Source organism: Pongo pygmaeus, chromosome 12 (assembly GCF_028885625.2).
Source record: "Pongo pygmaeus isolate AG05252 chromosome 12, NHGRI_mPonPyg2-v2.0_pri, whole genome shotgun sequence".
Taxonomy (NCBI): Eukaryota; Metazoa; Chordata; class Mammalia; order Primates; family Hominidae; genus Pongo; species Pongo pygmaeus.
Window position 1 is genome coordinate 126,184,015 of NC_072385.2, and position 72,089 is coordinate 126,256,103.

Here is a 72,089-nt window from a genome sequence, read left to right on the forward strand (position 1 = left end):
CTCACTAAATTTATTTATAATATTCTATCTGTAGATTCTTTTGAATTTCCTATGTAGGCAGGCAATCAAATTATCTCTGAAAAATGGTGTTTTAATTTTTTTCCAAATAATATAACTTTAATTTGTTCCCTCTCCTTTTGACTTAGATTAGAACCTACAGTAAAAAGTTCCCTCAAGTCAGAAAAGAAGGCTTACAATCAATAACTAATAAAGGCAATATTCACTATTAGTGTTTTCCCATAACCTTTTATCGGAATTTCTCCTGGGTTGCTCAGATATTTTTTTCCCCTTCCTTCCTTCTCTTTCTTCTTTCTTTCTTTCTCTTTCTCCTTCCTTCTTTTCTCTTTCTTTCTTTCTTTCCTTCTTTTGAGTGTTGAATTTTATCCACTTTTTTACATCTCTTGAGATGATCATGATTTTCCTCCTAGATTATCTTAATGCCATCAATTATAATTGATTTAATATATTAAATCTTGCATGTTGAATACAAGTAACTTAGTAGTAATATAGTATCATTTTAAACATTCCTGGATTTGTTTCATGTTATTTATTTAGGATTTTTACATCTATATTCAACAGTGCAATTGACCTACAATTTTTTCTTTCTTGCTGTGTCCTTGTTTCAGAACTAAGGCTATGGTGGTTCCTAAGACAAGTTGAGGTGACCTCTCACTTTGTCTTTTCTCCAGAAGAGTTTCTTTTAATTTTTTTATCACTTTTTTTTTGTGTAGACACATTTATCTATATATTTGTAATGTTTGTGCTTCTTTATGCCTATCTGAATAATTACCTCTCCACTTAGGATTTTCTTTTCCCTAAGACACCTTTAGCACTTAACTTTGTTTCAGGTTTGCTAGTGACAAATTCTCTCAGATGCAGTTTATATGAAAATATCTTCATTTTCTCTTCATTCTAGAAGGATAATTCTTACATGATATAAAGTTTCATGTTTGTAGTTATTTCTTTTTTTTTTTTTTTTTTTCGAGATGGAGTCTCGCTCTGTCGCCTGGGCTGGAGTGCAGTGGCGCGATCTCGGCTCACTGCAAGTTCCACCTCCAGAGTTCACGCCATTCTCCTGCTTCAGCCTCCTGAGTAGCTGGGACTACAGGCGCCCGCCACCACACCTGGCTAATGTTCTGTATTTTTAGTAGAGACGGGGTTTCACCGTGTTAGCCAGGATGGTCTCGATCTCCTGACCTCGTGATCTGCTTGCCTCAGCCTCCCAAAGTGCTGGGATTACAGGCATGAGCCACTGCGCCCGGCCTTGTAGTTCTTTCTTGCAGTACCTTGAAGATATCACTCTAGTCACTTCTGGTTTCCTTTTTTTAACTGAAAAGTCAACTGTCAGTCCATTTTTTAAGTAATTGGAAACTAATCTCTCTTTTTAAATCTGTTTTTAAGAATTCCTCTTTGGCTTTGATTTTTAGCAGTTTTGCTGTGAAAGCCTTCAAGGTGCATTCTTTTTATTTATTCTTCTTGAGGTTCTTATGGATTCTCGAATCTCCTGCTTCACGTCTTTTTTCACTTTTGAAATTTTTTCATCCATTATCTCCTCAGATATTGAGTTTGTCACTTGCTCTCTCTTGTCTTCTGGGATTCCTACTTCATGAATTTATTTTAATTTCATTTTGTCTAATTTGTTGCTTATTATCTTTTCTGTGTTGACTAATTCTCTGTTCAGTATGTCTAATCAGCTGTTAATCACATACATTGAGTTTGTAATTTTGGTTATAATATTTTTGATTTTTAAACTTTCTATTTGTTTCTTTTTAATAAATCTGCTATGTCATCTTTATAGTATTTTAGTTTCTCTACCAAAACTCTCAGTCCTTTTTTGTGTGTATGTATTTGTTTGTTTGTTTTAGCATTTTGTAACATAGTAATCATAATTATTTTAAAATATGTGTCTGATTAATACTTGGAAGCTCTGTAGCTTTATAATTGGCCTGTATTCTCTTTAGTTCTTGTACATGTTGTCTTGTCTCTTCACTTGCTTTTTTTAAATTGAAATATTGTTTGTCTAAATTTTTTGAGACTAGGATGATATTCTCTTCCCATAAAGAGGATCTCTGTGCAATGTATCCTTACTCTTGTGAAAAGCTCATTGGGTTCTAACGCAAGTAATCTGCATGTTAGTTATGGACCCAATGGTCTTATACTAATTGGTCAAACATACTGTTCAATTTCTTGCCCTCAGAGCCAACTTTTTCTATATTGACCAAACTCCTAAAGGAGAAGTGGCTCAAGAAGTTGAGCTTTTAGCCCTTTGCATATCTATTTTCTCCACAATCTGGACCTGGTACTTTTTTTACTTTCTTACAAATTTCTAATGCCACCAAGACACTTAAAAAACACATGTATTTCCAGCTTTTCCACTTTCTTTACAGTAAATGGGTCACTTTGAATTACCAAATCTGCCATTACTCCAAAAAAAGGTCAAAAATTGTTTTTATCAGTGAAATTTGTTGTATTCAAGATACAAGAATTATCTAAGATGTTTTGGAGACATTCCTCCTCCTTATATGAACACAGTTAAGTAGCTGGGGAGCCCTCTGGTCTTCATCATTAGGAATAGCAACTCAGCTTACTTGCTAAGTGTCTATGTTCAGGTATTAGTTAAAAAAGCTCTTGGTCATTTGGTTCATCTTTATAGTCAGGTCATTCCTGTGACTAGAATGTTACTGCTTTTGCCTCATATAAGCTTTTAATGCAGCGTATTAGTGGGGCACATAATAGACAGAGCTGGAATTCCATTGATCCCTGAACGCAGGTAGCAATGCTGCTCTGTGTTTGCATATAATAAAAGCCAATCTATATGCCAATGTACTTCCATGAAACTTGATAGAAAGGTTATGGCTGCAGAGAAAACTCATCTGTCTGGCCATATCTACTGAAAATTACCTCATATTTGTGTACAACTAAATTGGCAAGCTTGAAACAGGATTTAGAAATATCTTTATGTAGTACATAATCAATAGCCAAAGATTAGCTGGGACTAGTAAGATGAAGTCTAAAACATGGAGAAGCCTTCTCCATGAGGCATATCTGGGTAAGAGCAATGCAGGAACTATGGTGGGAATCGGGAGAATTATGTGAGAGAGGAATCCTACCAGAGTCAGAACAGGCGTTCTTTGCTCTCTTAGTGTGGGCTAAGGATTTTCATCAACATTTAAGGAAATGTATGGGACCTATAAAACTGGTATAAAATGCCAAAGGAAGAGGCAAAGCTGACATGAAAGGAGAGACATATTACAATGGAAATGGGCAAAATAAGGAATGAAGTAGGCAGAATTCTAGAACGGCCTCTAGGTTCCTGTTCCCTTCTGTAATCCCGTGATCTCCCACCCCAGATGTGGAGGGGGTAAGTTGTGACTATGGTGAGATGTCATGCACAGGATTCTATTGTGTTAGATAGCAAAGTGGAAGGAATTTTGTGCATATAATTAAAGTTCCAAATCAGTTGTTTTTGAGTTAATAGAGAGTATTGTGGATGGGCCTGACTTAATTAGGTGAAGATCCTTAAAAGGAGGTCTTGCCCCTTTCTAGAGTTTCTCCTGCTGGCTTTATAAAAAGCATACCACCAAGACTTCTACAGCTGTAAGGAAACAAATCCTGACAACAGCCATGGGAAATGGCGAGGCGCTCCAGCCTCAGATGAGCCCCAGCCCTGTGCAGACGCCTTGACTGCAGCCTTGGGAGAACCTGGGTAGAGCACCTGGCTGAGCCACGCTTCTGGGACCCCTGACCCACAGAAACTGACATGATGAATGTTTCTTCTTTTATGCTGCTAAATTAGTGGTAATTGGTAATTTCTATTTCTATTGGCAATAACAAAAAACTAATAGAAGGAATTAGAAATGCAATAACAGAAATTAAAAATATTAAGAAATAAAATCATTCAGAAATTATTTTTGAAAGCTAAACAATATCGTAGTCAACTAAAAGATGAATAGAAATGAACAATTCAAAAATGGGTAAATGAAAATATTAATAACAAAAGGGCAAACAAAAGTCTTAATCATTAGACATTTTAAAAATATAAAAATTGCCTCTGGAATCACTCCTGGATCAAAGAAGGATTTAAAAAAATTAATACAGACTATTTAAAAAATAATAGCCTTGAGGCTATTATGTATAAACATTGGAGAAGCATAAATATTCTACTCCAAGTTACAGTTATAATCCTAAGTATTTTTATTATTAAGCCTTAATGATGAATAAAACATTTAACTCAGATGTTTGGTAAGAGAACAATATTAAATTAATGAAAAAAAGCTGAAGAATATATTTAAGACAAAAGCAGGCATTAACAAATTAGAAAAAAAGAAATGTGAAATATGTAAATATCAACAGTTGTATCTTTAAGGAAAATAATAAAGCATATAAACCCTGACAGATCTAACTAAGCAAAACAAATAGAAAGAAAACACAATACATTCAAATAGGCACACAACCAGAGGATCTATAAACTGAAAACGGAAAAAAATTCAAAAACTAAATGACCTGAATATCCTTTTAAATCTATCTTAGTAAGCTATGCCCATTTAATATCTATATCTTTATATGTCTCTTAATAATCTCAGTAATCTATCTCTTAACAAGTTTTTTTTTCCATTCTTTTGTGCTTTCCAAATTTCATGTTTAGTCTGTATTATGTCTAAAATAAGAAGAAAATTGTAGCATCATTTTGGGCCCATCTTCCTTTCCCAAATCCTAAAGAACCAGGAGGACTGGAATTCATTTTTTCTCTTCCTATGAAAACTCAGGTGAGCCTCTCACCTTCCTGGGCCTCCATGTAAAAAGTGAATAATCTCAAGACCCACGGAATGGAAGGCAGTCCTTTTGTCCACTGCCCCCTAATCTCAAGTACCCACGGGATGGAAGGCAGTCCTTTTGCTCACTGCCTCCTAATCTCAAGGGCCCACGGGATGGAAGGCAGTCCTTTTGTCCACTGCCTCCTAATCTCAAGTACCCACGGGATAGAAGGCAGTCCTTTTGCTCACTGCCCCCTAATCTCAAGGACCCACGGGAAGGAAGGCAGTCCTTTTGCTCACCGCCTCCCAATCTCAAGGACCCACGGGATGGAAGGCAGTCCTTTTGCTCACCGCGTCCTAATCTCAAGGATCCACAGGATGGAAGGCAGTCCTTTTGCTCACTGCCTCCTGGTGCAGTCAGGATAATCAGGGCTTGCTGTCAGGTGTCTTGGGGACCACGTTCCTGATGGGTTTCTTGGTTAGCTGGGAACTAAGCAGAAGCCCTTTGGCACCAGCCCTGCTAATAAAAAATCTCCCAGAAACTAGAAATGGAAAAATATTTCCAATTATGAATTTGAGAGATGAAATCACACATCTAGAGAAAATGAGGCCACACCTGGAAAGAAGACTGTCTGGAACTAATGGAGGGGAGGCTGCAGAGGAGGACAGCATCCGTTAGGACAGCCCTGGGGCTCTTTATCCTTTTGCCTTTTACCTGTTGGGAGACATAGCAGCAAGTGTAGGAAGCCATGTATTCTCATCTGTGCTTGATGGCATATTTCACAAAGCCCCTGTCTCTGAGGATGTGCAACTCTCCAGAAGGATGCTTTGAAGATGAAACAGGATGGAGCAGGTAGTCCCACCATACCTCTTGCCTGGGGCAGTGGTAGAAAATGCACAGGCTCTCAAGCCCCTCAGAATAGGGTTAGGTTCAAGAGTGATGTTCAAAATATCTATCAGCCACTGAGGCCCAGGAACCAAATAATCAGAATAGACCACAGCCTTTGTCCTGATGTGGGGTTCCAGAGGCCTGTGCAGTACCAGGAATGTACCCATTAGTTGGTGGATTTAGGTGCCGTTTGGAATTTCCAAGGCAGGTAGAGGAGAAAGACGAGGGGCTGTGGGGCTAGGGAGAAGGGGTTCAGGGAGCTTGGAGAAGTGGTGATTTGCCAAGCTGTGTAAAGCACGCATTTCAAGATCTTAGCAGCCAGTGTGTCCGAAGGGAATTCCATTATGGTTAGTGACCTCTTTCGTCTCCCCAGACCCACATTTATAATCATCATAATGTGGATCACAGTCTACTGTAATGGTCTGATCATGTGCCTAGTGCCCCAACCATGTAAAAACACTTTAAAGACAGGAGTTATGTCCTTTTAATAAGTGCACCCAATGTCAAGAGTGATGCCTGCCTGGTTTCTGTTTCATGCCTGGAGAATTTGCATTAGTGAGTTGAGGAGAGCCGCCAAGGTGTCAGGGCAAGGATGGTGGGTACAGTGGGCAGCCTGTGGCTGGTGTCTTGCCATGGTGAGGAGGTGTGAGTCTCCACCAGGAAGCAGGGCCATAGGAGGCCAGCTAAGGCATGGATCCCACCCTCAACACCCAGAGTGGCTCCCATGCTCCACCCAGGGTGGCAAGAGAGAACGGCCAATGTCAGCAGTCAGTTCGGTACTCTGCCTCCATTGCTGTGTTTTCCCAGCTTTCTGTGCAGATCCTGGAGCATCCAGAGGCAGCATAAAGCTGGGGAGAGAGGAGGAGGAGGAAAGATGGAAGAGCCCACACTCCTCCTTCCTCCGAGGCTCCAGGAGAGTAACATCTCCCTGGACTGGAAGGTTCCAATTAGACAGTACTAGTCTTTTAAAATAGCTGACGATGACTCTTAATTATCTAAAATAATTATATATAATTGAGATCTGGCACAGGCTGGAGAAAGAAATCAAGCTTTTTATATTTGTCCCCTCATTGAGTTTAGCTCACTTAATCCACTGGATACACATCTACCCTTACAACAAATACTTACTGAGAAACTATTACAGATAAGACACGGTCCTGAGGAGCAAGCGCCTGCGGATACAAATTGTTCAGTGATCTCTAAGCTCTGGCATCTCAGTCCAACAGTGGGAATGGTGGCTCAGCAACTCAATACAGCATAACACCAAGAGGACTGTCATAAAAGGACAAACACATTAAAAATTACAAAAAAGAAAATTACTATGGAGAAGGATGAAGCTAATTGTCTAGGTGGCTGGCAGCCGTGGCCTCTGCCCTTGTGTGCCCATGCTGGGGTCTCCACTAGCACCCCATGATGAGAAATGCCCCAGGAGACTGATCCTGCCTGTGGGTAGGGGGTGCTTTTGAAGAAAGTGAGATGGAAACAGACTAGCTAGGAAGCCACTGGATGTGGGGCAGGATGGTGTGTAGGGACAAAAAGAAAAGACAAGAACCCATTTTGATAGAATTGCTCACCGGGAACATCTTTTTTTATGAATATCAAACTAATTCTCCAAGTCAGCCTGGAGTGGAGAGTGGCTAGTGGGAATGCATGCCGTTGAAATTGCTTAATTAAAGGCATGATATCCTGTGTTCATTTAATGCTTTAGTTCATGGTCACTGTTTCTTATCTCACAGCAAGGTCCAGGCCTCAGCATCACGCAGAGAACACTGCATCATCCAGAGGCCAGCATCAGAGCCTCCTGGGTAACTGCAGGATGGGGTCCTCATCTTGGTGGCCCCAAGTGGAACACCTTTCAAATGAATTCCCCCACCTATAGGGTGGGTGTATGGAGGGTGAAGGAGAAGCTATCACACTTGTGGTTTCAAGACCCAGGGAAGATAAAAAAAGCAGAGGTGACTGAGCGTCTGGGGAAGAAGGTGATAAACAGCTTCTCAGAGCTTGCAGCACAGACAGCTCCATTCATAACTTGTTAAATGGAAGTTCAGGAATGCTTTCAACAAGCAGGGACATCTTATCTGCAGCTCGGATGAGAAATTTCACTCACAACAAAGCTCAGCATAGAAAGGGCTCTTATCTCAGAGTCCAGAATGAGGATATTAGTAACACTGCCTGCTTCTTTCTCAAACCCTATTAGCGTCAGGTAATAGGTTTCACCAATGGCTTTTAGCATTTTCTCAGCTGCAGAGAGCTACTGAAAAAGAAAGTTTCTTTGGAAACAAGAAGACTTATACTGAGAAACATTACCCAATCATTGAGGTTGCTATTGATTCAGGTATTTCTGAATAGTTGCCTGGAAAGCATTTCTGTAGAGTGAGTCAGGCTTTTCCCCTTCACTTTTGTTATGAAGATGAGAGTAGTTGCTTCTGGGCAAGGTTTCAGGAAGCCACACACACACACACACACACACACAACTGTGTATGTGTGTGTTTCTGTGAATGTACATGTCTTTATGATTTTATGCTTTACTGAAATCGTTTGAAACTAAGGGAATACATGAGGAAGCTTCTAGGGATCCCTGAAGTTCATGAATTTGTATAGAAGACATCTGTGGCTTTTTAAAATTTGTACTGGAGAGCAGGGTCATGCTCTAATTAATGACACAAGTAAATATACAAAGCACTTCTGCCTACATTACTGGAGAAAAGGCCTGAAAGAGGTAGGTGAGAGCTATGCTTTCTATAAGGTTGGAGCAAACAACAAATGCAAAAGCCCTGAGTCAGGAACGTTCCTGAGTTGCTCCAGAAGTATCCAGGAGGGCAGTGTAGATGGAGCAGCGTGAGTGAGGAAGGGAGTTGTAAGTGATGGGGCCAGAGAGAGAACTGGTGTGTAATGGTATGGGTACAGCTTACACACCATCACACATCAGTTCTGGTGGCCAGTGCAGTGGCTCCCGCCTGTGGTCCCAGCTACTGGGGAGGCCAAGGCAGGAAGTATAGCTTGAGACCAAGAATTTCAGACCTGCCTGGGCAACATAGTGAGACCCTGACTCTACAAAACAATTTAAAAAAAAATGCCTGATGAACGATTCTAAGGATTTCAGCTTCTGTGTCTGTGTGAGATGAAAAACTAAGGGAAGCTTTTGAGTCCAGAAGTGTCGTGATTGGATTTTCATTCTGAATGAATTCCACAGGTTGTCCTGTTGAGAATAGAATTAAGGAGGTTGGGGGATAGAGAGGCTCAGGGTTGATCAACGGGTGATTGCAATCTTTGAGGTAAGAAATTACGGGGATTTCACTTAAACTAGAAGCCATGGAGGAGATTAGACAAAGCCATTTTCTGGATGTGTTCTGTGGAGCCACTAGGATTGTTGATCGATAGGTTATAAGTGTCATAGAATGAACGGAACTATGGATGACACTGATTTCCAAAGCAATCTCTCCATCTCTTTTTATTTAAAAATCCTGGCATCCCAGTGGCTTTGATCATGGAAGCTGGTGGGCAGCAGTGGCCTCAGACTCGTGGTCCAAGCCCATGAGGAGCCGTTCCCTGCAGAGGAGGCTCCTGGCTCTGGTGGTCACCTTCTGCAGGGATCATGGGGCCGAGGGCCCACTTAGGGAAATCCCACACCCACTGATCTGTCCTGATCACCAAATCCTGAATGGACTCTATCAGAGAAATGAGTGCCCCTCACACCTTTTCACTAAAGGCAGAACTAGAAAGAGGTGGGTAGGGGGTTGGGGGAGAGCTGATGCCCCCAGAGCATTGGAAATCAAATAGTGGCTGATGCTCAGTGAGGCCATGCTGGCCACCATCTGTTTGCCTTTCAGACCCTTTTGCCTCCTTCCGAGTCCAGCCCGTGCCCCAGGACACACCCTTAGGGACTGCCTCCAGGGTCTCTGGCTTCAGGTTGAACTTGGGTATTGAGGAACACCCGCATAAGGAGAGTTAGAGAAGGGTCAGGTGTGTATCTATTTGTTTATTCATCTTATTTGTTTCTCTGTTTCTCGTTTGACATCTTCTTTTGTGTAAAACAAATTATTTTCAGTATACTGTTAGTAATGTATTAAATTTTATGTCTATATATACTGGCTCCTTAAAGGAATGCAATACATGTCTTTAACTCATTGCAATCTAATAATTAGTGACTTAATTTTTGTAACACGTAATAACTTTGCACATATATTTCTATGCCCTTGTCCTCTCTCTGATGGTCTCAGGGTCTGGCTGGATCTCTTTACTCTCCTGAGGCCCCCACCCCTGCTTAGTGGCCTTCCCACACTGCTGACGTCTCCAGGGGTGCAATTTCTCCCACCCCTCCCGTCTCAGGCTGGAAGGGTTGGCAGCTCTAGGATGTTACTAGCCCAGGAAATTAGACTGTTCTTGTGCTCACCCTACACCTTGCCTGCTTCTTTATAAACAATCCCTTTACTGAACTATACTAAAATTATCTCATTTGGGTGTGCCATCTACTTTCTGCAGAAATTTTGACTGTTACAGAGGCATATTTTTTGTATTTTCAAAGGCTGTTAAGAATTATAGCCTAGGGATTATAACTTTGAAGACTGTTTTCAATAAACTTTCTTGAAGCATAACTTACATGCAATAAAATTCATTAATTTTTAAGTGTACAATTTGATTAGTTTTGATACATGTAAATAGCCCTGTAACAAATAACACAATAAAAATGTAGAGTATTTGTATCAAGATGTTCTGAAATTTTCCAATTCCCCTTTGCAGTCCAATCCCTCACTCCACACCCTGGTCCCTAGAGACCCTTGTTCTGGTTTCTGAGGTTTTATCAGTGTTCTGACTTCAGCTGGCATGTCCTCTGCAAGACGTCCCAGCCTCATGGAAGTGATTAAGCGTACAATCTTTTAAACAGAAAGACCTTGCCTGCCTCAGAAGTGCTTGGGATATTTGAACTCATTTCAAAGTGAGGCTCTGTGAGTAATAGGATGCTGTCCGCTGCCTGAAAGGCAAGGAGGCAGGAAGACAATCAAAATGAAAGATCGGCATTGCCTGGACACAGATCTCACTCTGAGATGGAGTTCCGAGGGGAGTCATGGAAAGGTTGGTCCTTGACAGTTCAGAAGAAAGGAATGGGCTCTGGCTTCCAACAAATGCCGAGTTCAAATCCTGGCTCTCCCACTAACCAGCCTGATGTTTCAATTCTGTAGACTTCTACTAGTATCTTTTTCTCTCTAAAATAGAAATAATCATACATAGCTTATGTATTATTGTGAAAATTAAAGTGTATTATTGTAGAGAATGAGCCCAGAACAGTATAACAATATATTTGTACAGTACATATGATATGTAAAGTACATAGGCTTATCAGTTAATATTATTATAATCATTACTATCTATGTTCTCAAAAAGTTTACCAGGATATACAATTTGTAAGACCTTTATGGTTCTTGACATTAGTCTTAGCTTTTCTCAGTCTAAGAGTTTGCTTTGTTTGATGTAAAAATCCCAGTACTAATTTCTAGAAATTTGAACAAGGCTGACAAAATTTTGAAGTTTACTATTGTTTTGAGGCCTGGTGTGAAATGCTGGCTCGGCTGCTCCCTAGCTGTGATGGGAGGGGTGGGATTATCCCTGCCCTCTGCTTTGTTCCTTCCTCCTTAAAATGATCTGGTTGGGCTGAGTGATTTCTACTGTCTGTGCCAGGTCTAGAATATGAGGACTCGGTTTCAAAACAGGAATGTGATCTCTAAGGAAAAATGCTTTGGGTGTCTCCAAACCTGATTTGGACAGAGCATGCAGAGCAGCTTGATGCAACTGTATTCCTGGTGTTCAGTGGGCTCTTCCTGCTGAACCTAAGCAGAAAGAGTCAGGACAAGTTGGGTTGGATAACACTATATTATCCTGTCATTAAAATGTCAAGATGTGAGAAGGCATTCTCTGTCTTCCCAAATAAATACAGCAAACCTTCTGGATTTCTCATAGGCACATTTCTCCTTTAATAATGCGAGTGAACAAAGTGATTATTGATGCTCACAGGTGTCAGTGCTCAGACACAAAGAGGTATTAGCCAGGGCCTCAACAGGGAGCTCTTTCCTACAACTTTATACATGGAAAGTTAATGCCACATAGGAATAAAGCTGGGAAACTTAAATACTACAGTGGGATTTAGCATTCAGGTTTCAGAGGCTATCCTAATTTCATTCTTCAGAAAATTATTCTCCTGAGTTTCTCAAAAGAAGATACTCTAGTATATATTTTGGCAATAGTAAGAAGCTTATTTTAATGTAGCCAGCTTCTCTACTAGCTTATGTTTAAATGATCTATCCCAGTTGCCACAACTCTTGAGTTAGGTACTATTATCCTCATCTTACACGGGAGGAAACTGAAGATCCATCGCTTGGCCAATGCCATGGTGTAGACAGTGAGTGAGCTGGGATTTGGTCTGAGCTGTGTGATGTCCACACCCAGGCAGGATCTTTCTCCTGGACCTTAAAGAGCCTTTCATCATCTTATTCGGCCAGTGAGCCAGAAACATCAGTGTTGGTATTAGAGCAATGCTTTTGTGCTCAGCAATTATTAAAATGCAAAGAGGTAGAGAGAGCCAAGAAAACGAAAGCAGAGACAGCTTTACCTGTGGGAAGAACGGGCTTTGAGATGAGCACTGTGAAGGTGTGCATGGACATCCCTGATAGCTCAGTTACATTTCCATGATATGGTGAAGAAGACGTGTAGACCACAGCAACAAATATGGCTGTTGCTACTGTGCCCCGTCCACACTCTGCAGAAAGAGAACTCCCCAGCACCCCAAACTGGAGGGCCTTCGGTTTTTATTTCCCTTCCTTTTTTTCAAGAAAGTGTGCTTTACCAAGCTCAAAAACATATCCTAGCCAGACAACAGCCTCCTTTGCAGGTGAAGTAAGGAGAATTTAGGGTGTCTAAGCCAGAAAACCAGCACCCGTTTGAACCCCGGACATGCATATTAAAGAGTTATGCAGCAATGATGGTTTTGTGTAATCAACAGTGTGTTAGTAAATGTTTAACAACTGTCTCTTGTGGGAGGTAGTAGGGGAACCCTGACTTTGTAGCATTTGCTGATTTCCATGCTATAAACCTCCTGCTTTGGCTGATGTCAGCCTATCAAGGTGATGTCACTGAACAGGTAGTTAGGAAGAGATGCTCAGAAAAATACTGTTATGTGGTATTTACACCATACAGATGTAATGGAAGTAAATAACCTTCATGAAAACATAGCTGGTGGTATACAAGCAAGATACCTAAAGCAAAGAACATGCACATTTCTATGCGACATGGTTTTCAGTGTGTTATCCCAGGTCAGTGACACCAGCATCACCTGAGAGCTTGTTGAAGATGCAAATTCTCGTGTGCATCCGCAACTACTGAATCTACAACTTTGGTGGAATGAGACTCAAAATCTGTGTTAATAAGCCCCCCTATGATTCTGCAGCATACTGAAGTTTGGAAACAACAGATACAGAAGCTCAGATGAGTTCTAGAAACAATATTTTGAGAAACATTGTGGTGTAATAGAAAGCAAAACTTGTCTTTCAGACACTTGTTTTAACAGTCTTGTGTATGGGAGAAAAAAGAGGAAAAGGCAGTTAAAAAAAAGGGAAAATGTTCCATCCATGTCCCTACAAAGGACACGATCTCATTCCTTTTTATGGCTGCATAATATTCCATGGTGTATTTGTACCACATTTTCTTTATCCAGTCTATCATTGTGGGCATTTGAGTTGATTCTATGACATTGCTATTGTGAATAGTGCTGCAGTGAACATACACATGCCTGTATCTTTGTAACAGAATGATTTATATTCCTTTGGGTATATACCCAGTAATGGGATTGCTGGGTCAAATGCTATTTCTGGTTCTAGATCTTTGAGGAATCTCCACACTGTCTTCCACAATGGTTGAACTAGTTTACATTCCTACCAACAGTGTAAAAGTATTCTTATTTCTCCTCAACCTCACCAACATCTGTTGTTTCTTAGGAGCATTAGGAAATATAGCTAATGCATTGTAGGCTTAATACCTAGATGATGGGTTGATAGGTGCAGCAAACCACCATGGCACATGTTTATTTATGTAACAAATCTGCACATCCTGTACATGTACCCCGGAACTTAAAATAAAAATAAAATTTTAATTAAAAAGAAAAGAAAAAGAAAAAATCTACATATCACTTCCCAATGGCCTCAAAATTCCCCCAGAATCAGAGCTGTAGAACACCATGATTATCAACCTTATTTTTTATTATATTAGTAATGAACAAACACACTCATTTTATTGAAAACTATTCAAATATCACTTCTAAGTGCACATTCTTCTTTTCCCTTTGACCACAGTCTGAATCCCAACAAAGTCTCTGAGATAACCTTTGCTACCCATTAGGGCAGGGGTCCCCAAGCCCCAGGCCACAGAGCAGTACCCGTCTGTGGCCTGTTAGGATCTGGGCCGCCCAGCAGGAGGAACTGGGCCACCCAGCAGGAAGTGAGCAGCTAGTAAGCATTACTGCCTGAGCTCTGCCTCCTGTCAGTTCAGTGGCAGCATTAGATTCTCATAGGAGTGCAAACCGCATTGTGAACTGTGCACACAAGGGATCTAGGTTGCACACTCCTTATGAGAATCTAATGACTGATGATCTGTCACTGTCTCCCATCACCCCCAGATGGGACCATCTAGTTGCAGGAAAACAAGCTCAGGACTTCCACTGATTCTACATTATGGTGAGTTGTATAATAATTTCATTACATATTACAGTATGATAATAATAGGAATAAAGTGCACAATAAATGCAATGTGCTTGAATCATCCCAAAACCATCCCCCAACCCCAGTCTGAAACCATCCCCCCAACCCAATCCACGAAAAAATTGTTTTCCACAAAATCAGTTCCTGGTGCCAAAAAGGTTGGGGACCACCGCATTCGAGTACATCCTTACTATGTCCTATGCATGCGTGTGTCTCTAAATAAATATGATAATGATGTTGTTATTTTACAATAAACGGCATCATTTTCTTTATTTCTGCAGTTTCATTTTTATTTCTGACTTGAAAGGATACATGTATATTCACCACAATCTCTATGTATGGAATGTTGTCCTACAGTTAGATGTTTCTCCCCTGTTAGACACTGAGGCACAGACAGCTTAGAGTTCACCAAAGGTTACTTCCCTTGGCCATGGACACATTTCCCAGCATGCTTTGCAGCTGGATGGAGGTGACTGAATTCTAGCCAGTGGAGACCTTGTAGATGCTGCTTCTGGGCCTGGCCCCTTTACACCCCCTTGGGCTTTTGTTGCATGGTCTTTCCTCTCCCCCAGCCGGATATAGACTCGGAAAACTCCACAGGTTGGCTGAGCCCTAAAATAAAAGGAACCAAACAAAAAAAGCAGGAGTGCAGCCCATTGACCAAACATCTATCAGGACAGTCACTGAGCAAGAAGTGAACTGTCTGTTGAGTCATTACCATGTGGTTTCATTTATTATAGCAGTTAGCCTATTCTACGTAAGGCCAATACTTAGGTTGTTTACAAGTCTTCGCTAAACAAATAACTGCAGGCTGGGCGCGGTGGCTCATGCCTGTAATCCCAGCACTTTGGGAGGCCGAGGCTGGCGGATCACGAGGTCAGGAGATTGAGACCATCCTGGCTAACACAGTGAAACCCTGTCTGTACTAAAAGTACAGAACATTAGCCAGGCGTGGTGGCGGGTGCCTGTAGTCCTAGCTACACCTAGGCTGAGGCAGGAGAACGGTGTGAACCCAGGAGGCGGAGTTTGCAGTGAGCTGAGATGGCACCACTGCACTCCACCCTGGGCAACGGGGCAAGACTCCATCTCAAAAAACAAAACAAAACAAAACAAAATAATGCAAAGATAGCCTTGTGCTGGCTATCTTTGCATTAACATTTTAATGCAATCTACCTGAAAGTTCTCCAAAGACCACTTATTTACATTCCCACCAGTACTGTGTGAGAGTAACAGCAGTTTTTTCATTCTAGTCAACCTTAAATATGCCAATCCTTTGACACTGTCAATTTTATGGATCTAAAAATGCTTTTTAGATTGGATTTATATGTAAATTTTCTGTTTACTTCTTACATGGGTTCTTTTTCCATATATTTTGTAACCTTTTGTGTGCCTTTTTTCTTTTCTTCTTTTTTTTGGACAATTGCCTATTCATTCATTTTGCCCATTTTTTTCTGTTGAGTCTTTCATATATTTTGTATTAATAATCAAGATTTCTTTTTATTTTATCTTCCTCCTCTCTCCTTTGTACTTAAATATTTCATGACATCTTTAGTCATATAAAAATTCTACCTTTTAATGTAGAGAAAGGAATTATTTATTACCCTATAGACATTGTCTTATTGTTTCAATTATGACTTTCTTTTCTAAACTAACATAATAAACATGTTTTTAATATTTGTCTGTTTTTATATCTGTCGAATGTTTCTATAGTTCTAATTTACTTATTTGATTTCTTACAAACAACTTTTTTGTGAATGGTACAATGTAGAAATATAACTCAAGACTGTTTTCTGAATTAATAATTACTTTTTTTAAACATCATTTCTAGAATAGCTTCTACTTTCCCTATAGCTTATCACCTATGTAAAACCTGTGGAGTACTCTGGAATCTGTCATGACCATTGACCTATTTTTTATTAATGTGCTATTACTATACTCTTTTAAATGCTATGGAAAAACATTTCAACTTGACTTTTGTGGAAACATGTTTGGAATTGAGAATTGAATTATATTCATTTTATTTTCTTTGTACAATGTAAAAACAAACAAAAAAAACCAACAGCAACAACTTTCACTCTTACTGCCAAAACTGGTTCTAATAAGTCAATCCTCTTTTTGAAATTTAAACCTTTTGAATAAATTATTGATGTTTGATTTTAGCCCTGTTTATTCTCACATTAAATGGCAGGATAAAAAATGGGTAAGGAAATTTTTTTCACCCTCTCTCAGACACAGGACACCAGAAGCCTTGACTAGGTGTCTAGGGAGCATGAGGAACACTTACAACTCTATGAGAAGTTTTAGGTTCACCTAATTATACATGCTTTCCTGAATGGGCAAGTCCTGAAATTTCTTTCCTGACCATTTATCTTTAATTGATGATTTTCTAATAATCCAAAGCAACTTCCTTAGATACAGCACTTTCCTTGAACTTAAAGGGGATAGAAAGAAACAAGTGTGTGTGTAAGTCACACACATGAATTTTGACTGGATTGTTAAAAATGAATCTTAGGTCCTTAGAGAAACACCACCTGAAATTTGGTACATTATTTTTTAGGTAGAAAAGGAGAAAATGTGAGCGTCGATTATCAGAACACGCTGATCCTCTATTTCAGGGATGTTAAAGCCATGGCATTTGCTAAAATGATGCTCAATAGGCATTAGGTGTATAAACAGGATGACCATATTTCCCAGTCTACCCAGGAGAGTCACCATTTATATCTGCTGTCCTAGTGTTGGGATTTATAGCACCTCTCCACTCTCTTCTCCAAATGGTCTTATTTTGGATTATGAATCATGTGGTAACTGTGTGCATGAGGTTAGTAAGCATGTTTGTGCCCAGTCAGGGCTTGGAATTCCTCTGGGGTGAGGAAGTGCGGCCCCTCTCTTATGTTTAGAGGTGGTGTTTGAGGATTTATGAGTAAGAGCTGGACATATGCTCAGGGAAAATGCAAATACTGAGAAGACAAATCAATCATTCTTAATGAGTAGGGGTGTGTGTTTCTAAAGGAGATGCCTGGGGAGAGTGGAGTTGTTGGACTGCAGACATTTACCTTCAGGGAACCCTGCATTTGTACCAGGTTTGCAGGTACAAAGTGTCACATGGTCTGGACACTTTACAGTAGAAGGGCTGGGGCTTTGATATCACAGCAGCTGTGGTGAAATGGGAAAAGCACTGAATTTGAATACTAGATGTAGCTTGCTAGTTACATGACTTTAGGGTGCCATAAAGCCTTTTTGAGCCCTTTAGGGTGGGAAGAATAATACCACTGTATTAGTCAGTGTTCTCCAGAGAAACACACACACACACACGTATATGTATGTGTGTGTATATATATATGGAATTGGCTTGTGCAATTGGCAAACTGGAGGCTCAGGAGAGTTCAGTGGTATAGTTTTCATTAGAATCCAAAGGCCTGAGAACCAGGAGAGCCTTCTGATGTGAGTTCTAGTCCAAAAGCTGGCAGATTTGAGATCCATGGAGAGCCATTTTTTCAATTAGAATCTGAAAGCAGGAAAAAACCAACATCCTAATCAGCCACTTAGGCAGGGGAATTCCTTCTCACTCGGTTATTTGTTCAGGTCTTCAGTTGACTGATGAAGCCCACGTAATGTAGGGAGGACAGTCTTCTCTATCTAGTCTGCCAATTCATGTGTCAATCCCACCCCAAAACACCCTCACAGACACACCCAGAATAATGCTTAACCAAATGTCTGGGCATTCTGTGGCCCAGTGAAGTGGACACATAAAATTAATCATTACAACCAGCTCACAGGATTTTTGTGTGAATTAAAATGTATAAATATGCGTGTGTAGATATATACTAATTTTACTTACTGAAATTGTATGTAAAGAAAAGGGAATCAAATATCATGGACTGAGGACAGTGCAATGACTTGAAGCTTCAAAGCCTGCTTTTATAGAAATTTGTGTAAGACTCTCTAGCAATTTTAATGTTGCTTCTCACTAAGTGTGGTCTCTGTGTGTGTCTAGGAGAAAAAGAGAGATCTTTGTTACCATGTCTAGTTGCTTTGAAGAAAATGAATTAGAATACCCAAGTTTGATCTTCATTTTTTTGTTTCTAAAAACACTTGCTGTCATAGAATTCAATTCCTTACTGTCTTGGTTTGAAAAATTCAACAAGCCTTAGACAGAACCCCATTGTTTGGTGCCTGGGGAGAGTGGGAAGCTGGATGCACAGACGGCTCTCCAAACAGGGAAGTCTGTGCAGAGCAAGTGCCTGTCCTCGAGGGTGATTCAGAGGGTCCTCCTTCAGGAGAGTAACAGAAGTGCCACTTATGTCACAGAAGACTACTGAAATTAAAAAGGGAAAAAGAATGTGCGTATAATCGAGTCCAAGGATTACTATATGCTGTTTCTTGTATGCCCACAAATGTGTCTGCTCAATGGGCACAATGAACAGCAATTGTCTTCTCCAAGCAATGAAAACCCAAGTAGCCATTGTCAGTGATGGTGGCATCCTACGGGCTCTCGGTTTGAAGAAGCTTATTGGTAATCGCATGACGTCTCCTCCCTGGGTCAAGCCTCGGAGACGTAGGCATCAGCACTCCTTCTGCATGCCCCCCGAACCCAAGCAGCAATGAGTGCTTGTAAAAGCCACTGTTTGGTGAGAAGGTGAGGACATGGAGCTCTAGCTTCAGTTTTCCCAAACTATCAAGCTGTGCATTTGATCTTGCACCAAACAATGGCAACTTAGATGACAAGCTGAGGCCTTAATCCCCCAAACCAAATGAAATTTCAATGGCCATAAAGGGGTTTCTTTTTTTATTCAGCAGATGTAAGATCAAGGCAAAGTTTTCCCCTGTTCCCTAAGCCCACTACAGCAATGGAATTTCCTTCTCACCTCTCCAGTGACAGAGAAAGGCCAACTTACAAAAGAAAAAAGTAACCCAATCAACCAGAAGCAGAGCCTTTCTTCCATCTATGTCATTTTTAAAGCAATCAAGCTACCATTTTCCACCTAAAAATGGGGCTCCATGAATGTTCTTGAAGTTGAGATTCTATCTCCTCTCCTGTTCTCTGATGATGGAATGCGGATGCAGATCCACAGAGAAGCTCTTTTGTTCTAGATCAGAGCTTTCCAACCTGAGTTCTTGAATGCGCATAGGTTTGTTGAGCTATTGATTCTCCTGTCCTCAGGGCAGAAATTCCTGAACCTGACCAGTATATTTTATAAATACCACTACTTTCTATGTGTACCATAACATGAAAACTTGGGGAAGCACTGTTCCTGCAAACACCTTCCAGCAGTTTTGTTCTTTGCCATCCTGTTCATCTCAGCTGCCACATCCAGGATTCATCAAAGTGCTGCTATCCTCACGTAGGTCAGAATTTCTCTGGAATATAAGAAAATCCTATAGCCGCCTGCATAGACACATTCTCCAAGCACACTCTGTTTTTTCTTTGTAACTACTATTCAAAGTTCAGACATGCGGAGTACAGGTCACGCCTTTGTGAATTAATGGCTCTTTGATGTTATGACCTAGAGTTATGAAATAAGTGAGGACCAAATATTACTTAAGTTTACCTACCAAGCCCACTCTGAAGTTAGCTGATTAGTTATGTTGGTTTATTTCCCTTCTCAATAATATGCTTAGCTACTACTGTGGTTTGGATATAGTTTGTTTGTCCCCACTAAATCTCATGTTGAAATTTGATCCCCAGTGTGGTGGGAGGTGTTGGCTCAGGGTAGTGAGTGAGTCCTGGCTCTCCTAAGACTGGATTGGTTCTTGAGAAACAAATTAATTCCCTGGATAGTGGGTTGTTATAAAGGCAGGAAGCCCATCAGGTGCGGTCTCTCTTTGCACTTGCATGTTCCCACTTCCCCTTTGAACTTCTCTGTCATACTTCAGTGCAGCACAAATGGCCACACCAGAAGCCGAGCACATGCTGCTGCCATTCTTCTTGCACAGCCTGCAGAACCATGAGCTAAATAAACCTCTTTATGAACTAAATTACACAGCCTCAGGTATTTTTTTATAGCAACAAAAAATAAACTAAGATAGCTCTTGTCCATCCAAGTTCACAGGCAGTGTACAGGTTTGGGTGATGATGTTGCTTAAAAAATATAGCAACCCTGAAATTTGCAGCCACACTAGTGATGTGACAAAGCAAATCATTGACCAGTAGCACATCTCAAAAATGAAATATTCTCCAGCCTTTCCCACAGAGAAATCAGAGACCAAACATTTCAATTTCCTTTATCCTATTACCACAGACATTAGACCTGAGAGATGCAATGAAGCATATCCTGTCTTCTATTTATTTCTGCTTAACCCCAGTTGGAAGAGCATCTCTGAGTGCCAGGTTCAGGTCTGATTTCCTTCCTGAAATTGCAGACTGGGTCTTCCTCCACTGACACTGATACAGAGCCAACAGAACATTCCATAGAGTTAATAAGACACAGGCAACTCCAACTCCCAATTTGAAGAACTTAAGGCATCTGCAACTACACAGCTCACTGTCCACATTAGCAAGACTTTAGCCTTCGACTGTCTGTATTAATGTAATTTTTCTCTTCTAGGAAACCTTTGCCGAGATGATAAACTTACAAATAACTTTATGATATCTGGGTCTTCTCAAAAATGTATTTATCTGGAGAATAGACTTGTCAACTGAGTTCTTATCCCCATCTCAGGCAATAGATTACTTAACTAGTCTCAGTAAATAACTGTTTTCTCACCAAACAACGGCCTATTCTTGGAGACTTTCTTCAAAGTCTCCTTTTGCTGCACCCACTGGTCCCAAACTATAATGCATGCGCTTTACATAATCCCAATTAGCCCATTCCTAATAGCATGAAAAGACTTACCTTAAAACAGAAACTCAATCCTCGCCAAAACCATAGAACTCCCCTCAGATGCTATTTAGATGCTGTCATAATGGTTTAGTGGATTCCTTGCTGCAGCAAGCAGTAAACTCAGCTTTACTATATCAATGAGTTGTTTTGGTGCCCTTTTGGGGGAAGTTAGAAGTTAACAGCTCCTATCCACAAAATGTAGAAAATATAAACAGATGTCATATTCATATATTACCGTTATAGCAGTTTGCAAGCTAAATACTAATTTTCAGGTATATGTAATAATATTTCTCAGATAGACATGAAATTCCCAAAGCCTAATACATGAAATCAACAGGGGATTCTGATTAACATTGGAGAGCTCTGAGCCAACTAGGTGGATTCTGCTTCACTATGTCTGGGAAGGGAGTCAAACGTCTCCCATTCCAGCTATGCAGGTAGCTGATGCAGATGGTATTCAGGCAATATTGGAGAAACAGTAACCTAGACCTACATGGCTGTTTTCAGCTACAGACCATAGTGGAGAGTTAATATTATCTATTGTCAGAGTTCAGGCTGCTATAACAACATACCATAGACTGGGTATCTTATAAACACTGGAAATTTATTCTTCAGAGCTCTAGAGGCTGAGATGTCCAAAATCAGAGTGCCAGCATAGTGGGGTTCTGATGAAGACTCTCTTTTGAGTGGCAGACTGCCAACTACTCATTGTGCCCTCACATGGCCAAAAGAGGGCAGGGGAACTCTCTGGGATCCCTTTATAAGGGCACTAATCCCTTTCATAAGGGCTATACCCTCAAGACCTAATTACCTCCCAATTACCTCCCAAAGGCCCCACCTTCTAATACCATCGCACTGAGGTTAAGACTTCAACACATGAATTTTGAGGGACACAAACATTCAGTCAGTTGCACTGGGGGGAAGATATAAAGAAAATATATATCTTCTTGTTTCAGCAAAATAAAGTGCCAGTAAGCCCAGGCTGGGCATACATAGATGAAGACCTACGAGCTTAAGTCAACTGAGAAAATGAATCCTTCATCAAATGGTTAACTAGGAAATCATGCTTCTATTTCCTATGTGTGGGAAGTAAGGGTGATGGGCTGGAAAACCACACCTGTAAAAACAATTTCCCCCTTGAGTGGCATCAAAAGTTCCCTTTTTAACTTAATTTAAGAAAAGTGCTACGGTGGGACAAATGTTTATTGAGGAATTTTTTTCGCCAATTCTTTAAAGCCTCTCACTTCTTATTCAGTTCACTCACTGATTCTGACATCTCCGATATTCCCATGCTGCATCAGCTCCAGTCTCTGACAGGGGACATCAGCTTCACTTTCTACCAGCATTCACAGCGGACAACATCCGTGTCTTGCATCCTGCGTAGCACTGGCTCCTGATCGTTGGTCATTTCTTCATTCTCCAACAGGAGATCAAGGCTCTGTTTGTCTGTCCCTTCTATCCCAGGGGCTTGCTTCCTGCACAGAAATGACTTGGACCATAGAGTTTTACTTAACATGGGCCATTTTCCTTTCGCTCCCACGTTTGTTACGGTGGATCTTTCACCTCAGCCCTTTTAGGCCATTATTTTCATTCTCATTCTCAGGTCTATGTGAGATGGGCAGGCAGGTTTATTCTTCAACCTCTGGGATTTCAGCCACACACATAGTGTACCCCTTACTGGAGAAGCATTCATTTGTTCTTCTAACAGCCTCCTTCATTTCTGTCATATAAGCCCATCAGGAGTCACTGTGATGATGCTGATGGGACCTGAGTCTGTCCGAAGCACCCTTTGCTGAAATGCAGCATGCCCACATTGCCTCTTTGGCAAGGTGACTCTGCACGGGAGGTTTTACCAACATAGTACCAGCAGCACACTGAAGCTCAGCTTATGCTGAGTGATACTTTGTTAACATTTGACATTTTGACTATGGGACTAGCTATTATTTATTCTTTTGTTATTTTCGGAGTCCATGTTTCCATACTATGCCTTCCCCATGGGATAAACCTTTTACCTGTATGTGGTAATCGCCATGTCAGATGGTTTTCTGGACCTTTGGAAACCCCTTCTTTTACCTTTGTGAATAGACCAGATTCCACAATTAGAGATACATTTCTTTGACTTAAAACAAATACTAATTGATATGATGGGTAAGACTTTCAGGTCACTTTTGTAAGGCAGTTTCCTTAGAAGCTGACCTTGATAGAGAACTTGCGCACAATAAATTTAATAAGAATGCACTCTCCAGGGAGATCACTAAGAAGAGGGGGCACCTGGGGAACCTGGAACTAAAATTTGGATCCGTCATCAAGGAGAAACTCATTTCTCCTGACTAGGACAATTTAATTGCCCTGACCCAGGGGACATCCTATGTGTTGTACTTGAACCATGCCCTTTAATAATAAAAGCCAATTTCACATTGTGCTGAGGAGAGGCACTGGGCATACATTGCCTGGGGTTGCAAAGGATCCTTTAGGAATAACATGGCAGAGAATATTCTTTTTCATTATTCCATGCTTCTTCTGGTAACACAGCCAGTATGTGTCCTTGAAAAGGTGCATATATGTGTGCTGGAAATGAACATAGTCTCCTCTGAAATCTCTGAAATTACAGAACTTTATGAAGCCTATCACTTCTGATTGGTTGTAAAGCACCAGTTTGACCAATTATAATCCAGTAGAGTCTTTCAGTTGCAATTTTGCAAAGTCTTCTTACTGCAAAAGAGTTGAAGTCTTCTAAAGAATGTCTTCTTTACAATCTGTATTTATGATTGAGGAAATTATTGAATACGGCAACCCACTTAAGTTTTGTTATTTTTTTCACACCATTCCCTTTGCTAGGCACAATATTTATATTTATGATTTGCAAACCCATTTAACAGTTAAATATTTTGTCTTAACTATTCATCCTAATTAGGTTAGCATAATTGCAATACCTTGTATTGTTTTTGTCCTGTTTATGTGGATCTTATTACGATTTCCCTTTGATACATCTTGAAATTCTACAGGCATTTCTTCTGACTCAGAGTGGATCTCAATTATTGACTCTCTGCCATCCCAAATTTCATCATCTTATTTTATTTCTAATTTGCTTAGAAGTCACAGGACAGTAATGTTGTTAGATGTCTTATGTAAGACTCTGAATTTGAAAAGGATATCTCTTCTTACTTTTTCTTTCCAAACTATCTCCATAATTGTAAAAGAGAATGAAAACAACATGAATGAAACAGAATAATGTATAAGGGAACTTTGAGAATAAGTTGGTTATATAAAAATAGAAACAAAATCAAAACAAAAACGAAGAAGCAGCCCCCGGATTGACCTATTTTACCTTGAACAGTTCGATGCTCCACGTGGTGGATGCCCTTCCAAGTTCCTGAGTCAGTGACTTGATGAGTAGCCTAGTTGCCTCTAAGTTTCATTTTACCATGTGTTTTCCCAGGACCTATTTTAGAAATCACACCAAAATGCCTACCAACTCCCTCCCACCTCCCCCTGAGCCCTGTGATCTTATTTCGAACATTTTACAACATATATGTGCAGAGTTGGGCTTTATTACAGATCAGTGATACCAAGTAACAACAAAAAATAAAACCTGATATATCTTTTAAAAACCAGATGATATGAGAGTATAATTTATTAATTTAATAAATATTACTTAAGTTCTTATAATGAGCCAGGCACTGCATTAGGTTTAGGTTTAATGGGAACCAAAACAAACACCTTCCCCACCCCCATGGAACTCCTGGGGTGGGTAGATATTCATATTTCCAGATGCATAAGACATCCAAACAAAATGACTGTAATTCCTGGTGAGCTTATAAAACAGATAGGCTTATCAGGGAATGACATTCAGAGGAAGTTGTGCTTGGGCTAAGATTCTTAGGTGATAACCAAGTAGAGCACAATGGAACCATGTAGGTAACATTCCAAGAATGGAGAGTAGCCTGTCCAATAATAAGGGCAGAAAAAAAACACAGATTTTCAAGGAATGGAAACCAGTGTGGTGCAGCTGAGCACAAGGAGCAAGAGAAATCACAGGAGGAGACGTAGGGAGAGGCCAGGAAATGGACAATGTTCTCGGTCACATGTTAGCAATGCTAGACTTTATTCTAAGAGATGGGAAGCTGTTGATGTTTCCCATATCATCAACTGTGCACTTAAAATGGATACTTCACTTGCTCTAGTGTGGAGAACTAAATGGACACACACAGCATACGTTCAGGGAGCCTAGTAGAAAACTGTAGCCATAGCTGGAAGGTGACATAGCTTAGACTAAGGTTTTGTAGAGGGCATGGAAAGAAACATGGACTTGAGAAGTGGTTTGGAGGTAAACTTGATAGACCTTTCTGAGAAATTATGTATGGGAGAGAGAGGAAAGTCAAAATGCCCTCTAGGTTTCTGCCTTGTGCAACACTTAGAGATTGAGAACACTAAAAATAACAGATTTGGAGGAAAATAATAATTTTGGTTTTGAAGTTAAAATTGTGACGCCTTTGAAACATCCAAGTGAGCATACTGAGAAATAGTTGGATTTAAGATGTGAAGCTAGAAATTAGATCTTGTCTAGAAATATAAAATCAGAAGTAATTTGCATACATATGGTATGACTAGATGGCAACTGAGAGTAGATGGGATTATATGAGAAGAAAGAAGCTTAAGAAGAAAAGAGAGCCCAAGACTGAGCTTTAAGAACATTAATACTTAAATGGCAGAAGAGAACTGAATAAACATGCAAAGGCAATACAGGAGAAAAGGACCACCCATAGATAAATGAGCAAAAGACATGAATGGCATTTCATAGAACAGAAAAAGCAAATAGGCAATAAAAGCATGAAAATATGCCCACTCTTATGAGTAATCAAGAAAATACAAAGTAAAATAACAATGAGATATCACCATTTTACAAGACAAATTAAAAAGTAATAAAACCAAGTATTGGGGAGTATGTGCAGCAATGAGGATACTTTTTGTTTCTTTGTTTGTTTCAAGACAGAGTCTCACTCTGCCGCCCAAGCTGGTGTGTGGTGGCGTGATCTCCTTGGGTCACTGCAACCTCTGTCTCCTGAGTTCAAGCGATTCTCCTGCCTCAGCCTCCTGAGTAGCTGGAACTGCAGGTGCCCGCCATCACACCCTGCTAATTTTTATATTTTTAGTGGAAACGGGGTTTCTCCATGTTGGACAGGCAAGTCATGGATTCCTGACCTTAAGTAATCCACCCACCTCAGCCTCCCAAAACGCTGGGATTACAGGCATGAGCCGCTGTGCCCGACTACAATGAGGATTCTTAAACAATGCTGGGAAAGGTACAAAATATCTATGAGAGTGTGGAGAAGCAGTTTGGCACTGTCTTGCAAATTTGAAGATGCACATATGCTATAGCCCAGCAACTTTGCTTCCTAGCATATCCCCAGTGCATACCAGTGCGCGTGAGCAAGAATGTCATGGCAGCATTATTTCTAATAGCCAAAAATTGTAAACCATGCAAAGGTCCAATGACAGGACAATAGAGAAATATATCATTATATACTTACACAATGTGCCCATAGAATGAAAAACTCAGCTGCAAAAATGAATTACTTGTATTGATAACATTATCATGGCCAAATCACAAACACGGCATTGTATGTAAATACAAGACACAGAAGAAGACATCCATACAGTATGATAACCATTCATATAAAATTCTAACACACAACACTAAATTATTTAGGGAAATAATAAGACTAGAATGAATGCAGGAGAATAATTGTAAAATATTCAAAGTGATACTTATCTTTGGTACTGAGGTTGAGGTTTTGCATTGGGAATGATCACATGTGGCCTCCAAAGCTTGGGTAAAAGTGCTTTTACTATGCTGGGTGACATGCTTATATTTTTTATATCCATGTACACTTTCTTTATATTCTTTTATATGCATAGTATCCACAAAATAAAATAAAAACTTAATTAGGAATCAAATCAGAAGTAAAAAGTAAACGAGGCACAACTCACATTTAGAAGGCAGTGTACTTTGGGATGGTGCAAAGTTCTGTGGGGTGACCAGGCGAAAGATGGCAAATATGCAGATGAGGTGAAGACCACTGACATTATGGAGGTCAAGAATTCAGCAGGTCCATATATTTGGGTAGTCAACAAGGTGAGTATAGACAGCAACCAGGACGGTCTGAGGCATCGACAGCATGGGGAACTGAGAAGGCATTGGGGTCTCTTTGCATGTAGGGGTCTACACATTGGATGCTGTTGGGAACAGCACTGGGGAAAGCCTTCACTCATTTTCAGTCACTCCTTTTTCTTCCAGATGAGAGTCCCAAAGCTGTAAGAGAGAAAACTACTTGAGCAGAGGCCCCGGCTGGGCTGGTGGCCCCAAGGCTGACTGCGGTGTGTGCTCCTCCCTCAGGACGCCATTGCCTTGCTTGACATCTCCTGGGCAAGTCTCCACAGAACCTCTTATCAAACTCCAAAGTCATCTTCTTCCACACGTATGTTCTAGTTTGAGTGGAAATGACAATAACCACGTTTGCATAACCTACTGATTATGCCCAATGGATGGCAACAGCTTTTTGTTGAGTGGCTCGTGTGTGCTAATTCTAATTATTCCCCATGATTTTTCTATACAGTAGTTAGTTTCCAGACTGATGATGGGAAGACTGCTCAGTGCAGATGGGAAATGCTTATTATGCTAATTGAGTTCTGCGTTGTTAGTGGAAATTATTAACTGGAGATGTTAGCAATACCTCTGGTAGAATTAAGGGGGTGACAAAGGAAAAGGCCAAGATAAATTGCACCATGTCTGTAGGATGGGCTGGGCCAGGGTTCCAAGTTCAAAGGAAGAAAATAGAGATTTTGTTTGTTAAAAATTTTAATTTAAAGGGTATCATATTTTTACAGTAAAATTTACTGGAAAAAATGAGATAAAATGATAGGGAAATGGTTTCTGTTTATTTACTAATTCTAAATATGATAATTGCATTAAAATATAGTATTTTAACAAGAAGACACTTAGGAAATGTCAAGAAGAATAAAAGAGCAATGAATCCAACGGAAACTCCAATATAACATCCACATAGTTAGACAGGAACACTGAACAAAAAAAGAAGAAAAGAAGTCAGATAGGAGAAAAGTCTCTAACAACATGTACAGAGGACAGTTGTTGAAACTAGTTGAAAAAATAACTTTAACTCTTACCAATACTCATTAAAGCTAGAAATTGATTATTTTTCTAGAAAAATATAGATTAAAAATTGATTCAAGCAGGTAAATAATTTGAATGTACCAATAAACATGGAAGGCCTTAAAAAATTCAAAGAATTCACTTTAATGAGTGTCCTGAAATGAGACAGTTCTAAAATTATGTTTTTTCATGCATTTATGTTTTAGGTAAATCTGGTGTTTCATAGCATATTCCATAGAATATGGTGGTGAGTAGGGAAACAAAAAGAAATTTTATTTTATTTAATTATGAAGATAGCATAACCCTTATACTAAAATCTGAAAAATAAATTATAGAAAAATTATAGATCATCTTAATTTGATATGCTAATATCTATAATGAAATTAAACAACAAGGTATAAATATCTGTAATGAAATTGAACAGTAGAATATATAAAATATTAAAACCAGAAAGGGCTTATAACTCAGGAATTAAGTAATCCTTCTCTATTAAGTAACGTATAGCTATTTCACAATATACATTTCAAGAAAGATAACATATATTTAAAAATATGGTAGGTGCTAAAAATACTTGCTAAATCTTCATTTCTGTTTAAAATGTAGTGTTACATAGTAGAATGGTAGCCTCTCAAAACATATGTCCACATCCTATTCCCTGGAACCTGCAACCTTACTTGGAAACAGACCGTTTGCAGATGTAAACAAGTTAAAGACCTCGAGATGAGATCATCTGTATTATTTCAGCCTTATTTTACCCAGCCCCTATTCAAGATGGAGTTGCTCTGGTTCAAACACTTCTGACAATTTCCATAATTTCTCTAGGTGCAGAGGCCTGCTCATCTTTTCTACTACAGAGGAGGTTCAGGTACCTGTCTACAAGCAAAACTGTTGTCTCACTCAGAGAGAGTAACTAAATATTTGCCTCCAAAAATTTTTATCTCTCTGCCCCAGAACTGATCTCTTGCAACAGTAATTTATAAGAGATATTCCATCTCCAACCCACTGGAAGTTAGTCTTGCCCTAAGAGTTGTAAATCCAATGACAAGCATATTATAAGAGACACACAGAGGAAAGGTAGGCACAATAGTAGGAAGCAACTGACCAGAGAGGCAGAGATTGGAGTGATGCAGCCATAAGCCAAAGGCCAGCTGGAGCTGCCAGAAGCTGGAAGAGGCAAAGGAAGAAAGTATCTGCTGCTTTGGAGGCACTAAAAGGACACCTTGATTTTGGACTTCCCGCCTCTAGAATATGAAAGAACACATTTCTGTTATTTTAAACCACCAGTTGGTGGTAAGTTTTTACATCAGTCTCAGAAAACTAATTTAAAAACTTTAAAGTATCAATAGATGGATACTTATGTATTATGACGAAAAGTATCTATCTGCCAACGCTGGACTCTGTAAGTGCTCAAAATATAACTGCAACTTATCCTGGATAGAGCAAAGGATTTGATTGCTAAATCTTTTGGACCAATCATGAGTTTATGACAGTGGACAAGTTTGCTTGTAGGTAAACCTCAATTTCTTCATCTCTAAAACATGGTTAACAAAACACCATTCACAGAGAGTAATTATTACAACTTGACATAATGCATTAAAAAGTTTACACAGTTCCCAGCATATAATAAGCACGTGATAAATATATTCCAGACACACAAGGACATGGTACCTGGGGCCACGCTGATTGATATCTGGCAGCTTCTAACTTCGTTATGTGGTTCAGTAAGACAAGCGCTATTGTACAAAAGTAAGCTAACAAAAAAGCTTAAACCAAAGTTTATTTTTTTCTTTATATGACTCAAAAAGAAATAACATCAAAGAAAAATCAGTTACAATTACAAAATGACTAAACTACAAGAAAAGTGTAAGGACCTTTTGTATCGGCTATGAATGAGAACATACTTTCCCAAATGCTGTCTTTAAAAGCTGTGAATACAAGAGAAAAGCACTGCCGTACACCCAGGTGCTCTCTGTGGGCGTGCTCTGCAGATGACTTGGGGTTAGGAAAGTGAGTTTCTAGAATTCTTGGCTTGTGCATCTGAGAGGTACTTTCCTCGGCTTGTTTGTTTTGCGTGAAGAGTTGCTAGGAATGATTCAGAATGTACATGTTTGTGTAGTGAAAGTCCTGAGGTTCTGGCATCCAGTGGGGGTCCTGGCCCCTGTAGAAAGTCTTCTTTCTCACGTGGGAGCTGGCTGCTCCCCGGAAGTGGGTATAAAAGACAGCATTCCTCTCATTCCCAACCAAACAGGTCTCTCACAGAGAGGGAAATAAATGTCCCACTGGCCTATGTGGAAAAGGGCCTATTTCCATTCCCCAGGCACTTCTACAACTGCCCTGATGTCTGGAAGAGCCTTAGGGATTGGTGAAAATACAACTGATTTTCTAGTAGAAATATAGCTTCTCTCCAGAAGGTCTATTCCACCTGAGCAAGAAGCTGGTTCTTTAGGCTGAGGAGATGGTATGGAGACTGTCTTAGTCTGTTTTGTGCTGCTATAACAAAATACCAGAGACTGAATAATTTGTAAATAACAGAAATGTATTCCTCACAGTTCTGGAGGCTGGGAGGTCGAAGACCAAGTTGCCAGTAGATTTGATGTCTGGTGAGGGCTACTCTCCGTTTCTAAGGTGGCACCTCGTTACTTCATCTTCCAGAAGATACAAAGGATGTGTCCTCACATGACAGAAGGCTAAGTGAGCTGAAAGCTGCTTGAAGTCTCTTCTATAAAGGCCTCAATTCCATTCTTAAGAGAGGGGCCCTCATAGCTTGATCACCTCTTAAAGGTCTCATCTCTTAATACCACCACATTAGCCATTAAAATTCAACACCTGAAGTTGGAGGGGACCCATTCAAACCATAGCAGGGATTGCCTCTCCTGTCCTCCCACTCATCAGTGAAAGGACGCCTCTGTCCCTCTCTCCTATTTCTGGACCTATTAGATTTAAGGACATTTAGAAAGGGAGAAATGGCTGAGGAAGTTAAAAAAAATGGTTTGATAAACTATGGAATAAAAATAATCTCCATAGAATTTAATTGGTACTTTTTACTTGAGGGAAATCCACATGGCCCCAGTTAGCATGATTATTTTTGGTCATGCTTACATCTATGCTTGCAAGAATATTAATTTTTTATTTGGCTGAGAAGCCATGAAATGTCTATCTTTATGTTTCCCGTTTGGTTATTCATCCTATGCATTAGGCAAAACACAAAGAAACCTAAAGACACCAGTAGATGGTCCAAGTGGGGAGGCAAACACTGGCAACTGACATATCTTGCTATGTGTAAAAAACTATGCTCACGTTGCTCTGTTTTATTCCACAGGTTGTGCTATTAGAGATTAGAGAAGTTAATGTAAGTGCAGCTTCCTCACAAAAAATGCAGGACACACAAGGGCTGCTTTCAGCATTCTGCTTGATTGTGCACAGCCTAGATGCAGAGCACTCAGGAGCACACAGGAGGGTAATAAAAATCACACCCACCATGCTTTCTGGTTTGCAAAAGCCCTTTGGGAATGTCATCTCACCTGCCTGAATGCAGTGCTCGCTCTCGCTACCTCTGCTTCTCACAGTGGGGTTCTCCTTCCAGATCCTGGTGTCCAGGAGAAACCTAGACATGGTCTTTATCACATTCAGACACTTCTCCATCTGCATGAGCAAGTACAGGATAAGGTGTTATGTTTTACTATCTTTGTACTGTCAGGGATGCAGATGGATAAGTGGTATTTTGGCACTAATTTGCAAAGCTAAAGGCCCCAGCTCCTAGTTACAAAGAATTTTTTTGCTTCTCTTTAGTGGTTTCCATAGCAGTGTGCTTCTCCCCACAGAACACGCTCTGGAAGAATTAGCACAAGAGTTTTGGAGATGATACTACTTGTTTCATTTTAGAGTGCTTACCCTTTGACAATAGCTGCGTTCTTTGCTACATCTGAGGTTCATGATATTTTTATACCAACTCAAGAGCTCAATTTAAAATACTGTCCAAAATAACATCTCATCCAAACTTGGAAATCTTGGGGAAAAAAAACCAACCATTATGAAACTTTTAATCCACTCTATAATTTCAAGGGATAAAAAGCTCTTTATGTGAAAATGTATTGATAACATTTTGCCAGCCACACAAGGACTCGAATCTTTCCCATGATAAAAGGTTTCTTCACCCATTGGGAAGATGTGTTTGCTCCTTATTTCATTCAACAAACACTTACTACACATAAGGTACATGCCAGCATTGCTTCAACCCTTGGAGATACACAGCCCTAGGACATTGTCCTCAAAGAACAGCAAGAGTGTAGTGTGAGATTTTTTAAAAAGGAAAAGACTAAGGCACTATGGCAGTGGTTGAGGGAGGGCTTTCCAGTGTCTGTGGAATATGAGGGAGGGGCACAGAGGTGGGGGTGGCGGTCCTCACTCCTCCGTCTGCGTTGAGGGTCAAAAGAGGAAATATACCAGCATGAGCTGGATTTGTACTATAAGCCAGACACTGCACTGTGCTGGTTGACACTCCGGCCTAACACCTTTCAAGTATGTTTGTACATATAGATTTTAAGAATTCAACAATTCTAGGAGGTAGCTAGCCTTAATCCCATTTTCCAAATGATAAAACTTGGGCCAAAAGTGTTCCAAATATATCCCTCACCCATCCCATTCTAAAGCCAAGTATTGTCACCAATCTTCAAAAATATGTAGGAATTGGCCAGATTTCACCATGAGCAAATGGACAAATGCCCAAATTAGCAAAAGTCGGGGTTTAATTTTTGAATTAAAATTAATTCAGGATTAATTAGGATTAATTAATTAGGATTGAGATGAGAAAGTAGCAGGGGCAGATTGGGCAACCCTCGTATGCTTCAGTCAGGAAGGAAAACTAAATGTGGGTTGGTGCCGAAGGATTTTATAATGGGGATGGATGTTTTTAGGAGACAGCAGGTAGAGACTGCATTGACAGGTGAAAATAGGAAGCTGTTGCCCAGGGAAGACCCCTTCATGCACTGGCTATGAGATGCAGAGGAGTTATTGTTGTACTGGCTTCATGATTCTTCAGGTACCAAATTCTGAAAACAGCATTGGGTTTAGTTCTGGAGGCCCGGGTGATCCCTTCCTTCCAATCAATTGCTCTTCCTTCTGTGGAAGAACTGAATAAAGAGGGAACTTTCCATGAGGCTGAAATGTCATCCTTTGATCTCCAATCCACTATGCACCTGGCCTGGACTAGCCTCATGACACCAGGATAGGACCTAATTCCAGCATTCAAGCAACTCCATGTCTGTACATATAAAACATGATTAAGAGGCAATTAAATAAGGACCACCACCCCTTCTGCCTGGCTGGACAGCAGCCCTGGAGGGCAGTCAGGTCCCTGGTGGCTGCTCCTGCTGCTGCTCAGCACCAGGTAGGCACAGTGGTCCAGGAGGACTGTAGCCTCCACACTCCTAGACTGGGAAAGCCCCCATGTGGAGGCTCCCACTTTGCAAGGGATTTGGGGGATTGCCTCTACAGGAGGCTTTTCAAATATGCACCAAGTGTAGACAGTTCTGCAGGCCTGGGACTTCTGGACATCCTGGACTTTCGTCTTTCAGGCTCAGCTCAGGTGCAATGGGTAGGCAGAGGCTTTGTTAGTGCTTTGAACCTCCTGGGACCTACTAGGAGTTAGCAACTGTCATGTCCACAGCAAACCCTTGCTGCTTATGTCCTTGGACCTTGGGTACATGGCTCATCTGGAGGCTAGAGGGTGAGCAGATCCTGAACAGGGTGCAGTTGGGAGGTCCAACACCCCTCCTGGGCTCAATCAGTCACCTCCTTCCTGGTTATGGCTGGGACCAGGGCCCTAGGACCCTGGAACTGTGTGACCTGGGGCCTGAGACCCAGGCACTGAGACCTCAAGCTGTGACCAGGAGCTGCACCCAGGGAGCTGGTTGGGCAGGTGGAATTCGGGGCACAATCTTTGCCAGCTTTATCTTCCTGAGCAATGCAGAATAAGAACAGGGATATGGGCTTCTCTGTCTGATTTCTGAGTAAAAGGGAACTGTCTATATTTTCACCGTTATGTATGATATTTGCTATAGATTGCCAGTTTTCCTATTTCAAAAGTACTCAGTTTTTATACTAGTGGATTATGAATCTTATATGTAATTTTTCTGCATCTATTATGAATATTTTTCCTTTTGACATCTATGTATATGGTAAGTTTGTTAACACATTTGTAATGTTGTTATTTCAACCTTTAATTCCTGAAATATAACAAATTTGGCATTGTCTATTGTATTTTTTTTTTTTTTGAGATGGAGTCTTGCTCTGTTGCCCAGGCTGCAGTGCAGTGGCACAATCTTGGCCCACTGCAACCTCCGCCTCCTGGGTTCAAGCGATTCTCCTGCCTCAGCCTCCTGAGTAGTTGGGATCACAGGTGTGCGCGACCATGCCTGGGTAATTTTTATATTTTTAGTAGAGATGGGGTTTCACCATGTTGGTCAGGCTGGTGTCAAACTCCTGACCTCACTATCTGCCCGCCTCAGCCCCCCAAAGTGCTGGGATTACAGGCTTGAGCCACCTTGCCCGGCTGGTCTATTGTATTTTTATGTATATTACTTAGATTCAATTTCCCAATATTTTGCTAAGGAAATTTTTGCATCCTCATTCAGGAATGAAATAGCCTGCAGTTTACTTTTCTTTTGCTTCTCTTATATAATTTTTATTAAGGTTTTGATATGAAAGCTTAAATTTTTACATCTCATAAATGGACATAGTGAGTGTTCTCTTATTTTCTGTTGCCTTAAAGACTTTGTGTAAGATTAAAATAATCTACTTAATATTTTGTAGAGCCCACCCAGAAAACTGCCTGAGTGTGATGTTTTCTCTGTAGAAAGATTATTAACTAAGGATTTCTTAAGTATGTGTTATTAAACTAGTTGTGGTTTCTATTCTTCCTTAACCTAATTTTGTTCAATAGTATTTTTGAGAGGTTCGTATAATGAAAAGTTGTCCATTTTAGGGTAGACAGGCCTCCACAATATTCTCTTACTATCTTTTTGAGAGATTTGATTTTGGCTATAGTGATCTTCATTTGCATATCTCATCTTTTACCTATTACCTTACTGCCCTTATTTTCTTTGGTTTGATTGCTTTCTGAAATCTCAGCCTTTTATTCTAGCATGTATTTCAGACAACACATTTTTTTCCTAAAATACTATTTTAGCTATATCTTCAAATTTTTAATTAGAGTATTTTGTTACCATTCATTTCCAAGTATTGTGTGATTTCCCTTATGCAATCTTCTACGATCAACTTTAAAGTGTGGTTTAAATTTTCTAAACATATCTTAGGTTATTTCTTGTTATCGTCCTTTAACTATATTTTAGAGCCATATTTGTGTTTAGATATGCAATATAATATATGTGATGATCCTGATGCTTTGGTATTTGAGACTTGTTTAGGAAACGGCTTGTGGTGAATATTTGTAATTGCTCTGTGTGCCTGAGAAAAATACATATTCCCTAACTGTTGGGTAAAGACTTCTTTAAAACAAAATCAAATAATTACAGTCATGGAAATATATACTTCTGCCACAACTGGGACCATCTGACAGAATTCAAGAAAGGGATGCAGCTGTAGCATTTCATTGATTTTTTATCTTTCAGTCATTCAATACATATTTGAAGTATCTACCGTGTACCAAACACTGTTTTAGTTTTTGTGGAGCTTGTATTTTAATTAGAGAAAGCAGATCATTAAGTGTGCAGATAAGTAAACACATAATGCCACATTAGTGAGTCATACGTGCCACAAAGACACCAGAATAGTGTGATGAGATTGGAACGCAGAGCAAGACCAGGATAAATCTGTTGGAGGGGCACTGGAGCTGACGTTGGCAGAATGAGCCGGTACAAAGTCCCTGAGGAAAGGACAAGATTTGTGTGCTCATGGGACAGAATGAAGTTCAGTAAGGGAAGGACAAGTGGAAGGTTACCATGTGGACTATCAGGGTTGAGACACTGAAGTTCAGGAGCCTCGCTGCCAGGCTCCAGAAGAGGTAGTTTTCCAATCAAAATGAGAGCTCACCTTCTATTGGTGCTCAGCCATGCATTAGAAGTTTCGTGTCTCCAGTGGCTTGTTCAACTAGACTTCTCTCCCTCTAATTGCCATTTCATTTTAGAAAAACTGAATGATTGGGTGTGCGTATAATTACCATTTAGGAAAGAGAGTGGCAACTAAATATAATTAATAAGGACCCAAGTTACTAGGAATATACAGTGTTGAAGCTGAACTGAATCTGAAATTTACCACAGCTCATTGCCCAAGCAAATTGCTGTTATGTAGCATAACTCTTAATTTGTTAATAGAATTTTAAAATATTACAGTTTGTTTGTGCACGTGTGCATCTAGGATAAAATGATGCATTTAAAATGTTACTGAAGGCCAGGCTCGATGACTCACACCTGTAATCCCAGCACTTTGGGAGGCCAAGGCAGGCAGATGGCTTGAGCCCAGGAGTTCAATACCAGTCTGGGCAACATGGCAAAACCCTGTCTCTGCCAAAAAATACAAAAATAACTGAGCATGGTGGCATGCACCTGTAGTCCCAGCTACTTGGGAGGCTGAGGTGGGAGGATTGATTGAGCCCGGGAGGCCATAATCATGCCACTGCACTCCAGCCTGGGCAACAGAGTGAGACTTTGTCTCAAAAAACAAGAATTAAATAAAAATGAAAAATAAAATGTTACTAGAGGAAAATTTGCAGAACTTACAAGTATAAACCCATCAAATTGTTTCTTCTTAATGAGGAAGCTGGGGTTTGAGTTGGATGCATCCCCTTATGTTCTTGAAGCACTCTACTTCCCTCACTGAAGAATTATCATAGTACAGTGTAGTCACATGAGGGCAGGACTCATGTCTATTTGGTCCACCACAGCATTACCAGTGCCCATCACTGTTTCTGATATGTAGGAGCTTATTTTGTTGAGTTAATGATTAATTGCCTGCAATCAGTTAGTCTATTCCACACTTCTGTCTGTAGATCATTCCTACTTGTAACATATTAATTTTATATATATATAAAAGTTCTAATTTAGAAATGGATTTAATCAGAACAGATAACGTGTGGCTCTTTTTGTTAAGATTTAAAACACATAGCCCTATAAAGACAATGATAAAATATACTAACAGAGACGACTCCAGTAATTAAGTACTTAGTTTTAATTAAAATAGGCAACAGTGGGGCTGCCTGAGGACACGTCTATAAAGACACAAAGCAAAGAACTCACTGGGTTTTTGTGGGTATGACTTGTTTTTAAGCGTAAAGGAGCATTGATTCTTTGACCTCCACATGCCCCGTGTGCTCATACCTGCTGTCAGCCTCCATATCCACGGATTCTCTGGTCCATAACAGGAGAGGCAAATGGAAGCTGCTTAGGGACTACTTCGCATTATGGTGGAGATGGGCTGGAAAGAATGGAAATGAAGTTGGAGAAGAGAAAGAGTGGGGCTCTCCAGTTAGCCTTGGGACTTGGTATGGGTCAAATTTTTCTTGTTTTTTTAATTTTTCTTTTTTTTAATTTCCATCAGTTATTGAGGAACAGGTGGTGTTTGGGTATATGAGTAAGTCTTTTAGTGGTGATTTGTGAGAATTTGGTGCACCCATCTCCCGAGCCGTATACACTGCACCCAAATTGTACTCTTTTATCTCTCACCCCCTTCCTACCCTTTACCCCTGAGTCCCCCAAGTCCTTTGTGCCATTCTTATGCCTTTGCATTCTCACAGCTTAGCTCCTACTTATGAGTGAGAACATATGATATTTGGTTTTCCATTCCTGAGCTAACTTCATTCACTTAGAGTAATAGCTCCAATCTCATCCAGTTGCCATGAATGCCATTAATTCATTCCTTTTGATGGCTGAGTAGTATTCCATATGTTGAAGCCTTAATCCCTAATGTGCCTGTATTTGGAGGTAGGATCTTTAAGGAGGCAACCAAGAATAAATGGGGTCATAAGAGAGGGGCTCTAATCAGATAGTGCTGGTGTCATTGTAAGAACTGAAATGCCAGAGTTCCAGGGTTCTCTCTCTCTCTCTCTCTCTCTTTCTCCCTTTGTCCTCCCTTCCCACCAACATCCGCATGAGGATACAGTGAGAAGGCAGCCATCTACAAGCCAGGAAGCGAGCCCTCAGTGGAAACCAACTGTCACAGAACCTTGGTCTGGAGGCTCCAGCCTCCAGAACTGTGAGAATTAAACATCTGTTGTTGAAACCATCCAGTCTGAGGTGTTTGGCTGTAGCAGCCTGAGCAGACTAAGACATCCAGTATGTAATTTTAAGACTAAACACAGTGAGAAGCTCATAATAGCAGCTTATATTTGCACAGTACTTTATGATATGTAAGGTATTTTCATTTATCTTATATAATTTAATTGTTCCAGAAACCTTGCAAAATAGGTACAATTTACAGATTCAACAATGGCATAAATAACTAAGGCTAAGAGTGTACATTTACCTTATCCAAACCAGAACTAAACCAGATTTTATTCTTTCAATTTATTCATTAAAAAAAATACCACCAAAGAGAGAATGCATCCATTCCCACATTTCTTTGGTCAAGGTGAGACAAATTGTAATCACTCATCCTGCCTTTCTACCCTTTTCTAAAAAAATTTTATCTTGGTACATTAATCTAATTCTGCTTCAGGTGCTTAGAAAATCTGTCTCTATCTCTCTGTCTCAGCCAAGCCTGGCTTTACACATTCATATGCAGTCTTTCTTTTGAGACAAGGCCCGGAACATCAATTCAGGCTGCGCCTGTGAATTGCTGGTGTCACATAGCTCCATGCTCCACCTCTTTACGATGAAATGCCGGTAAAGTCTTCAGCGACCAATGTCAGCAAAAGCCTCATCTTCCTTCATGTATCCTATTTCTGGGCACTACCCAACTCTCCTGGCTTTTACCATTAAGTTTGTAAATATCACATCAAAGCCACAACAATTGAGAAGCTATGGATTGTGTTTGATAATTATTCAATAAGCTTGGAGTTTTACCTAAAATCCAACTCTCGGGAAGGATACTCTTGAATAAATCTTGTCATTAAGCACATTTCTGGGGAGTATTTGTCCACTTACCTTCCCTCAAAAAATTGCTTTTTAAATTTGCAAGGTGACATTTTTTATGATACCTTAAAGGAACTTAATTCAGCAAAGGTCACCTAAGTCATGCAGGACCCATGAAATAAGATATGGGCATTTCCTGATCAGGAGAATAGGGCCAAAGCCTCTGTACTTGTTGCATGGTGGAAATACTAACCACCTATATTCAACTGGAAATAATTTAATCCTTTCATAAAGTCCCATGACATCTAGGTTTATGCCAGTACAGTAAAATAAAATATATACATATGTGTGTGTGTGTGTGTGTGTGTGCGTGTAATTCCATACTGACTCATCCATCATCTCTTCCCAGGACTACAGCAGCCTCACAGTGCAGTCCCCTCTTCCGCTCTTGTACTCTTAACATTTATGCATCTATCAGCAGCCAGGATGTTTCTTGGAAATATAAATCAGATCTTGCCCCTGACTCTGTGTTCAAGGTCCCCAGTGGCTTCCCACTAGAATGAGCACAGCGTTCTCTCTCTGTGCTGTGGTCCAAAGTCTCTCTTAGCCTGCCGACTTTCCCTTCACACTTCCGCTGCTCTTCTTTCCAGCCCCAGCCTCCAGACTTTGCAAGGATTTTCAACACTTCAAGTTCACCTTTGCCTCAGGCCCTTTGGGGGAGTCTCTTTCGTTACATTTCCATTGTTCGAATCATGTAGGTCTTAACTCCAACGTCTTCTCCTTGGAGGAACTTCCCTGGCCAACTCACTGAGGTCCTTGTCACCTCTCCCCTCCATGGCATCCTCCATTTCCATCATAGCATGTGTCCCTTGCTGCCACAACTTAGCTTATTTATTTGCTTACTTGCCACTGATTTGCCCCTCCACATGCTCAACTCGAGTTTTGCTAGGACAAGGACCTTCTTTGCTTTCCTCTGCTCAGTCACAGCAGCTACACAAGTCCGTGACCTTGAGAGGCACTCAATAAACATTATGAATTACTTTTGTTTATTTTCTATTTAGTGGAAAATCAGATAAAATTTGGAATACTTTCATTTGGATAATCATCAATTAATAAATTTTTAAAGTATACATTGATTTATATATAATTTACATTTATATAAATGTAAACTATATACAGATGAAGAATAATAGCTGTTAGCAAAAACAGATGGAATAAGACAGATGTGGACAGGGCAGGTGTGCACACACAGTACATGTAGGAGAAGAGAAGTCTGTGGTGGGGGCAGAGAGGATGTGGCCGGGGTGTGACTTCAGCAAGAAATGTTAGTGTCTTCTTGCCCTATCCAGGAAGAGATGCAGGATCTCAAGCTTAAAATCTAACTCACAGAGCAGGATCGTTACAGTGTGTGTTCTCTGCACAGGTTGTTGGTCCCAGAGCAGCCAGCAATTTCTCTTAGGGCAACAGTGCTGAGGGATGCAAAGGCCTTCTTAAAGTAGTGAAGACTCAGAGCAGAGTGTGTGCACTTCAAATGCATCCTGGGGAGGCCTGGGCACCCTGTGCACTTTCTCAGTTCTGAAACAGATTGGGGTGGGGGGGAGGATCAAACCAGAAACACAAGCTCTGCAGGCCCAGGGTGAGCCTGAAAGTGAAAATCTGCCAAAGCCACTGTTTCACTCCCTCTTGACATGTGCAGAGCCCTCTGGAGAGCTCGATGGATGAAACAAGGTGATTCAAAGATAAACAGAGAATGAAACCAGAAAGTGGCTTTCATGGCAGTCTGTGGTTAGTTGGCCTCATGTAATTGAGTATGAAATTTCGAGGTCCCACGCTCAACAGGCACAAAACTGGACTCCTGTCTGTTATCCCTAAGGAGAGCCTGTCCTGGTTGGGCATCCATCTCTAAGAACTGGGGTCCTCTGAGAAAGTCTAAGGTTCTCACACTCTCTTCCCCAAGATGGGTAATTAGAACATGTTTTAATTATGGAAGGAACACCAATTTTGGTCAATTGGTAGTAAAACAGCTTAGAAAACCACTGAAGCTCTCTGACCATCTGACCAGGTGTAAAACTTACATAATAGAGGTGGAACTAATGTAGTAACTGTGAGAATGAAGAGAAGAGAAGAGATCTGAAAGAATTTAACAAAATAGAGCTAACTAAACTTAGTGACCAATTAGATCAGAGTGGGAAGCTATTGAATGAGAAGTGGAAATCCTGACTGAATATGGGTAGTGAGTGAAGAGAGGCAAGTGAACATTTACCTGCTTAAGTTTGATAAGCCTTAGCCTTCAAAAAAAAGGGACCATGGCCGGGCACAGTGGCTTACCCCTGTAATCCCAGCACGTTGGGAGGCCGAGACAGGTGGATCACCTGAGGTCAGGAGTTTGAGACCAGCCTGGCCAACATGGCGAAACTCCATCTCTACTAAAATACAAAAATTAGCCAGGCATGGTGGCACATGCCTGTAATCCCACCTACTAGGGAAGGCTGAGGCAGGAGAATTGCTTGAACCTGGGAGGCAGAGATTGTAGTGAGCCAAGATCGTGCCACTGCACTCCAGCCTCGGCAACAAAGCAAAACTCCATCTAAAAAAAAAAAAAAAAGGGACCCTACAGGAAGCCTGATACATTGGTCAAAATTTCAGAAATCGTCTGCACTTTGGTATAGATTTTAGAGACAACAGCAAATATACTAACTGAAAGCAAAAAGGAGGACAGAGAGAGATTTTGTGACAGGGATCGTATTAGTTAGTTCTCACATTGCTATAAAGAAATATCTGAGACTGGGTAATTTCTAATGAAAAGAGGTTTAATTGGTTTGCAGTTCTGTAGACTGTACAGGAAGCATAGTGGCTTCTGCTTTTGTGGAGGCCTCAGGAAGCTTCCAATCATGGCAGAAGGCAAAGGGGAAACAGGCATCTTACATGGCAGGGGCAGGAGCAAGAGAAAGAGAGGGAGCAGGTGCCACACACTTTTAAACAACCAGATCTCATGAGAATTCACTATCATGAGAACAGTACCAAGAGGATGGTGCTAAACCACATATGAGAAGTCTGCCCCCATGATCCAATCACCTCTTAGCAGGCCCCACCTCCAACACTGGGGGTTAAAATTCAACATGAAATTTAGAAGGGAACATGAATCCAAACCATATCTAGGAGAAACACTTACCTTCTGTATTCTAGAGTTTATGTAGTTGCCTCCCATACCTAATGTCTTGAAGCCTGGGAATGGGTTTATTTTGAATTGGCTATATCTCACATAAAGGCTTTTACAACAATCTCTCGAGTTCATTCTCATTTATTCAATAAAATATTTATTGCATGCCTATTATGTGCCAGACCCTGATCCTGTCTCTGGGAATATAACCGTGAAATTCCATTTTAGAAGAAGAAGAAACTAATTTGCGAATGAGTAAATGAATGAATGAACTCTTCATGGAGTTTTGGATTATATCAATTAAATAATAAAATTTCACTTGAATAGGACTGCCCCATGCTGTGAATAAATCACTGGCAAAAAGCTGTTGGCCGGTAACTAAATATTCGCGTTTCCCTTGAAAGTCACACTGCCATAGTTTAAGACTAAATTCCAGGTCACATCTGCAGCAGCGCTGAAAACGTGAGCAAGTTCATGAACTGCATTTGGCTGTATTCTCATTCGGCGACATTTGGACATCCTGCTGAAGTCTGAGATGATTATGCAGGCTCTCTGAAGGAAAACACAACCTGTGTCTAGCCTTTGTTTTCTCTTTTCCTTTTCTGCAGAGCCTTTCAATCTTTGCTTTATTGTTTTCTTTAATAACCTCCTTATTTTCAACCCCTCAGCTCAGTGTGCAGATGTGGATGAAATCTTCTGTTAGACTGTTGTTGATGGACAACGACAGCCGAGGACACCAGCTTGGAGTTTTCAAGGGTGTCTGGTTTATGGGAATTGATACTGGTCTTAGGCAAAAATAGGATGGAAGCCAAGCTATGACTGGTCAATTCACATGGCTGATGTGAGCACAGGAGCAGGTTAAGTAAGGCAGTCAGATCTGGAAGGCCTAAGAAGCTTGACACAAGCTGGTGGGACAGGTATCCTGGTTAGGGTCTACTGCTCCTTGGAAAGGCTTAGCTCTCCAATGAAAATCACTCCACTACCTCTGCTAGTTTCCATGCAGGTGTCTTGGCTCTGCTAGTCTGATTCCCCTATTATCAAATATTCCCTGACCCTAAAAGACCCTCTGCTCAGATATGAGGGTCATTTGCAGTCCTTTGAATAGGCCTGTCTTCCTCAGAGGGCTTGAGGTCAGCTTTCTTGGGTTGGTCTCCATTACAATGGCATTCACCAAGGAGCCACACTCCCAGAAGATTGAGATTCTAGAAGCAGAGTCTAGGTCTGTGCCTTCTTGCTGATATCAAACTCTATACATTAGAAAAGGTCCCCAACTCTCATTACCTCCTTCAAACTGCCTTCCATAAATATATGTCCACAGAACATATCACTCATTCCATTTTCTCCACGGATCTTGAGTATTTACTGTCAGCTGGTAGCAATCCTTGGGGAAACATAGTCACAATTGTTAAAGTGAACTAAATATGGCCTGCAAAGGACTCCGTACTTCTATATTTGAGTCCCTGTGGATGAACCGTAACTTAGCTTAATAGGTAGACAAGATTGAAAACCTAACTTAGGAGTATGCGCCTGTAAAAATAGCTGAGTGTTGGCCAATCCCAGTTGCCATACTTCAATCACTCATAGACTGATGAGTGTTCAAACCGTGTTCAAATAAGGCAAACACCAGCCTGTAACCAATCCAGCTGTTTCTGTACCTCACTTTCAATTTCTGTAGATCTCTTTTCTTTTTTATCTGTAAATTTGTTCTGACCACGAGGCATCCCTGGAGTCTCTCTGAATCTGCTGTGATTCTGTGGGCTGCCCAGTTCGTGAATCATTCATTGCTCAAACTCCTTTAAATTTAATTTGGCTGAAGTTTTTCTTTTAATGCTAACCATATCTCCATTCCAGAGAGCACCTCTGGGGGGGGGGTGTGTGTGTGTGTTGTTATCTTAACTACCCAAGCATTTTAAGGTATGCTTCCTAGAATTAATGTTTGAAGATGAATAAAACATATTTTTATGCAGTGCTGGCATTTCATCTTTAAAATCAATTTTTATTTTATCTATTTTATCTATGTTTAATATTCTCTGATAGTTAATTGTTGGAATCGATTCTGTGTTTAATGGGATATAAAAAGCAATGACTAAGAATCAAAGCACAAATGTTATAGTCCGCCCATATGACTGTGTGATCTTGAGTGAGTCACAACATTCCTGAGCCTTAAAAAATGTTGCTTGAGAAACAGCATAAATCCCTGCCCAACTGGTACAGTGTTTTAAAAAATTAATTAGATATAAATTACAAAATTATTAACTCTATTAGACTATGTAAATGTAAGGTGGTTATGGTACAATTATCACCCTCTTCACAATTGCCTTGTTAATACACAACCATTTAGTTGCCTTTCTGTAAATTTTCATGAGGATAGAAATTATCATTTGAATGTGCACAGTATGTCGGCCATTGAAGATGCTCAATAAATATTAGGTACAGAATAAATACATCTTCCAGATAAAAGTTTTCCAAAGAGAGGATAATAAGCCACTAGTGAATCATAAACTGAATATAATGAGGCATTACAAACATTTAAAAAAGTAGAACAGAGTGAGAAAAGAAAATATTAGTGCAGTATACTGGCAAAACAGAATGATTTGGTTGTTATTTGTTATAGATGTGTATGTATATTTGCAAATGTATGAATCTCAGGGTAGAGTGCACTTACACTTTTTACCTGAAGATATAATCAAAAAGTCTAAAAAGTACTCTTTAAACAAGAGGAATTTAAAGTTTTAAATCCTTGGAACATTACACAACAGATAATATGAGTGAAGAAAGTTTTGTGCCAAAAGTACTGAAGAAACTTCCTGGGTGAACACAGGTACAAGTCAGCATTTTTCGGTTCTCCCCATGGACATTATACAAAAGCAGCAGGGAGAACGTTAAAAGACAAAACAAAACAAAACAAAAACAAGCATATAATCTCCAGTTTTAGTGGAACTTGATGATACATATAAATCCACAGATCTCTAAATACATACAAAGCTTGCCCAAATCCTCCAAGATCATGCAGAAACACTGGTGTAAGGAAGGAAGGAGGAGAAGGTCAGTGGTAGTGAGAGACCCAGCAGGTGACCTTAGAACAGGCCAGCAAAAGACACTCCTGAAGGCAAGCGGGTCCCCCAAAAAGAACATATTTTGCTGCCTGTGTGGCAACAATGGGTCGGGAAACTGGGGAGAGCAAGGATGGTGGAATAATTGTTTCTGTATCTATTTTGAATCAGGGCAAAGATAACCTAGGGATAGAGAATGACTCACCTGAGGTATTAGAGAAAAACAGTTCGTTTCTGTGGCAGTGGGAATCTATTGAACCTTCCAGCTCTGAACCCTAGATTGTCAGCCTGCCAGTCTTAGTTTTTCCCCCAACAGTCACCACTCTCAGAAATTCCTGTGAATACGACTTAAGAAAATCCAACCTATTCAATGCTAAGTGTTAAAAGACACAACAATGATCTAACAATAAATAAATGTAAAAAAAACTTGATATATGATTACTTACCAGAAAAAGTATTGCCATATAGCAAAAGAAAGTTGTTCCCATTTCCCTAAGAAACACAAGGCTTTGAAACAGTTTACTCTGAGCAGAAAGACCACAGCTCAGAAATGCAAGACTGGAGGGAAGTAATTGAAAGCTGATAAAAGGAGATTTAAAAAAAAGTTACTAGTATAACTCGAGAACAAGAGTAGGGGAAAAGAAATGGAAAGATCATAAAAATGAAGTGTGGGAAAATAGACACTTCACAAAATCTACGAAGAGACACGGCTAGAAATGAGAGATGTGAAAAACATACAAAACTAAAACAAATAGAAATGAAAACAAAGGACTAAAAAGGATAAGAAAGAAAATAATAGCCAAAAAAAGGCTAGAAAATAGAGCTAACATACACATTGGAGTCTCCAGAGAAGCAATAGAACACACTGCCAGAGTAGAATACAACAGACATTTAATGTTATTTAAAAAAACAATTATTGGCCAGGTGTGGTGGCTCATGCCTGTAATCCCAGCACTTTGGGAGGCCAAGGCAGGCAGATCACCTGAGGTCAGGAGTTTGAGACCAGCCTGCCCAACATGGTGAAACCCCATCTCTACTAAAAATACAAAAAATTAGCCAGGCTTGGTGGCCGGCATCTGTAATCCCAGCTGCTTGGGAGGCTGAGGCAGGATAATCTCTGGAACCCGGGAGGCAGAGGTTGCAGTGAGCGGAGATCGCACCACTGCATTCCAGCCTGGGTAACAAAGGCAAAACTCCGTCTCAAAAAAATAAAATAAAATAAAAATAAAATAAAATAAAATAAAATAAAACATTTATTTTCCTGAAATGAAAGAATACTTGAATCTATGTGTGGAAAGTCTTCATTATGTGCTAGAGGAAATTGATGTGAAATGGTCAACTTTGAGAACTGCACGAATGAAGCTAACAGTTTTAAAGATAAAGGAAGAATCCTTAGGGCAGCCAGTGAAATCATCACAATAAGAATGGAAAAAAATGTAATCTCAAATTTCCCCCCAAAATCTTTAACACCAGAGGAAAGTGAGGCAGCACCGACATGACTCCTCCAGGAAATGTGAGGACCAGTGATTTGATATCTAGCCAATTTGTCTCTCCAATATTAAAACTATAGGCAAACTTTATGAAAAACAAGAACACCAGGAGTATGACTACAGTATTGCCAAGAACCAGCACAATAAAATTACTAGAGGATGAACTTCAGTCAAGAAGTGATGGGGGAAACTGTCACTGTAGTGGTGAACATTGAATAGAATGAACTGTAGACATGAAACAGAAATTCCCATGAGTATTGCTGAGATATAAAGAACTACAAATTTCATATGCCTAGGCAACCGAGAAATGACAAAATTGCGAGGGAAAGGGAGAAGAAAGGTGAGGTAGAGTCAATTTTTTGATGACTTTAACTGTGATAGCTGGCTGTTGGAGCGTATCATTTAAAGATGAAAAATCAAATAACAGAAGTATAAGCATATTTGACAAGACAAAAGTCCACGTTAACAAAGACTTTATGGAGTAAAATTAGGGGATTGAACAGAGAAAGGTGACCAGAAGGGCAAAGTACACATCATTTTCAACATCGTTTACAATAAGGAAATAGTAGATACTGTCTAAGGAAATAGAGACTAGGGGTGTTATATTAAAGTTTAGCACTAAAGGTAAACATGAAAGAAAAACACAGATTTTTCCAAGTATTAGAAAAACCACAAAAAGTAAAAATGATCATGAAAGTAGAACACACAATTTTAAACAACAAATCAGAAAAGGTAACATAAAATGTCAGAGGGGTTTCATATGTCAACTTGTCTAAGCTACAGTCCCCAGTCATTCAGCCATTTAGGTGTTGCTAAGGAAGTATTTTATAAATGTGATGGAAGTCCACAATCAGTTGACATTAATTAGGGAGATTACCTTAGCTGATCTGGGTGGTTCTCATTCAATCCATTGAAAGATCCCAGGAGCAGAGCCGAGGCCCTTCTGAAGAAGAGATCTTACCTGTGAGCAGCAGAAGCTGTTCTGGCCTGTGAATCACAACCTGTCTTTGCTGGTGACCTACCCTGTAGATTTTGGACTTGCCTTGCCAGATCCCACAATTGTATAAGTCAATTCCTCACAAAAATATTTTCATATATATCTGAGCTACTGGTTTGTTTTTTCTGGTTAAACTGACTAATAAAAGAGGCAAGTTCAAGTATATTTTTCTTATCAATAAATGTAAATAGCATATTTCTCCTATTATAAGAAAAAATTTTGAGAAAGAATCAGAAAACACATAACACAATGCAACTCTATAATGTGGAAAAAGACACATCTAAGCAAAGTGATTGAGGAAACTTGAAATTAAATGAATGGGCATAGCATAATGGTAAATGCAAGAATTATATAACTAGTGGTAATGATCTTAATGCCAGGCAAGATGGAATTCATTGCACAAAATATAAAATGACCCAAAGTTGATGAGCTTCTATTTTTAAATAATACTCTCCACAATGAAGAAACACTTGCATCTAGATACTTAGGGTCAGGGATTAGAACCACTTTTTTAATCGCTATATCCTAAGTCCTTGGTCAATTTCTGACACATGGCAATTGCTCAATAAAAATGCTTGCTGAGTAAATTTATGAGCAGTTTTGAAAATGTATGCATAAAGTATCATATCAGCAACATTTACAAAGTAGAAATTAGAAGAGATACAGCACGAAATGTAAGCATACTAGGATAAAAGACATTAATTCCTCTCTCTTATCTCACCAGCCATGATATATCAAGTGGATAAAAAATAAGTAAGACTATTTCCTGTGCCTGAGTTTTCTTGAAAGACGAGCCTGAAACAAGGATTAACGTGCTGACATTGTTTCAAGCCCCAGGCTGTGGAAATGAGAGGAAAAATCAGTGAGACAAAGGGACGCTCTCAGCACTGCAGTAGGCGAGAAGGCGGTGCTGGCCTCTCAGGTGTTTGGCAGTTGTGTTCACTCGACATATGATACTTCTCAAGGAGATTTTCAAGGAGAAATTACCCTTCAGAACCTTCCTGAGAGAAGAAAGAGGCAGAATCGGTCTACCTAGCTTTAAACGGTCAAAGTTCACCCACAGGAGCTCAGCTCGTTGCACTTTCAGATTTCATCATCTACGCTGTCAGGAGCCACCCAAGAAGCCAGGTGCCATGTGTGCTGCCTTTTACCATGTGCACTGCCTTTCCCCATGTGCGCTGCCTTTCCCCGTGCGCGCTGCCTTTCCCCGTGGGCGCTGCCTTTCCCCATGCGCGCTGCCTTTCACCAAGTGCGCTGCATTTCGTCGTGTTCACAGCATTTCCCCTCATACACTACATTTAATCCTGTGCACTGCATTTAATCCTGTGCACTGCATTTAATCCTGTGCACTGCATTTCATCCCATGCACGGCATTTCATCATGTTCACGGCATATCCCCTAATGCACCAGATTTCATCCTGTGCACTGCATTTCATCCTGTGAACTGTATTTCATCCTGTGCACTGCCTTTCATCCTGTAAACTGCCTTTCATCCTGTGAATTGCATTTCATCCTGTGCACTACATTTCGTCATGTTCACCGCATGTCCCCTCATGCACTGCATTTCATCCTGTGAACTGCATTTCATCCTGTGCACTGCCTTTCATCCTGTGCACTGCATTTCATCCTGTGCACTGCATTGCATTGTGTTTGCCACATTTCCTCTCATGCACTGGATTTCATCCTGTGCACTACATTTCATCGTGTTTGCTGCATTTCCCCATGTTCACTGCCTTTCATCATGCACACTGCCTTTGACCCTGTGCAGTGTGTTTCACCATGTTCATGTTTCCCCATGTGCACTGCCTTTCATTCTGTGCACTGCCTTTCATCATGCACACTGCATTTCATCCTTTGCACTGTATTTCATCCTGTGCAAGGCTTTTCATCCCGTGCACTGCCTTTCATCCTGTGCATTGCTTTTCATCATGCACACTGCCTTTCATCAAGCACACTGCATTTCATCCTGTGCACTGCATTTCACCGTGTGCACTGCCTTTCACCATGTGCACTATGTAAATCTGATTTATACAGACCAAACTGTGCTCTGGTATATTAAGGTTTTTCAATATTCAGGACAAGTGGTCATATATGAGGCCACAAATAAATTCCAAATCATTGCACAGAGAATAATCATATAGATAACATTTTCTAATCACAATGCAATAAAGATAAAGGTTATTTAAAATATTAACTTAAAAAATACTTGGAAATTTTAAAATATTGCTCGAGCAACATATATCTTAAGGGAAAATTTAAAGATAAAACCATACCTTAAACTATGTAGCAGTATAATTTCAAAATGATCAAATATTTAAATATGAAAATGAAATCATAAACATACTGAAAGAAACAGAAGGACGTTATAGTTATGTATTGAAAAAACCTTTTTAGTAAAGCTCAAAATTAATCAGTGTTACAAGAAAACAAATTTGACTAAGCAAAAAAGGCTAGAAATAGAACTTCTGCCTAAAATGACTATATAAGCAAAATAAAAATAAGTGAGACAACTAAAAAGCATTTATAATTCCTATTACAAAAGGACTTGCATTGTAATGCATAGAGAACTCAAGAAATGTTTAATAAAATGACTAACAAAACAATAGGAACATGCGCCAAGGAGAAGGGGATGGGTACAAGGGAAGGAATGGGAATGTCTCTTAAGCACATGAAAAATTGCCCTACTTCTGTCATAAAAAGAGTCACATGACAACCTACACTGAAGATGCCATTTTTTGCGTGCAGAATTAGTGCATATCAAAACTTTCCTCAAGTGTGTTTGTCAGTGACAACCATTACACCTGGATGGAAGCATTGTTCATTGTTGAGCGCTTTTTGGGGGGCAATCCAGCAATGGCCGTCAGACTGTCATATACACATGCTCTCTGACCGAGTTCTTCCACACATGGGAAATGGTGTACCTACAGAATTATGCTCAGCTGCATTTCAGCAAGGTACTGAAAACTAGCTAAATGCCCATCAATAGTAGCATTTGAATAATTTGTATTGCCTCTATTTACAGAATTCTATCCAGCTGTAAAAACACATAATGAAGATATTCTATAGGTACAAACAAAAATATTTCAAATACGCATTTAACTGTTTGGTACAAAGGGGTAGAAATACATATACACATTTGTATCTTGTTGTGTTTAAAGAAAAAAAATCCGCAGAGAACTTGGTAGTTATTTGGTGTTGTGTAGTCTGGCAAGGGAAAGAATATATACATCAAAATATATTATTTCTAATAAACTTCAGAAATCTAAAGTATTTAGATATTTCTAAACCTAAAGTATTAGAAGCATTTGACATGAATCTAGATTGATTTAAAATTCTGGAGGAATCCTTAGAAATAAATTTCAAAGTCTTCAAAAATAAATATACCCTAAATCAGGGGTCCCCAATCCCCCAAGCTGAGGTCCAGTGCTGGGCCTTGGCCGTTTAGGAACCAGGCTGCATAACAAGAGGTGAGCACTGGGCACGCTAGCATTCCCACCTGAGCCCTGCTTCCTGTCAGATCAGTGGCAGCATTCGATTCTCATAGGAGCACAAACCCTACCATGAACTGCACAGGTGAGGGATCTCAGTTACACACTCCTTATGAGAATCTAATGCTTGATGATCTGAGGTGGAACAATTTCATCCTGAAACCATTGCCCCAACCTCCCACCATCCATGGAAAAATTGTCTTTCATAAAACCAGCCCCTGGTGCCAAAAAGGTTGGGAACAATTGCCCTAAGAGACCAATAATCTCATTTATAGGAAATTTCCATAGACACTAAAAATACATTTCATAAACCTTGTAAGTTATTATCAATACGGATAAATTGGAATAGATAGATATTTTCTTAAAATAATGACAGATATCTCTTAATGGGGAAATTCTAGGAGCATTCTAGACAATATTGGCCAAAAACCCATAAAGTGAAATGCTATCAGCGTTGTTTAACACAATCACTAGCTGCTTCAATTAGAGAAGCAATAAAAGCATATAAAATGCAAAGAAATGAACCAAATTGTCTTTATTTGCAGATATTAACCCTTTAATCTCTCCAAGCCTTATGAACTTGAGGTAGCAGTCCGAATATTTTCCCAGTTGAATGGTCTTTGTTCCAACATTTATCAAATGTACCATACCTCTGCCACTCTTACAATATAACATCTTATGCCCATAGGCCTGTTTATTCCTCCATTCATTCCATTGTCATATTTGTCAACCTCCCCATCTGTCAGTACTCTTTTAGAGTCTATATTTTTGTGCTGTTTTGATATTTGATATTGTTTACCCTTTTCAAAATTAGAAATAACTTTTTCATAACTAAAAGTACCATAAACGAAGTCCAAAGAAAATTAGTATATAGATCACATTGTGAATACCTACAACAACAACATTAAGAGATGTGCAACGTCTTCTCATATAGTCAGCATCGGTCAGGGAGTGAGCTAATATGTATCATCATCTGTTTGTGGGAGAGAAACTGAGGCAACCATTACAGAGGAAAATATCTTTTAAATTTAGGCGAATTATCTGTCTTTATACTTTTACTTATTCAAATATCATCATCCTATCAATGAAACACCCAGACATGCAGAGCAAAAATGAAATTCAGTCACCTTTAATATTTTGCTGAATTTCAGTTATATGAAAAACAAGCAATTTTTCATCTATATTATGAAGTTTTGTTTGTTAAGGTTTCTGGATCAAATCTACTTTAGTTAACAATTTCTTGGTGTGCTTGATATTTTTGTCAAATGGGCCTCTATATTAATACATTCTCTTTTTTTTTTTTTTTTTTGAGATGGAGTCTCACTGTGTTGCCCAGGCTGGAATGCAGTGGTGCAATCTCAGCTCACTGCAACCTCTGCCTCCTAGGTTCAAATAATTCTCCTGTCTCAGCCTCCTGAGTAGCTGGGACTGCAGGCATGTGCCCCTATGCCCAGCTTATTATTATTTTCTTTTGTATTTTTAGTAGAGATGATGGGGTTTCACCATGTTGGTCAGGCCAGTCTCAAACTCCTGACCTCAAATAATCTGCCCACCTTGCCCTCCCAAAGTGTTGGGATAACAGGCCTGAGCCACTGTGCCTGGCCTAACATATTCTTATCATGGGCCCTGCAAGTTTATGAATGGCCCCCACCGCTGCCCATCACCTTTAGCATCTGTGGGGCCCAGGCCATCACTCGTCAGCTGTGTGTCCTTAGGCCAGTGGCTTTGGCTTTCTGGGCACTGGCTGATAAAATCTGCCTTCTCTAGAGTCGGCCTTTCTGGAAGCGCTCTACACACCAGTCCTTTCACTTAGATGAGGTGGCCTTATTGCCAGCGCAGACTCCAGCTTCCTCTAGGGCACTGGCCACGACCTGACGGGGATTTCCCACAGATTCAGCCTCAGAGCAAGGTGTGTTCTGGGGGCCTCCAATCCCAGGCTGTTGTGGCTGTCATCCTACAGGGAAGGGAGGACCAGAGGCTTTGAGGCCACCAGGCAGGCAACCCCTTGACCATTAGGTTGGGTAAATGGACCTGATGCTGTGTGGCCTGGCCCCCTGCAGTCCTCTTCTACCCTGACACTGCCTTTGGCTCCTCACTCTGGGTCTACTGACCACAGCAACCCTACCTCTGGCCAAAGCAACCAGAATATGCCCTGTGTCCATTGACATTTGGGTTAATGAATCTCCATGGCCCAGGTCACCACTGTTCCTACTCAACACCTTGTGGAAGACCAGAAACCACCCACTGGAGAGGGTTATGGGGATGTCTGGGATAGAGAGCAGAATAGGAGCACCCACGCATGTGTGTGTGTGTGTGTGTGTGTGTGTGTGTGTGTTCAGTGTGGGCTTTCTGTGGAGGTCCAAGCCATCAGGTACTCTGGAATCCTGGTGCTAAATAATCTCCACTCAAATGTTAATGCAGGCGCCACAGGCAGAGGCTCCCCGGGAGTCCTGGGCAGATATGGCCACCATCCATCATCTTGGCTGTCAGTCAAGCTGCATCCTGGATGACACTGGGCTCTTGGCTGTGCAGACCAATCGTCCCCACCCCCCGTGCACCTCCTCCCTGCCTGTGCACACATGCCCAACTCAGGCCTGGGACCCTACTCTCCATCTGAGGTTCAAACTCATGCCCATTGGGATAGAAATGTGGGGGATGCATGGCCTTTATTGCTCCAGAAAGATTTGGTCTTGTTTGAGTAAAATGAAAGGTTGAATTAGATGAGCTCACAAATCCTTTATAGCATTCTTCTCTCAATTCTAAAATTCCCTAACTCTACGATTCTATTAGGTTGGTGCAAAAGTAATTGCAGTTTTTGCCATTTTTTTTTTTTTTTTAAAGTAATGACAAAAGAAAACACAATTACTTTTCCATCAACCTAATAGTACTAGAGTTTACTTAGAGGTAACTTATGGATGCTTAATTCAGATCAAGTTTTATCCAATGCCCAGTTTTGTGAGGCTAGCATTTCACATCTTTACAATGCATCTAAAAAGATGGAAATTAATACAGCAAAACTAGCTATGGTTGATTAATATGATTTTGAAAATAGTGTTGCAATTTTCTTCTGAATGTATTTTGCTTAGGAGAAAACAGAAATCTTCTAATGAGAGGGAAATTGAAGTGGGAAAAAAATCAATGTTCTTCTGGACCACTTTGGTGAAGACTTTTCAGCGAGTAAATTAGTTTAATATGTGTACAAAAATAATTCTGAGTTGAGTTTTTAAAGTCAATTATAATACCGTAAGTTCAAATTCCCTTGTTTTAAGTAAAACAATAAGATAGAACATATGTAAGTTTTTAAAGAGGAATCTCCCAGCGGGGGAGGGTTGTGGGGAAGCCACCAAGTCAATTTTATGCCTTTTGTGAATGTTTTGGACTGCAAAACAAGAGCATTTTCCAAAATCACATCAGTTGCAGCCTTGGGTGGTTGGGGAGGGAAGGCCAGGAGAAATGTCCCGGTGCATGCTTCTTTCCCAAAGTTGTCGGGCTGCTCACAGCTCACCAGACTCCTGTTCTGCATTTTTCACTCACCAGGAGGCCTTGGTCCACACGTGTTCCCAGGCTTCATAGACTGGAAAGGTCAGGGAATGAACTAGAGAGGAGAGCATGCCACAATGACCATGGAGATTCTCCTAATAGAGAGGACACGCAAGAATAGAGTGTTCGTGCTTTTATTTTCTGTGGCCTGTCTTAGTCTGTTCAGGGCACTATAACAAAATACCATAAACAGGGTGACTTATAGATGGTAGAAATTTATTTCTCATGGTTCTGGAGACTGGAAGTTTGAGATCAGGGTGCCAGCATGGTCAGGTTCTGGAGAGAGCTTTCTTCCCTGTTGCTGCCTGCTGCCTTCTTAGGGTGAGGGAGCTCCCTATTTGGCAAAAGCATAAATCCCAATCATGAGGGATCTGGTCTCATGGCCTCATTTGTTCCCATAGGACCCATCTCAGAATGCCATCATATTGGGTATTTCAATATATCCAACATATGAATCTGGGGAAGACACAAACATTCAGACCATAGAACGGCCCCACAGGTATTTTTAGAGAAGGGCTAAGTTGTAGCTACTGGGGGTGAATGTGAGTGAGGGGCCAGGGAAAAACACAGAGGTAAGGGAGTGTTCTGACAGCTTGAAAGGCAGCAATCAGGGAAATGACAGTGGGAACCCAGGAGCTCAAAGGCTGTGAGGTGTGACCAGGTTGGTCTATACCAGAAATTCTCATATTATTCTGCCATATCCCCAAGCACAGAAACAGATTGTAAACAGGTGAGACACAATGCTCCACTGTATAGGTAAAGGGTTGCTAACTTCTAAAAGGGTCTGGCAGTAAGCAACATCAGGCTTCCCAGAGCTCCTCTCCAACCACCAGCACAACAATTAGGGCCACGTCTCATGAACCACCTTTATTCCTGCAAAATTTCATGAATTTCCCCAGGGAATTAACTACATGGAATATTGCCAAATGGCTTCTATCCACCCCATTCTCCCAATAGATCCAAGAACAGGTGAAATTTATTCAACCACAAAAATGTATCTCTCCCATGTGTCAGTCAGAGTTCCAGGCACTGAGGGTACAGCAGTAAACAGGAGCAGAGTCCCCGCTTTGTCTCGCATATGTTGTAGTAACAGAGGTAGATGAGATAAAAAAACAGACAGCATACATGTAATATGTCAGAGAGAAAAAGTGCTGAGGATTAAAGCAAGACAGAGGAAGGGAGAGAACATGATGGGGATGATATTTGATCAGGTTAGGTATTCACATTCCCTCTGACAAGGTGGCCATTGAGAAGAGACCTACAGGAAATAGAGAACTATGCAGACATAGTGTATGAGCCCATTATCACACTGCTATAAAGATATTCCCCAAAGTGTGTAATTTATAAATAAAAGAGGTTTAATTGACACAGTTCTGCATGGCTGGGAAGGCCTCAGGAAACTTACAATCATGGTGAAAGGGGATGAGGCACATCTTACATGGCAGCTGGTAGAAGAGAGCAAGCAAGAGCAGGAAAAACTGCCTTATAAAGCCATCATATCTCATGAGAACCCACTCACTATCACTAGAACAGCATTGGGGAAGCCACCCCCATGATCCAATCACTTCCCACCCTCCACACATGGAGATTATGGGGATTACAATTTGAGATGAGATTTGGGTGAGGACACAGAACCAAACCATATCATTCCTCCCTAGCCCCTCCCAAATCTCACATCCTCACATTTCACAACACAATTATGCCTTCCCAACAGTCCTCCAAACTCTTAACTCATTCCAACATTAAGTCAAAAGTCTAAGTCCAAAGTCTGAGGTAAGGCAAGTCCCTTCCACCTATGAGCCTGTAAAATCAAAAGCAAGTTAGTTACTTCCAAGATACAATGGGGGTACAGACATTGGAAAAATGCTCCCACTCCAAATGGGATAAATTGGCTACAGGCCCCATGCAAGTGCAACATCCAATGGGGCAGTCATTAAATCTTAAAGCTCCAAATAATCTCCTCTGACCCCATGTCTCACATCAAGGTCACATTGACACAAAGGGTAAGCTCCCAGAGCCTTGGCAGTTCCACTCCTGTGGTTTTTCATGGTACAGCTACCCTCCTGGCTGCTTTCACAGGCTGGCATTGAGTGTCTGCAACTTTTCCAGGCACACTGTGCAAGCTGTTAGTGGATCTACCATTCTGGCGTCTGGAGGGCAGCAGCCCTCTTCTCACAACTCCACTAGGCAGTGCCCCAGCAAGGACAGTGTGAGAGGTCTCTGACCCCACATTTCCCTTCTACACTGCCCTAGCAGACGTTCTCCATGAGGGCTTAGCCCATACAGCAGACTTCTGCCTGGACATCCAAGTATTTGTATATATCCTCTGAAATCTAGGCAGAGGTTCCCAAACCTTAATTCTTGTCTTTTGCACACCTGCAGGCCCAACACCACATGGAAGCCTCCAAGATTTGGGGCTTGCACCCTCTGAAGCCACAGCCCAAGTTGTACCTTGGCCCCTTTCATCCCTGGCTGTTGGGATGCAGGTCACCAAGTCCCAAGGCTGCACAGAGCCACGGGGGCCCTGGACCCAGCCCAGGGAACTATTTTTTTCTTTCTAGGCCTCTGAGCCTGTGATAGGAGGGGCTGCCACAAAGGTCTCTGACATGCCCTGGAGACATTTTCCCCATTGTGTTGGAAATTAACATTTGGCTCCTCATTACTTATGTTAATTTCTGCAGCTGGCTTGAATTTCTCCCTAGAAAAAAATGAGTTTTTCTTTTCTATCATATGGTCAGACTGCAAACTTTTCAAACTTTTATGATTTTTCTTTTCTTGAATGCTATGCTGCTTAGAAATCTCTTCTGCCAAATAGGCTAAACCATCCCTTACAAGTTCAAAGTTTCACAGATCTCTAGGGCTGGGGCAAAATGCCACCAGACACTTTGCTAAAGCATAGCCAGAGTGACCTTTGATCCAGTTTCCAAGAAGTTTCACATCTTCATCTGAGATCACCTCAGCCTGGACTTCATTGTCCATTTCACTATCAGCATTTTGGTCATAACCATTCAATAAGTTTCTAGGAAGTTGTAAACTTTCCCATATCTTCCTGTTTTCTTTTGAGTCCTCCAAAATGTTCCAACCTCTGCCTGTTACCTGGTTCCGAAGTAGCTTCCACATTTTTGGTTATCTGTATAGCAGTGCCCCACTCCACCCCACTCCTGTCCCACTCCCATTTACTGTATTAGTTCATTTTCACACAGCTATAAAGACATAGCTGAGACTGGGTAATTTATAAAGAAAAGAGGTTTAATTGACTCACAGTTCCATGTGGCTGGGGAGGCCTCAGGAAACTTACAATCATGGCTGAAGGGGAAAAGGCACGTCTTACATGGTGGCAGGTGACAGAGAGAGAGCAAGAGCCTGGAAAACTGCCTTGTACAACAATCACATCTCATGGAGAGTCACTCATTATCACAAGAACAGCAAGGGGAAATCACCACCATGATCTAATCACCTGCCACCTGGTACTTCCCTGGACATGCGGGGATTATGGAGATTACAATTCAAGATGATATTTGGGTGAGGACAGAGCCAAATCATATCACATAGACAGGGAGTGGATTCCCAGAAGAGTAGACAGCAGATTCAAAGACCCATGCCTGGAGCTGCAGGGCAGGATGGACAGAGGAGTCCAGAGCACTGAGCAGAGTGGTAGGTGGGCTGTGGTCCTTAGTGTAAAGGTAGTTTATGAGCAACTAGCCTCAGCAAAAATTAATTGAATTATAAAGTGATATTATGCAATAATTATTAACAATTATATTAATAAAATGTATAAGTTAATAATCACATTAATAAAACAATAACTACATAGACAACTTGGAGATCATATAAAGTTAATAACTTTCCAGCTTATCACAAAATTGATTTAAGCAGAGAAAGGAAACCTAAGCAGAAAAACATTTATGGAGAAAACTAACAAAGACTCTCCACAATGTGGCTGTGTCAGTCATCAATTTATTGCCTCTTACATCCAAAGGCACCTACTAGACCCACAGTGGGATTCCTTTCCCTGTTAAAGTAAGCAGGGGTGTTAGGCAATAGAGACACTGCAGGGGCCATGCAGGGCAGCTGGGCTTCTGTGATTACTCAAGAAGGTGGGGCTCTTGGTTGGGGGGTGTGAGGACACCCAGGGAACCTGCCCCATCCTCCAGCTTGGACACAGCCCTATGCACACCCCCAGTCTTGGAGGCAATGACCCACAGACACTGAGAGCCACTTGCCCCATGCTGTCTGGACAACCTCAGCAAACTCCTGCGCTGTGCAGCCTGTTTGCTCCACCTATGTGCAGAGAGTCACATGGAGCAGTTGTCCCTTGCCCAACACCTCCCTGCCCCATGTCTCTTTCTTTGCCCTCCTGATGCAGTCATCCAAGTTTGGCCCCCACCCCCTCCTCACTCACTCCTTCTGTGCACCTTCCCACCTGTCCTGGGACTGCCTTCTCCACAGACCCACACCCTACACTAAGAGGGAGGCCTCCTGCTTTCCCAGAGACTGCCGGCCAGCTTGGGCCTGGCTAAACTATGAACTTCTCTACCACCCAGGGGGTTAAACTGTATCTTCTCCAACAAGGTTTGACTCCCTTCCAACTTTTTCCTTACTTGGGTACTCTCTCTTGGTCCTAGTGTACCGGAGAGTTTCCTTACATCAGTTACTCTTTTGTAGTAGTTAGTAATTCTTTATATTAAACTTCCCTGTTTAACCTGTTGCATGGATTCTATCTTCTGATTAGACCCAGACTCCTACAAAGACCAAACCAAGTTTTTAAAAGCTTCCAATTTAGAGAAGACTTCATTTTTGTGCAAGCTCTTTATGTTTGTTTTTAAAAGTTAACCCAGCATACAATGCAAAAATAAACAAAAAACAAAATAGAATGTCTTACTTGTAAACGTTATTGCAAAGATAGTAAATAAGAATAATAACAAATGGCAGTCCATTAGAAAGTAGCACAGGTAAGCGCGAGGGGCAATTTTGTGTGTCAACCTGTCTAGGCTACAGTTCCTAGTTAGTCCACCCTTCATCCAGGTGTTACTGTGAAGGTATCTTGCAGGTGTGATTAAAGTCCACAATCAGTTGACATTCATTAGGGAGATTAATGTGGGTGGATCTGATTCAATCATTTGAGAGATCTGAAAAGCAGAGCAGAAACTCCTCTGAAGTAAAAATTCAGCTAGTGGATCAGCTCTAGCTGGTGCCTAAGAGTTCTGGCCTGCCACTCCAGATGGCTAGCTTTATGGATTTTGGAATGGCATAAGTCAATTCCTGCAATAGACCTCAATATCTATATGCCACTGGTTCTGTTTTACTGAGGGAACCCTGACTGATATTCATTGTAGGCATGTAAAAATAGATGTTATAATCATGAGAAAATTGTCAGGAAAACTGAATTGCATCTCAGTTCTTAGACCAAAATAAATGATTAATGGATTTAAAAGGGAATAAAAACATGATTTAAAGCATAAATAATTAGGAACGGTAAAGTCTTTCTCAGTATGATACAAAACTAAAAAGCCACAAAGTAAAAAAAAAAAAAAAAAAGTGAGACATTTGAATACATACAAATGTGAAGAAAATCTGAATGGCAAAAAACTCATAAAATGAAGTAGAATGTCAAAGACAAAAGGAAGTTATATTTGCAAGAGGATGATTTATTTACCTTCTATGTAAAATACCAACAAAATAAAAAAGAAATAATTAAGCCACCCATTGAAAGTAGTCAAAGATGTAAAGATACAATACTTAAAATTGGAAGTGCCAATAAACAAAAAGCAAATCAAAAAGAAATTTCCTCTAAGAAATTTAAATTAAGAAAATTTCAGAAATGATGGGTATAAATGATTTGAGTAGAGGATCAAAAAATAGAGTTCCTCAGGTACTGTTATTGGAGCATACATTTTTTAAAATCTTTAAAATGCAAATAGACAATATCTATTATACTTATTTTAGGATATTCATGCTATGTGAATCAGCAATTATATTCTAGGAATTTATTCTAAGGAACAGTCACAGTTTTTCAAAATCTACGTAAAATCATATTCATTACATATTATAAACAGTGGAAAATTTGGAAACCAATCAAACATATTGTTTTGTTTGCTTCTGATCCATAAGAATGTCATGGAGCCCATTCATTGTAACAGTTGTTGGCCAAGCTCCCTCTTTTTCTGATGTGTACAGGTCTCCAAAACCCTGTCCAAAACCACTAGAATTGTCAGAAATTAAGAGAAACTTAATTTTTCTGGCAGGTTTCTTTTTCTTTTTCTAATCTTTTTTAAAAAAATTATCTTTGTTCTAACAATTTTCTTATCTTGACTGGAGAATCCTACCCACCCCCAGTGAAATATTCAAAGACTTTCACTCTGACTTCCTCCTCTAATTCTCTGCTTCCCAATCTCCAAACCAACGTCTGCCATTCTGTTTCAGATCCAAGCAAACGGTGAAGCTGTGTAGGTTGCTGGATGCCTCCGTGGCCATCTCATATTTTTCAACTAGTCCATGCTTCCTTCAGAGGTTGTGGCTTCTGGTGCTTGGTATGTGGATGTCTCCCATTCTGAATCCAGTTCGATTCTAGGAATTTATCCCAAGGAACAGTCACACTATTTTTCAAAATCTATGTAAGATTATATTCATTACATGTTATAAACAGTGGAAAATTTGGAAACCGATCAAACGTATTGTTTGTTTTTCGAAATCTATGTATAATCATGTTCATTACATGTTATAAACAGTGGAAATCTGGAACTCAATCAAACATATTGTTTTCTTTGCTTCTGATCCATAAGAAATGTCACAGAGCCCTTTCATGGTAACAGTTGCATGTGCATATTAAGGTGGGGTCAAGTATGAAGCAACGCCCTTTAACAGGTAAGTGTTGCACTTTTGACGGGTGAGTGGACCTAGCTCTACAAGAACATCCTCCAAACTAGCCACAGAGGGTCTGCATTTCCTCGCCTGATGAGCAGGTTCCTGATCTGTGGGTGTCATGGGCGTGTCTAAGGTTCAGGCACCTCCCTCACTGGGTTTGTGGACTCTTCCATTTGGACAGCCTAGCCTGCTTATGCTCTCCCTTACTGAGATCCAGAACTGGAACTTACCGGACCTCCTCTGGTAAGGACCTCTGGCAAACCCCAGGCTGGGGTTTCCCCCATGCCATTCCCAAGCCAGATTGTAGGTTTGGGTGGGTGAGGCGTGGGGTGGAAGGTGCTGGGGCTTCTGAGTGTCCTCAGGTCTTGTGTAGATAACAGCAAAAGGAGAATCAGGGACCCCGTTGTGAGTTGGATTGTGTTCTCTCAAAAGATCAGCTGATTTTATCAATAAAGTTTTATTGCAACATTGTCACACTCACTTTTTTACAGGCTATCTGTCCCTGGTGACATGTCAATGGCAGGACTGAGTAGTTGTGACAGAGACCACATGGCCAGCAAGATATTTACCACCCACCCTTTCCAGAACAAGTTTGTCAACCCCTGTCCTAGGTCATAATAAACATTCTTTACATTTTTAGACAACTGAAATAAATGGAAAGGATTAATGCCCACAAAACTACTCCATTGGCTATTTCACAATGACTAGGAGGTATGAGACAACTTCCCTTTTCCACAGCCCAGCAAGAAGAAAATGGCTTAAGCTTTTCATAAAACTTACAAGAGGGAAACTACACTGTGATTAGGATGGATTTTGTAAGCTTTAGAAAAGCTTAGCTTTGTTTGAAAGACAGAATTATTTGTGGGGGAAGCGAAGGCAGCCTGCCAAAAGAGAAAAGAGATTCCTTTTTTTTTAAAAGAAACAAAAGGGTTTCAAAGTGACACCTGAGTCAAGCCAATGTCACACATGTGTCCTCTCCAGCCTTTCTGAAAGCTGCAACAGGAATGGGGAGACTTGGATCATAAGAGGGCTCTCTGCTCACCAGATGGGTGGCCTTGAGTGACTTTTGCCAATGTCTCAGCATCTCACTTTTTTCATTTATAAGGTAAGAGATTTAAATAAAGAGTATCTAAACCATGTTATGCGTTAGAGGAACCTGAGGAGCTCTTCAGAACCCATTGATCCTCAAGTGGCTTCTTAGAGATTCTAATTCCTCAAGTCTGAAATGGGACCTAGGAATATGACTTTTCAAGAAGCAAGCCAGGCTGTTGCTAAGCAGTCTGTTTGTTATTAATTCCTGGGCTGGCATCTAGAAGCCTCTGAATTAGAGTCTATAACATGCCTTCCAACTCAGTGACTCTTTAGGTACAGAGCCTTAACCCAGCTTCATACACGCTGTTTCTGTCTTGTGTCTATTTCTGGGGAAACACACACACACACACACACCATTAAGTTTCTCTTTTCTGCCATCTTGGGTTTCCATATCTACGGAATGAAATCACGCATTTTTAAGTAAGCTGATCTTTCATTGTAGTCCTTGGCATTCTAGGAAACACCTACCCCAAACTCATCTCTACATCCATATTTCACTAAAATCAGAAGCTTTCTCATGTGTTGGGCAGGCCACAGGCCTTGCTGACACAGGATCTGGGACGGAGCCAAAAGGTGCATGGAAGCTCCTGAGTTCCCTGTGCACCTGTGTTCAAATAACTTCCAAAAGCATGCTGTGCTTCCTTAAATCAACAAACAATGCAAGGGCTTTGTTTCAACTCTAATGCTGGGCATGTTCCATTTTCAAAAAATGTCCTGATGATTTAAGAAGAAGGTGAATGATTTCTGATTAAACTTGGTATATAATTTTAAGGGGGTCCAAACAGCCCAGAAGATCTGGTTGTCGTTCTCAACCAGGTTGAAACAACTTGGCAATTGCCTAATCTTCAAATGAGATTAAATTGTACTTCTTTGAACAGATTCTCATACATTTTGGTAAGTAAGTAGAGGTTAGAGACACATGTGATTACATGGAATGAGGCTACAAAGTTAAAAACCATGTCTAAAAAGAGGTTTAAACACCAGGCATGCGTGGCTTCTTCTGTACCTGGGGAGGAAAGTCAGAAATACTGTGAAATGAGTTCCTATTTTGCAATATTCTTTCTTTCTTCCTCTTCAACTTCCTTCCTCTTTCTCGCTCTTCATCTTCCCTCCTGTTTCTCCCTCTCCCCAAACTGCTTTCCCTGTCTTTCTGTCCCTCTGAAGTGTTTACCTTGAAAATACAAGCTGTGATTGTGTTAAGTCAATCTGGTTTTATTAGTAAGATGATGATTCCATAAATGAAATCCAAGCCAAAATGCTGTCTGAATGTATGCTCAGAACGGACTTAATCCACCTTTTTTGGTACCTTAATACATTTTAAAACAGCCAATTATACTGATCCTTCACCTCTGAAGTTTTCCCAGTGGTCTTTTGGGCAAAGGTAATCAGCTCTGTTCTGATGGGTCTCGGACGTAAGAATGCAGATGCTCGGCTCCCCCCAGCGGGCAGTGGAACGAACGCGCGTTCCTGTGCAGCCTCTCACCTGCACCCTGGGGAGCCACAGCACCTACTCACAGAGCAGGATAAAGGGAGACGGGACCATTGGCTTTGTGCAGTGACCTACACTAGGGTCTGGAGGGCAGAAACGAAAGATGTTTCCTGCACTCAAATCCATGTGGATTAATGGAGACAGGGATATGCAGAGAAAGAAGCAAGTCCATAGTTATAAATGTTATGCTCCGTAGGATTATTCCCATCCTGTATTTGAAGTTCCTCCCCAAATAAGAATGAGTCCTGAAGACTGTAATACAGATCAATCCGTTCCTACCTTCGAATCCCATAAACAGACAGGGAAGGTTGTCACCAGACAGAAACAGAGGGTGACCCAGGGATACTGTCCCGTTCAAGCAGCCTGGTGGCTGGGAGAGCACAGGGTGTGTGTTCAGAAAGTCCACAGCAGTAAAACCTCTGCTCCCCAAAAACAGATCTTTTCCAACTTCTCAGCCATGGTTTCACCAAGATGCCAACTAAATGAAGTGCTGCTGTGATAATTAAATGAAACGACATAGGTGGGGTGGCCACCGAGCCCCAGCTAAACAATCACCATTCATTTTATTCCTTTTTCAAAATATAGAGCAAGTTTCTGAATGGGCAGTTTCCACATGCCTGCCTTTGTCAAAATACCACATATAATGTCATGGTTAGAGCAACTAACAGGGTGCAACGCCCGGCTCCTCCTCTGTGAGACGTGTGTGGGACCTGTCTGTGCCTCAGTTTTTCCACATATGTGCAAAATGGGAAAACCAACTCCTTTGGTTGTAAAGGTAAAAGGGGCCAACAGACACAAAAAGCCCACAACAGGGCCTGGCCCACTCTGAAATCCATCAAGTATCTACCCTTGTTCTTGTCCTTGGAGGCATAGGAGTGTTGCTGCTCCTTCCTGTTGTGCCAACAACCTTTACTAGAGGCTGTGCTGTCTGTGTTGGGGCTGAAAAGAGCCCACCATATCTTAAAGTCCTCCCTAACCATGGAGCTCACAGTGCAATGACATCTAGACCGCTTCTCCACTGGTCTCTCAGAACACACACGGAGTTTTTTTGGCAGGGACTAACAGAAGCAAAGAATACCCAACGCCCATATTTTGTCCCAGGGGTTGATATGCAAGCCCAAAATATACATTAAAATTGGAAGAGCCCTAGAGGGAGCTTGTCCATACCCTCCATTTATAAATAAGGTCAGAGACATTGAAATAGAGGGAGCGATTCGTCTCTAGCCAATGTGAGAAGTTGGGCTGGAATCCAGATTGCTCTTCCCTTGACCCACTGCTCTTTCTAGAACATATTGAGGTAGCATAGTGAAGGCAAAGATCATGAACTCAGGGTCAGAATGCTGAGTCCAAATATTTTCTCCTCTGATGTCTCATTTTCAAGTTACTTAAGACTTCGAAACCTCACCATCTTTATCAAATAAATATATTAACGCCTTTCTTATACAGTTGCTTAGAGGATTAAACAAAGTACTGCTTGTGAAAGCACCTGGCTGGAGGCAGGTGCTTACTGAACATTAGTTTCTTCCCCATTGCAATAGAACTTGTATATTTATTGATGCTTGGAAATAGGAGAGAGACTCAGAATCAACAAAGACTTCTGATGGTGCAGCTGGCCCAGCGCCTGTGCTCAGAGGTGTACACAGGTGAGTGCCTTTAGGCGTTGACCCCGGGCAGATACTGAGCATTGGAGCAAGAGAGCAATGGGATCTTTCTTTTCTGGGAATACACACTAACTGGCTGAGATGCTGTGGGCAAGGGAAGGTGGGTTGTGAAACCCACAGGTGGCCCAGAGCATGGCAGTGACCAGAGTCAGTGTCAAGGCTGTTTTCCTCTGAGCTATACCCCCCACCAGATTTGTGGGGACTGCAGCCAAGTCAAACAGAGCTGCACACACTCAGAGCTGCACTTGCTTTAGGCTTTCCCAGGGATGGCTTCACCAGGCTGTATGGGTCAAATGTTCACCCCGCGTCACTGGGAGGCAGTGCACCTGTGTGGTTGTTATCCACCAGCTGAGAAGCCAACCCCTCTGTTCCCAAAAAAGCTCCTGGGTTTTCGTTTTCTTTAAAACATAGAACATTCATTGAATGCAACTTGTCAAGCCCTCAGCCAAGCCTAAACATTTGCCTTGGCACCAGGCCATCCTAACACAAGGACTCAATGCTGTCCCTGGCTGACATGCCTTTAAAAGAGTTTCAGAAGTTGAAATTCAGTGAGATCGTAAATACACCAGGTAGACAGTTGAATCTGAAGATTAAAATCATAAGGTGATTTGCTAGATCCAAGGAGAGGTCAGGAAAAAGCAAGCTTCTTTCCCGATGTCCTAAAAGTTCAATAATTCTTCAATGATAGCTTCCCTTTATTGAGTGCTCCTTATGTCCCAGGTCACTACTGTGCATTACTGCTAATCCCTAAGTACAACTGGTTGTTGTTACGTCCATTTTGTTGGTGCACAAACTGAGGCTCTGAGGTGATAAGTGATTTAGCATGAGATCATAAAGCTAATACGTGATGGGGCTAGAATTTACATCAATGCTGGTTTAAGGAAAACAAAATCAGAAATAAAAAACTCAAGTTGTTTTCACTATACCATAATATCATGCTAAGAAACCAATTGAAGTGAAAAATAAATTAAATATCCTCATGAGATTAGAGTCGTAACCAAACTTAACAGAAGTGCAGTCTGCCCTTTAGCAGTCTTCAAACAAGTAATAGCCTTAGTTAGGGCAGAAGACCCAAGGTCACGTTCCAGCTCATCTTGCCCGGCTCGTCTTCACATACAGTATGTTCCAGCCAAAGTGCATTCCTTCCCAGGATGCTTCCCAAGGCTTTTTGTCGGTGCCTGCAAGCTCTGCCTCCTGGGTTTGGGCCATTCTTCTACCTCAGCCTCTGGAGTAGCTGGGACTACAGGTGCCCGCCACAACGCCCGGCTAATTTTTTTGTATTTTTTAGTAGAGATGGGGTTTCACCATGTTAGCCAGGATGGTCTCGATCTCCTGACCTCGTGATCCACCCGCCTGGGCCTCCCAAAGTGCTGGGATTACAGGCATGAGCCACCGTGCCCGGCCGTGCCTTACTGCTCCTTCTGCACAAAATGCCTTTCTTGCATTTCTTATTTTTGAAATGGTAACCATCTTTAATTCTACTGCCTCCAAGCAGATCTCTGACTCTCTTGAGTCATTCAGAGAACAAAACATTTGGTTTTGTGGGTGTTGATTAAAATGAAGATTTCCAAGTCCTGCCTGTAGAGATTCTGATTCCACAGGTCTGGAGTAGACTCTCAAAACGTCCGTTTTAATAACATTCAGATGATTTTGATGCAGAAGATACATGGACCATGCCTTGGGGAACACAGGCCTAAATGTATGAGTTCTCTCCAATTAGAACCTTTAGAGTTCTTATTTACATTGCATTTGTTTCTGTATGTTTGGTTTGATGTCTTTACGCTTCATGCAGTGGCTGTGCCTTGTTATTCATATTCTTCTAGTGTCGGACACAGAGTTGGAACTCCACAAATGTTTACCAAACTGACCTTACTATCACATTTTTAATTAGAGAGATACATATTTTGGAAAATATCATTTTTCTAAATTTTCCTGCTTGTATCAGGTAAAGAGTAAATCTGGGGAAGGATTAAGAAGAAATAAAGACAGCAGATTTGGAGAGATGGGAATACAGTTATCCTGGAAGAAAATGTCGGGGAAGGGTGTGGACTCAGATTGGGCCTTTGTTTTTTGTTTTGTTTGTTTGTTTGTTTGTTTGTTTGTTTATGAGACAGAGTCTAGCTCTGTAGCCCAGGCTGGAGTGCAGTGGCGTGATCTTGGCTCACTGCAAACTCTGCCTCCCGGGTTCACGCCATTCTCTTGCCTCAGCCTCCCAAGTAGCTGGGACTACAGGCGTCCGCCACCAAGCCTGGCTAATTTTTTTTTTTTTTTTTCATAGAGATGAGGTTTCACCGTGTTAGCCAGGATGGTCTCGATCTCCTGACCTCATGATCCTCCTGCCTTGGCCTCCCAAAGTGCTGGGATTACAAGCGTGAGCCACCATGCCCGGCCCAGATTGGGCCTGTTTTAAGGACACTTGCTTACCACTTAAGAGTTAAATAAGGTGATTGCAGCATAGCCATGAGGTTCTGAAAGAACATGGAAAAGGCTCCAGACAGAGGATGTAGTCTTATCCTTCACTGCCAACTGACTTTTAATTACATTCAGCCTTGGGTGGTTTGGGAAGTATCTACATAGAGATGGGAGACTGAATTATGTGAACTCTAATACCCTTTGGTCCCTAATTGGATGAGATAGACAGATTAGGCCTCTTGAATGTGCATGCATCGCAGTTCAGGATAAATTAATATATCTGCAAAAAACCTTCAAAATGACAGTCCATGTTTCACCCTAGCTCAAAGCCTCCTGAAGTCCATGTGGATTTAAATTCACTAAATTCTGAGTTCATAGGGGAATGCAGGTCTCAGGCAGAGCAAAGCTTTAGGAGACTCTAATATCTTTCAGGTTTTGGAATCCAATATCTTCACAAGCAGGCTTTGGAAAAGCCAGCCTGGATCACCGATGCAGCCTCCTGCAATACCACACTCTTCACCTACAGACTGAGTCCATAGACTGTAACTTTTGTGCTTGTTGTATTCACCCATTACAGGATTACTCCTTTGTTGTATTCTCTCCAAAGCCAGGAAAGTGCTCTTTACTGAAACAGCTATTTGGTTCTCTTCTCCCTCTTTCCCTTCTCTTTCCTCTCAATTCTAGAATGACTTTGAAATTATAATCTTCAGGGAAAATTCAAGGCCCCTTTATATTGCATACGATTATTTTATCAGGAAGTTTGAGTGAGGATGTTACTCAGAATTTGTAGTTAGGAAACCAAGACATAAATGTCCACTGGTGGGTGGACCAAGAACATAATTTATTTAGCTGATGTAAAAGAGGACCATTACTACCATATTTTACATTTCTTAAACATTTAACAAGAGGGTCACTTTCTGTTGAACTACTTTTCTTATCTCACTGGACACAGGACATCCCTGTGGCGAAGCTGGGAAGCACCAATTTGAACACTTAAGCTGACATTTGCAACTCGCAACATTTTCTCTCGGCTTCTTCCAGATGTATGTGATGGTTCCACAACTCAATGAACCTTTGATCGTCTACTCATTAAGCAAAAAACAAAAAAAAATCAGCACTCGTTATGTGCCAGGAACTCTGAAAGATGTGGGGAAATATGACCTTTATTAAAGAACTCACAGTCTACTAGACCAAGCCGAAATGAAAATGGACACTTTCAACAAAATCAGGCAATTGCTCCAAAGAGGGTGCGAATCAGCTCAAAGAAGCAAGGGAGAAGGACCCACTAGGAATGCCCAGCCTGCCTGGGCAGAGAAAGGACCCTGAGCAAAGACTGTCTGAACTCCAATTCTGTCTTCTTTGTAGCTCTTTGGTCTTGCACTAGGTGTTTAACTCTCTATACCTGTTTCTCCATCTGAAAATTGAGGTTAATAGTAGCATATACCACATAGGGTTGTATGAAGGTTACATGAGTTGATATTTGCAAAGCACTTAGAGGAACACAAGATATATTTTAGTTTATTTTATTAGCATATAATAGTACATGATTTCAGCAGAAATATCTATCAATAGCATTTCACACAGTTGGCAGTATACCTTTGCACTTGCTACTATATCTTGGCATTAAACGAATATGAATGGTTACACCAAATACAGTGATGATCATTAGAAAGATAATGTCCCATCTTCACAATTTCTCATTTGTTTATTCACTCATCAATATTATTATAAGAATCAATGTCTACAGGATACCAGGCTTCAGGCTAACAGAGAGTACCATTAAGATCATTAGGGAATTTCCCTCTGCAAAACAAGCTCCAAGTTTAGTAGGCAAAATGGGCACACGGCTTTAATATAAAATTGTCATAGAGAAAATCAGCATATGGCCCTAGGAGGGCAGTGAGGGTCTCAAAGGAGCTTCTCAAAGGGCAGGTCATACCTGAGCTAAGTCTTAGAGGATGAATTGAAGTTAGTCAAGCAAAGATGTGATAAGCTAGAAGTTCTGATGTGATCCTGATGAAGGCAGCCAGCAGAGAAAGGCAGGGCCTGGAAAGTAAAAACAGGTCACACTGCCACGGAGTTTCTGATTGGTGTCTATCCTGTTGTCCTGAGAAACAAGTCAAGCAAGGCTTGGGTTATTTGAATCTCTAAGAAGTAAAGTGGCTTTTCCAACATGATGTCAGCATGAAGGAGCTGAAGAGGTGCAAGCTGACAAACCTCCCAGAACGACAGAGGAAGTGAACAGGAGCAGGCTGGGCTGCAGCTCAGAACGGGGACCAGCCTGGCTGCTTCTCAGTCACCTGCTGCCGAGAAACACAGGGGCTTGCTCTCAGCCGGGTTGGGCCATTACTTTCATCATGATTTGGCAGAACCAAATGGGTTGACAATACTGCTGGCCTTCCCTCTAAGTCCCCAAGGTAGCTCACTTCAGTTCTTTTCTTTCTTCGTATTTCCTAATTTTAAGAAGAAACAAAAATATCAAAGCATCCTGTTACTTTTTGAGAAGATCCTATTAAAATGTTTAATAGCAAATAGAGAAACAATTGATGCACAATGTTCAGTGTACGGGGCCTCAGTAACATATGTGAGGTAGAGTGGTTTATGGAGATTACTTACGTTGTAGATTAGAAATAGTAAATATGGCTGATGGCTGGGTGTGGTGGCTCATGCCTGTAATCCCAGCACTTTGGGAGGCCGAGACAGGAGGATCATGAGGTCAAGAGATTGAGACCATCCTGGCCAACATGGTGAAACCCTGCCTCTACTAAAAATACAAAAATTAGCTGGGCATGGTGGTGCACACCTGTAGTCCCAGCTACTCAGGAGGCTGAGGCAGGAGAGTAGCTTGAACTCAGGAGGGGGAGGTTGCAGTGAGCAGAGATTGTGCCACTACACTCCAGCCTGGTGACAGAGCGAGACTCCGTCCCCCAAAAAATAAATAAATAAAAATAAGAGAGAAATGATAAGTACCACCAACAACACAGAAGAGAAACCTGACTTTGGAAAAATATTACATGTATGTTGATTAAAAAGAAAGATTTAAAATACCATAAATGATAACTTCTTTTTTCTTTATTTTATTTTATTATTATTATACTTCAAGTTTTAGGGTACATGTGCACAATGTGCAGGTTAGTTACATGTGCCATGCCGGTGTGCTGCACCCATTATCTCGTCATTTAGCATGAGGTATATCTCCTAATGCTATCCCTCCTCCCTCCCCCTACCCCACAACAGTCCCCTGAGTGTGATGTTCCCCTTCCTGTGTCCATGTGTTCTCATTGTTCAATTCCCACCTACGAGTGAGAACATGCGGTGTTTGGTTTTTTGTCCTTGAGATAGTTTACTGAGAATGATTATTTCCAATTTCATCCATGTCCCAAGGGCTTCTGCACAGCAAAAGAAACTACCATCAGAGTGAACAGGCAACCTACAAAACG

At 40.8% G+C, this 72,089-nt stretch overlaps 1 long non-coding RNA gene across 1 annotated transcript; it reads left to right on the forward strand.

The window, feature by feature from the left end:
- Nucleotides 1-10,571: 10,571 nt before the first annotated feature.
- Nucleotides 10,572-35,774, forward strand: LOC134737879 (uncharacterized). Its single transcript, XR_010123281.1, has 3 exons — nucleotides 10,572-10,716; nucleotides 27,507-27,687; nucleotides 29,202-35,774. It is a non-coding gene; the product is annotated as an uncharacterized LOC134737879 (long non-coding RNA).
- Nucleotides 35,775-72,089: the final 36,315 nt, after the last annotated feature.